Source organism: Oncorhynchus gorbuscha, linkage group LG19 (genome assembly GCF_021184085.1).
Source record: "Oncorhynchus gorbuscha isolate QuinsamMale2020 ecotype Even-year linkage group LG19, OgorEven_v1.0, whole genome shotgun sequence".
Taxonomy (NCBI): Eukaryota; Metazoa; Chordata; class Actinopteri; order Salmoniformes; family Salmonidae; genus Oncorhynchus; species Oncorhynchus gorbuscha.
Window position 1 is genome coordinate 35,209,198 of NC_060191.1, and position 72,089 is coordinate 35,281,286.

Here is a 72,089-nt window from a genome sequence, read left to right on the forward strand (position 1 = left end):
AAATGGTGCCTTGGTGGCCTAATAATAGCTGCTCCATGCTCTGGAACTGTGCAAGATAGTTGCTTGGCTTTGGAACATTCTCAGCACATTTGAGGAACTTTATTTTATTTTTTCATTACTTTAACAGAACGTTTCCTACAAGGTCAAACATGGTTAGATTTAATTACAATTTTGGTACAGTTCTAGGAAGGTTCTCCAACTGGTTTGACATTGGAAATGTTCTCAAATTGTTCCGAGAAAGTTAAGAAGCAATGTTCTTCTGTGGGAATTTCAGAACTTCAGCATAATGTTTTCACCAGGTCACCTTATGGTTCTATTTAAAGTCATAATCTCAAAATGTTCTGAGAATGTTATGAAAACTTTCCATTAAAAAAAACAGAAGAACACATTATTAACATTCAGAGAACGGTCCAAAAATGTTATATAAACAACCTGATCTAATACTTTTACTTTGGAATTTGCCGTAATTAGATGAACGTCAATTTTTTTTGACCCATTCATTCTGCATGGTTACAGAGTTAATTCTGCATGGTTACAGATTTAATTCTGCATGGTTACAGAGTTAATTCTGTATGGTTACAGAGTTAATTCTGCATGGTTACAGAGTTAATTCTGCATGATTACAGGGTAAATACAGAAACAACTCAAAGGGTTAAGTTAAGTATTAATTACGAGTGGTTAAGGTTAGGGCAATGGCTTGGGGAAGGCTTAAAACAAAGTAATTAAAAAACTTTTCCGTGAAGCATCATCAAGTACTTTCCCTGCTTGCTAGAATTGTGAATTGTGAACTTCCATGGTGCAGTGGACTAAGCAGTGTGCTCTGCCTCTGAGCCTCATGAGTTTGAGCCTGTGCCATTGTTTTTTGCAGGGGCAGGTGAGCATTGACGAAGTCATATAACAACATCCTCCAGGACCTTTTCAAATAACTTTATTTAAAATGATCTGTTCTCTGCATCAACAAAACTCTCTCTATCCTCTAACTTAAAAAAGAAAATGTGTTCAGGTGTTTCGGCCGCACCCCCTAATTGGCCAAACCTGATTTTAATGTGTCAATATAAGTAACAAAATCAAATAAAAACATTGAAATCCATCAGTTTTCAGCAGTTTATGCTGAATCCGTTTTTTTTGTGTGTGGGCTGCATCTCAATCCAACGGATACACCTATGTCAGCCTTGTGCATCTGCAGTGGAAGGTGGCCGAGCTACAGCGATGTTTGTCAGACCATTAGACATCCCGAAAATGGGTCTTCTCACGAAAACGTCTGTAGCGTCTAAGTGTTTAGGCCTACTATTATGACCACTCTATGGAAAGGGGAGATTCTCATGAACACAACGGCATTCTCTGTGTCATGGAACTAGTCTGAAGGTAACCCTGACAAAGACATGGAAGTATGGAGGTAGTTATGTGCCAATAAAAGTAAAGGGTTAAAAACATTGTGTCCAAAAAACAAAAATATTTCCTGAGCATCCTTATATCTCCTAGATATGGGACAGACACTTCAAAACCGTATTCCTTATTAGTTTAACTAATTATTCAATGCGTTTCTATAGGCTATAGTAGTAAAGTCCAAATTCAATATTTATCAAATAAATTGTACGTTCTTTTTGATACAAAAAGGGGTCCTAAAATTCCAAATCAAATTATTAAATGATTCAAAGTATGACCATCTTAAAGCAAGTACATATGTTCCTTTGAAATGAGGTCTGTTTGAATAGACAAAAAGGTACTGTTTTGAATAATAAAATGTAAAAAACATAGCATGCTAGCTAGCTCCATCCTGGTGGCGCAGTGGACTAATTCCATGGATAGGGAACAGAAAATTGAAGGTTTGAATTTCACTGACGATGTGCCACAATAGAAAATAAATGTGTTTGCCGGATTAATATCTAAGAAAATGTCATTCCATGTGTCATATCTGTGTTTAGAGTTCAAAACAGTTAACCTAAGCTAGCAGTGTTACTAAAAGTCTTACTGAAACACGTTCTCAGAAAGTTATTTCATTATCTTCAAATAACCTGTAATTTCCGTTCTCAGAACGTTAATAAAACCTCTCACAAAAACTTTCAGGGAACCATAGTATATCATTTCCAGAACCTCCCTGCAACCTAGAATTAACATTCACAGAACAGGCAAAACGTATGTCTTCGTTCCCAGAACAATGGGAAACCAAAAACCTACATTCCCACAACTTCCAAGGAACCAAACGTGTTACCTGGGCATTCTAGTGATTAGTTATTTTAGCACCACATTGTATTTTTGGATTGGATTTTGATAATAAACTATGGATTACACTCTGCCGAGTTTACAACGTAAATCTTAGAAAACGAGGCTATGTCCCAAATGACCCCATATTCCCCATAAAGTGCCATCTGGGACACAGCCAGTCACCCCAGGCAAAGTAAATGATTTCCTGAATCTCACTGTTTTATTTTCCAGAATGTAGAGACCAACACAGAGAAATCTTATTATCTCCAAAAACCCAAACAACAGCAACAATGTAGAAGAGATCTTATCTGGACAATGTGACAGCTCTCAGTAGCATTTCTCTCGTTATTTGTTTTTTCCATAGCACAAGGTTGAATTCTCTCTCTCTCTCTCTCTCTCTCTCCCCCCTCTCTCTCTCTCTCCCCTCTCTCTCTCTCTCTCTCTCTCTCTCTCTCTCTCTATCTCTCCCTCTCTCCCTCCCTCCCTCCCTCCTCATTTACAGTAAAGTAGCAGGATTCAGAGGCTAAATTGAGCTTATAAAGAGGTGGGAGGTTGGAGGGACTTCTGGTCTCAGAGGTGAAATCGTGACATCATGGAAAAGTGAAGTCTGTGTGACTGTAGAACCCAGGTGAGCGCTTTGATTAAGAGATTACAGAGGAAATGTTTCACACAGACACACACAGTACATGGCCAGATTTGATTGGGTCCTGACACCGAGTGTTTGTGTGTGCGTGCGTGTGCCCATGGTGGAGCTGTAGAGGGGAAGGCAGGTCATTGAGGCTGCTTGCCCTGACCTCCTGCCAGTCTCTGCTCTGTTTCATAAATAAGGAAGGCTGATTCAGCACAGCTACCGGTAAACCAATCCAAAATAAGCCCCCTGCTACCTGCGTAACACAAAGACACACACATGCGCATGCACACAAAAAAGCACGCACACACACAGAAATATCCTGGTCCTCAGGCTTCACAGCCAGCAATGGAAGCAGTGATACATTTGCCCTCTATTGAGATTTCACCTCAGACGTTTCCCAGCTGAGTTGGATTTTCCATCATGTAAAGATTAGATTCTGACATCCTCCTCGGCAACCCTGTGGTATCCTAGGATCCTATTGTGTCCCAGGATATGGGGATGACTGGAGGGTCTATCTCCCTCAGTATGAGGGCGGTAAAACCACTTCAACAGCGCTATTGTCCCCAGGGTCGAGAAATGATCGATACAATGGAGCCTTTCTCTCTCAAGTGTGTGACTACTGAACTGACACACAGAGGAAAAGGTGGTGACAGATAAGAAGGGGGAAGAAATTGAGAGTATGTATTGGAAATATATATGTGTGTGTGGGGGGGGCACTGTTGTCATGGTAACATAAAGAGAAGAGGTCAGCGAAAAAATTACTTGAGATCAAAAGGACTCCCCCCCCCTCCACCAGTTTCTAAACTGGTCACTTCCACAATACCTAATGCTTCTGTCCCATTGTGTCCATTCAACTCCTCTCCCACCCCCTGGAGCCTCTCGGAGTGCTGTGCTGTGCCAATCTCATCCCAAGCTCTCAGGGCCTACTGTTTGGTGTGGGATTTACCTTATTAATTGAGGGTCTTTCAAGGCAATGTGTCAGTCAACGCCACTCTGGCCCTTCAAACAATCCCTAACTGTCATTCCAGTAAGGATAATAGTGATGGAGAGGGAGAGGAAGACAATGGGGGCTGGAAGGGGTTTTGACTTTTAATTGAACCTAGAGGACATGACTGTGCCTTGTTTGCTGAGTGAGAGAGAATGAAGCTAAACGAAGGGGAGGGGATAAAGTCAGCCAACAGACACACAGTGTCACTCCCACAGAGTGGGACTCAGATAAAGGCCCTTTTTAAACTGGAAAACATTCACAAGAGTTATCAAATAAATACCCATGGATATGCATAAAGATATAGCAGGAGCAAAATTGCCATGTTGAATAGACAGCCATAAAGCTACTGTAATTATGATATTTCTATGGGGACAGACATGTGGGCAGGGAGCACAGAGTAGGCACAGTCTCTGTGTGTGGAGATAAGGACTGGACCAAGGCTCTTCCCCAAACAGACAGGCTGACAAGGTCCTGTTCAAATAATGCCTCATTCACTCCCTGCCTACGAGTTTCAGCATGCTCCCCCACCTGTGTGTGTGTGTGTGTGTGTGTGTGTGTGTGTGTGTGTGTGTGTGTGTGTGTGTGTGTGTGTGTGTGTGTGTGTGTGTGTGTGTGTGTGTGTGTGTGTGTGTGTGTGTGTGTGTGTGTGTGTGTGTGTGTGTGTGTGTGTGTGTATATACAGGCACATTAATGGGTGGGACAGACATTAGAAACAGTAATTGGACAACAACAAAAAATCCAGGCGTGCTGATGAGAGACAAGGCGAGAACACCAAGGCAGGGATGCATGGAAAACACCCGTGCTCGTGAGCGCACACACACACACACACACAGACAGACAGACAGACAGACAGACAGACAGACAGACAGACAGACAGACAGACAGACAGACAGACAGACAGACAGACAGACAGACAGACAGACAGACAGACAGACAGACAGACAGACAGACAGACAGACAGACAGACACCTGCACATCTTTGTGTCTAGAATAACAGTGGAAAGACCATGATGATCCTTATGTACATATTCTTTATCCCCTTACACTGTGTATAAGACAGTAGTTTTGGAATTGTTAGTTAAATTACTTGTTGGTTATCACTGCATTGTCGGAACTAGAAGCACAAGCATTTCGCTACACTCGCATTAACATCTGCTAACCATGTGTATGTGACAAATACAATTTGATTTGATTGATTTGATTTGAACAGTGGAAAGACCATGATGCATCTGTGCTATTATTACTAATAACTGTAAATATATATATATATATATATATATATGTAAAAGAAAACACACAAACACTGTACTCATCCGCTGGAGAAGAAATGGAAGACAGAAAAGAAATTAGGAGGGGCAGAACAGTGGGGAGCTGGAAAGTGTATGAAGAGAGCCTTCATTGGAGGGGGATGGACCACACACTTCCCTTTGTCCAAACAGGCAGAGAGGAGCACAGGTGTGGAGGTGGTGCACCTGGGGGACTGTCATAGCTCACCCGAGACTGACCTGTGACCTGTGGCTGTCATAGAAGGGTCACTAATGCAGAATCGGCAGTAAAAGGCAGAATAAGGAAACATTTGATCCCTTCGGCAGTAACCTTTAAGGATCCATCCACAGCCTCATGTCACTGGGAGATTAGCTTTATATGGCTATGAGAAAAGTGGTATCGGTTTGTTGGCGATGACGTCTTGGCATCTGTCGAGTTGTCAAGCTCTCTTTAGCATTCTTTAGATCAGGGCTCTCTGACCATGTTCCTGGAGAGCTACCGTCATGTTGGTCTTGTGCGGCTCAGTTGGTAGAGCAGCGGCCTGTTTACCACCAGAGATGTGGGTTTGATTCCCATCGGGGGCCAGTACAAAAAACAGGAGGAAAATATATGAATGCTCTGTATAAGAGTGTCTACTAAAATGTAAATGTACGTTTTTGCTTTCAACTAAGTTGGGCCCCCCAAGTGGCGCAGTAATCTAAGGCACTGCATCTCAGTGCTAAAGGCATCCGTACAGGTACCCTGGTTCGAATCCAGGCTGTATTACAACCGGCCGTGATTGGGAGTTCCATAGGACGGCACATAATTGGCCCACGGTCACCCGGGTTTGGCCGGTGTAGGCCGTCATTGTAAATGAGAATTTGTTCTTAACTGACTTGCCTAGTTAAATTAAGTTTCATTTTTAAAAATAATAATAACTTGCTTAACAACCAGTTAATTATTATAATCAAATGCGCTAGATTAGGGTTTGAGTGAAAACCTACAGCTCTCCAGGAACAGGGTTGGAGAGCCCTGCTTTAAATAGTTATGATGCCATGCTGAGGTAGGTAATTCCCCAGAGCAGGTATCTTCATGGTGAGGTAGGTAACTCCCCAGAGCAGGTGTCTTCATGGTGAGGTAGGTAACTCCCCAGAGTGGGTGTCTTCATGGTGAGGTAGGTAATTCCCCAGAGCGGGTGTCTTCATGGTGAGGTAGGTAATTCCCCAGAGCAGGTATCTTCATGGTGAGGTAGGTAATTCCCCAGGGTGGGTGTCTTCATGGTGAGGTAGGTAATTCCCCAGAGCGGGTGTCTTCATGGTGAGGTAGGTAACTCCCCAGAGCGGGTGTCTTCATGGTGAGGTAGGTAATTCCCCAGAGCAGGTATCTTCATGGTGAGGTAGGTAACTCCCCAGAGCAGGTGTCTTCATGGTGAGGTAGGTAACTCCCCAGAGCAGGTGTCTTCATGGTGAGGTAGGTAATTCCCCAGAGCGGGTGTCTTCATGGTGAGGTAGGTAATTCCCTAGAGCAGGTGTCTTCATGGTGAGGTAGGTAATTCCCCAGAGCGGGTGTCTTCATGGTGAGGTAGGTAATTCCCCAGAGCGGGTGTCTTCATGGTGAGGTAGGTAATTCCCCAGAGCGGGTGTCTTCATGGTGAGGTAGGTAATTCCCCAGAGCGGGTGTCTTCATGGTGAGGTAGGTAATTCTCCAGAGCGGGTGTCTTCATGGTGAGGTAGGTAATTCCCCAGAGTGGGTGTCTTCATGGTGAGGTAGGTAATTCCCCAGAGCGGGTGTCTTCATGGTGAGGTAGGTAATTCCCCAGAGCGGGTGTCTTCATGGTGAGGTAGGTAATTCCCCAGAGCAGGTGTCTTCATGGTGAGGTAGGTAACTCCCCAGAGCGGGTGTCTTCATGGTGAGGTAGGTAATTCCCCAGAGCGGGTGTCTTCATGGTGAGGTAGGTAATTCCCCAGAGCGGGTGTCTTCATGGTGAGGTAGGTAACTCCCCAGAGCGGGTGTCTTCATGGTGAGGTAGGTAATTCCCCAGAGCGGGTGTCTTCATGGTGAGGTAGGTAATTCTCCAGAGCGGGTGTCTTCATGGTGAGGTAGGTAATTCCCCAGAGCGGGTGTCTTCATGGTGAATAGGTAATTCCTCAGAGCAGGTGTCTTCATGGTGAGGTAGGTAATTCCCGAGAGCGGGTGTCTTCATGGTGAGGTAGGTAATTCCCCAGAGCGGGTGTCTTCATGGTGAGGTAGGTAACTCCCCAGAGCGGGTGTCTTCATGGTGAATAGGTAATTCCCCAGAGCAGGTGTCTTCATGGTGAGGTAGGTAATTCCCCAGAGCGGGTGTCTTCATGGTGAGGTAGGTAATTCCCCAGAGTGGGTGTCTTCATGGTGAATAGGTAATTCCCCAGAGCAGGTGTCTTCATGGTGAATAGGTAATTCCCCAGAGCAGGTGTCTTCATGGTGAGGTAGGTAATTCCCCAGAGCGGGTGTCTTCATGGTGAGGTAGGTAATTCCCCAGAGCAGGTGTCTTCATGGTGAGGTAGGTAATTCCCCAGAGCGGGTGTCTTCATGGTGAGGTAGGTAACTCCCCAGAGCGGGTGTCTTCATGGTGAGGTAGGTAATTCCCCAGAGCGGGTGTCTTCATGGTGAGGTAGGTAATTCCCCAGAGCGGGTGTCTTCATGGTGAATAGTTAATTCCCCAGAGCAGGTGTCTTCATGGTGAGGTAGGTAATTCCCCAGAGCGGGTGTCTTCATGGTGAGGTAGGTAATTCCCCAGAGCAAATGTCTTCATGGTGAGGTAGGTAACTCCCCAGAGCGCGTGTCTTCATGGTGAATAGGTAATTCCCCAGAGCGGGTGTCTTCATGGTGAGGTAGGTAACTCCCCAGAGTGGGTGTCTTCATGGTGAATAGGTAATTCCCCAGAGCAGGTGTCTTCATGGTGAATAGGTAATTCCCCAGAGCAGGTGTCTTCATGGTGAGGTAGGTAATTCCCCAGAGCGGGTGTCTTCATGGTGAGGTAGGTAACTCCCCAGAGCGCGTGTCTTCATGGTGAGGTAGGTAATTCCCCAGAGCGGGTGTCTTCATGGTGAGGTAGGTAATTCCCCAGAGCGGGTGTCTTCATGGTGAGGTAGGTAACTCCCCAGAGCGGGTGTCTTCATGGTGAGGTAGGTAACTCCCCAGAGCAGGTATCTTCATGGTGAGGTAGGTAACTCCCCAGAGCAGGTGTCTTCATGGTGAGGTAGGTAACTCCCCAGAGCAGGTGTCTTCATGGTGAGGAAGGTAATTCCCCAGAGCAAATGTCTTCATGGTGAGGTAGGTAACTCCCCAGAGCGCGTGTCTTCATGGTGAATAGCTAATTCCCCAGAGCAGGTGTCTTCATGGTGAGGTAGGTAATTCCCTAGAGCAGGTGTCTTCATGGTGAGGTAGGTAACTCCCCAGAGTGGGTGTCTTCATGGTGAGGTAGGTAATTCCCCAGAGCGGGTGTCTTCATGGTGAGGTAGGTAACTCCCCAGAGCAGGTGTCTTCATGGTGAGGTAGGTAATTCCCTAGAGCAGGTGTCTTCATGGTGAGGTAGGTAACTCCCCAGAGTGGGTGTCTTCATGGTGAGGTAGGTAACTCCCCAGAGTGGGTGTCTTCATGGTGAGGTAGGTAATTCCCCAGAGCGGGTGTCTTCATGGTGAGGTAGGTAACTCCCCAGAGTGGGTGTCTTCATGGTGAATAGGTAATTCCCCAGAGCGGGTGTCTTCATGGTGAGGTAGGTAACTCCCCAGAGCAGGTGTCTTCATGGTGAGGTAGGTAATTCCCCAGAGCGGGTGTCTTCATGGTGAGGTAGGTAACTCCCCAGAGCGGGTGTCTTCATGGTGAGGTAGGTAATTCCCCAGAGCAGGTGTCTTCATGGTGAGGTAGGTAATTCCCCAGAGTGGGTGTCTTCATGGTGAGGTAGGTAATTCCCCAGAGCGGGTGTCTTCATGGTGAGGTAGGTAACTCCCCAGAGCGGGTGTCTTCATGGTGAGGTAGGTAATTCCCCAGAGTGCGTGTCTTCATGGTGAGGTAGGTAACTCCCCAGAGTGGATGTCTCAATGGTGAGGTAGTTAATTCCCCAGAGCGGGTGTCTTCATGGTGAGGTAGGTAACTCCCCAGAGCGGGTGTCTTCATGGTGAGGTAGGTAATTCCCCAGAGCGGGTGTCTTCATGGTGAATAGGTAATTCCCCAGAGCAGGTGTCTTCATGGTGAGGTAGGTAACTCCCCAGAGCGGGTGTCTTCATGGTGAGGTAGGTAATTCCCCAGAGCGGGTGTCTTCATGGTGAGGTAGGTAATTCCCCAGAGCAGGTGTCTTCATGGTGAGGTAGGTAATTCCCCAGAGCGGGTGTCTTCATGGTGAGGTAGGTAACTCCCCAGAGCGGGTGTCTTCATGGTGAGGTAGGTAATTCCCCAGAGCAGGTGTCTTCATGGTGAGTGAGTGTACAGATGCATTCCCCAGGCATGGTGTCTTCATGGTGAATAGTTCATTCCCCAGAGCAGGTGTCTTCATGGACACTGCTCTAGGTTTCCCCAGACGGGTGTCTTCATGGTGAGGTAGGTAATTCCCCAGAGCAAATGTCTTCAAAGTCAGTAGGTAACTCCCCAGAGCGCGTGTCTTCATGGTGAATAGGTAAAATTCCAAATAACTTCGGGTGTCTTCATGGTGAGGTTTAGGTAACTCCCAGAGTGGTTCTTCATGGTGAATAAACAATTCCCCATGAACAGGTGTCTTCATGGTGAATAGGTAATTCCCCAGAGCAGGTGTCTTCATGGTGAGTTATGAAAATTCCCCATTAGAAAAGTCTTCATGGTGACCAAAGGAAACTCCCCAGGGTCCGTGTCTTCATGGTGAGGTAGGTAATGCTCCCCAGAGGCGGGTGTCTTCATGTGCAGATGTAGGTAATTCCCCAGACAGTGTCTTCATGGGAGACAGGTAGGTAACTCCCCAGTGGCAGACCGGGTGTCTTCATGGGAGGTACAGGTAACACTCCCCAGAGCAGGTATCTTCATGGTGAGGTAGGTAACTCCCATCAGTGCAGGTGTCTTCATGGTGAGGGGGTAACTCCCCAGAGCAGGTGTCTTCATGGTGAGGCAGGTAACTCCCCAGAGCATCAGTGTCTTCATGGTGACACAAAGGTAATTCCCCAGAGCAAATGTCTTCATGGTGAGGTTTTGTCTCCCCAGATGGCGCGTGTCTTCATGGTGAAAGGTAATTCCCCAGAGCAGGTGTCTTCATGGTGAGGTAGGTAATTTAGAGCAGGTGTCTTCATGGTGAGGTAGGTAACTCCCCAGAGTGGGTGTCTTCATGGTGAGGTAGGTAATTCCCCAGAGCGGGTGTCTTCATGGAAAGAGGTAACTCCCCAGAGCAGGTGTCTTCATGGTGAGGTAGGTAATTCCCTAGAGCAGGTGTCTTCATGGTGAGGTGTAACTCCCCAGACAGAATGGGTGTCTTCATGGTGAGGTAGCCCGTAACTCCCCAGAGTGGGTGTCTTCATGGTGAGGTAGGTAATTTCCCCAGAAATGCGGGTGTCTTCATGGTGGGAGGTAGGTAACATCTCCAGCAGAACTGGGTGTCTTCATGGTGAATCTGGTAATCCCCAGAGAGGGTGTCTTCATGGTGAGGTAGGTAACTCCCCAGAGCAGGTGTCTTCATTTTGAGGTAGGTACTTCCCCAGGGACGGGTGTCTTCATGGTGAGGTAGGTAACTCCCCAGAGTTTATGTCTTCAGTTGTGAGGTAGGTAATTCCCCAAAATAGGTGTCTTCATGGTGAGGTAGGTAATTCTTTTAGAGCGGGTGTCTTCATGGTGAGGTAGGTAATTCCCCAGAGCGGGTGTCTTCATGGTGAGGTTTCATTGACCTAAAACTGCCCCAGAGCTGGAAAATTGGGACATTATTTGTCTTCATGGTGAGACAATAGGTAATTAAAACACCCAGAGTGCAGTTGTCTTCATGGTTTGTTTAACATCACACTTTTCCCCATTTCTGGATGTCTCAATGGTAGATGATTGATTCCCCAGAGCAGAAATGGTGTCTTCATGTTGCCTTAACTCCCCAAAGCGGGTGTCTTCATGGTGATAGGTAATTAAGAGTGTCTTCATGGTGAATAGGACTTCCCAGAGCAGGTGTCTTCAAGTGAGGAGGTAACTGGGGGACAGAGGGGTGTCTTCATGGTGAGGTAGGTAATTCCCCAGAAACTCCCCTGTGTCTTCATGGTGAGGGAGGTGATTCCCCAGAGCGGGTGTCTTCATGGTGAGGTAGGTAATTCCCCAGAGCGGGTGTCTTCATGGTGAGGTAGGTAACTCCTCAGAGCGGGTGTTTTCATGGTGAGGTAGGTAATTCCCCAGAGCAGGTGTCTTCATGGTGAGTGAGTGTACAGATGCATGACCTGCTTGTGGACACATGGACTCTGTGGTCGGTGAAGTCATCCCTCATGGCATGTCTCTCACAGACACTGCTCTAGGTTTCTAGGACATGTGCGCACACACCGGAGCACATACTTTTACACATGCACTCTAGACATACAAAGTCAGCAAAAAAGAAACGTCCCTTTTTCAGGACCCTGCAAAGACAAAGATCATTTGTAAAAACCAAATACGAGCAGACAGATCTTCATTGTAAAGGGTTTAAATACTGTTTCCCATGCTTGTTCAATTAACCATAAACAATTCATGAACATGCACCTGTGGAATGGTCGTTAAGACACTAACAGCTTAAAGACGGTAGGCAATTAAGGTCACAGTTATGAAAACTTAGGACATTAGAAAAGCCTTTCTACTGACTCTGAAAAACACCAAAAGAAAGATACCCAGGGTCCCTGCTCATCTGCGTGAACGTGCGTTAGGCATGCTGCAAGGAGGCATGAGGACTGCAGATGTGGCCTGTGCAGATGTACTGTGAAACACCTAAGACAGCGCTACAGGGAGACAGGACGGACAGCTGATCGACCTCGCAGTGGCAGACCACGTGTAACAACACCTGCACAGGATCGGTACATCTTAACATCACACCTGCGGGACAGATACAGGATGGCATCAACAACTGAACGAGTTACACCGGGAACGCACAATCCCTCCATCAGTGCTCAGACTGTCCGCAATAGGCTGAGAGAGGCTGGACTGAGGGTTTGTAGGCCTGTTGTAAGGCAGGTCCTCACCAGACATCACCGGCAACAACATCGCCTGTGGACACAAACCCACCGTCGCTGGACCAGACAGGACTGGCAAAAAGTGTGGTTTTGTCTCACCAGGGGTGATGGTCGGATTCGCGTTTATCGTCAAAGGAATTAGCGTTACACCGAGGCCTGTACTTTGGAGTGGGATCGATTTGGAGGTGGAAGGTCCGTCATGGTCTGGGGCGGTGTGTCACAACATCATCGGACTGAGCTTGTTGTCACTCCTTGCAATGTCAGTGCTGTGCGTTACAGGAAAGACATCCTCCTCCCTCATGTGGTACCCTTCCTGCAGGCTCATCCTGACATGACCCTCCAGCTTGACTATGCCACGAGCCATACTGCTCATTCGGTGAGTGATTTCCTGCAAGACAGGAATGTCAGTGTTCTGCCATGGCCAGCGAAGAGCCCGGATCTCAATCCCATTGAGCATGTCTAGGATCTGTTAGATCGGAGGATGAGGGCTAGGGCCATTTCCCCCAGAAATGTCCGGGAACTTGCAGGTGCCTTGGTGGGAGAGTGGGGTAACATCTCACAGCAAGAACTGGCAAATCTGGTGCAATCCATGAGGAGGAGATGCACTGCAGTACTTAATGCAGCTGGTGGCCACACCAGACACTGACTGTTACTTTTGATTTTGACGCACTCTCTGTTCAGGGACACATTATTCAATTTATGTTAGTGACATGTCTGTGGAACTTGTTCAGTTTATGTCTCAGTTGTTGAATTATACAAATATTTACAAAATAAATGCAGTTGACAGTGAGAGGACGTTTCTTTTATTGCTGAGTTTAGATGCACCATCAGGCAAATGTGCACACCCATCCCTAGACTCATACACACTGAATTATCTAGACTGTTTCATTGACCTAAATTACCTCCTGGTCTGCATTACCTTCTGAGTGCTACTGCACGTCTGGAAAATTGATAACTTGGACATTATTTCATCATTCATGGGGAAGACAATACAATGACATTAAAACACTTGGAAACCAACTGCAGTTGAAATCAGGGCTTTGTTTAACATCACACTTTTCTATTTCTTCATGTTACGCAAATATAGATGATTGATTCTATACAGCAAAGTCAGAAATGGTTATGCATGTTGCCTTTACATAAAACGGTGCTGTAATCGGGTAATTATAGGATTAAGATTGCTGTGTGGAGAAGAGGACTTCTCAGGTGTACTGACAAGTGAGGGAGAAGATAGAGGGTGGGGGACAGAGGGTTAAGTGTATACTGTGCCTGGGGGGGGCACCAGAAACTCCCCTGTGCCTCTCTCAGAGCGTGGGAGGTGACTGCTTGAGCTGCATGTGTTAGTGTGGCAAATAGAGGATCAGAGGTGATCCCTAAGAGAGAGAGAGAGAGACAGAGAGACAGAGAGAGGAAGAGAGAGAGAGAGAGATAATAACAAAGCTTTAGAGACTTAAGACCCCCCAAAAAAAAGCAAAGGGTGAGATTGTTTTTCCACACACCGTTTGGTGCCTGAGTGAGAAGGTAAGGGTGAGGAGGGGGGTTCTAGAACTGAAAGTGCTGAAAGATGGAGTGACATTTATGCTAGCATAATATTCCATGACAAATATGAGCATTTACGAATGTTTACTATGATGGAGAGAGTAAAAATCAAGCAATGCTTGGACACGAAACAGACAACAGTTGAGTTGACTTACAAACAGTCTGCGTTCCATGTGGGGTGCCTTGGCCCTTGGGCCACCATTCCCCTCAATGCCCCAGGAACCTGCCAGCTGAGATAAGTTACATCCAGCATAGGCCTTTATGCATTCAGGGCATCCAGCCACTCATAAGGCTTCCCATACGTTGATTGTGTCATAGGGCTGAGGCAAGAATATGATTAGATTAGACAAATTAGACAAATTAGCACACAGACCATTGATGCTAACTATGGTGGTGGCTAATGGCAGTGGCTATGCTCATTCTGTGTAGTCTACAGATAATTATACCACTGTGTTCTCTGTTTGCCTATTGCGTAACGCTATAGTAGGCAATGCAGATTGTGCAAACCTAACAACTGGAACATAAATCAATTACAACCAACATTGTCTTTTCTTTCAGGATGTAGCTGTCATCACTTATTCCTCATTGTTCCTTTTCCTGTCTCTAATAATTCTCTATTCATCCTTCCTCTCTCTTTATGTTGACCAAAGCATGTTATTTGACAGACTTAGCACAAACATACTCAGCGTATACATTAGTGTGCATACCATGTCTGCCAAGGCACCCCAAGCAAGGATTATTCCATGCACCCCAAACACAAACACATTGCAATCAGTGTAAAGTTGGTGTTACCAAAACACTTCAACAGCAAAAATGACTGGTTCCCCACCCCCCCTCTCTCCCTATCCTTTCCCCAGGGTGTGATGTGACAGTGTGAAAATAGGAAAAAGAGGAGGAGGAGGGGAGGAGGGCGTGAGTTTACAGGCTGTAACTCATCCCTGGTCAGATAGAAGGATACTGACAATCAGATAGCAATCTGGGACTGAAGGGGCCAGTGGATTCCTTCCACTAGACATGGCCTGGCCTGTCCATACTCTTAACCCGCTCACCTCAGCCTCCCTCCCTTCCCTCGGCCCCAGGTTCCCAGGGTAAACCAGCCAACTCACCAGAGAGAAGATCTGAGAAACATGTGTCACGTTTAAGCATGCAGGCCCTTGCTTAGTACTCTAACATCCACTCATAGTGTTACCATGGCTTTGGGCGGTAGTGAGAGGGGGTCGGGGCTGTTTCCCCCTAGGTTTCAATAGATCCATATGGGATCAGCAATTACTCAAACCCACTGCAGAACCTATTAATGTCCCAAAGCTGCCATATTGTATACATTTACACGTTTCTTGAATATGTCAATGCACTGATAATTGTTAAAGAGCGACTAAAAAGCAACTAATCCCTTTGAAAATGGTCTATGTGGCATCGATATGAGTCAGAAACATTTATCATAGTATCAAAATTGACTACAAAGTGTAAACAGGATCATTTTAGTCATAAAGTCAGTCTTGTCTAAAATGGAGTTTGCAACCTCAGTGCCTCACAACAAGTAAATGAAGGTCGGGTTTGGATTAAGCTCCACGTCCAAATCGCACCTCCGCCTGCTTCGTTTCCCTTCATTGAATGGGGCTCCGTTGTTTCATCGCCTCCCACCAACACATTCAAAGGATCACGGCTGTTTGAGACTGAGAGCCGTACACTCTACGGACTGACCATGCTTCCAGCAGGATGCACAGTCAAGAACTGTGGTTTGCATGCCCTGCTGGAGGCCCCAATATCATGTGCAATAGGTGGTTGGAGTTTGTTGGTCCCCAGTGGTGGTGAGTATCCCGGTAACTACACCATAGACTGGGGAAAGGGAGGATACCTAGTCAGTTGTTCAACTGAATGCCTTTAACTGAAATGTGTCTTCCGCATTTAACCCAACCCAAAACACCCATCTCAACGTCAACAGTGAAGAGGCGACTCCGGGATGCTGGCCTTCTAGGCATAATCTTTTTTTTTTATTGGCCAGTCTGAGATATGACTTTTTCTTTGCAACTCTGCCTAGAAGGCCAGCACCTCTTCACTGTTGACATTGAGTTGAGACTGGTGTTTTGCGGGTACTATTTAACGAAACTGCCAGTTGAGGACTCTGTTTCTCAAACTAGACAAACTAATGTACTTGTCCTCTTGCTCAGTTGTACACCGGGGCCTCCCACTCCTCTTTCTCTTCTGGTTAGAGCCAGTTTGCACTGTTCTGTGAAGGGAGTAATACACAGCGTTGTACGAGATCTTCAGTTTCTTGGCAATTTCTCTCATGGAATTAGCCTTCATTTCTCAGAACAAGAATAGACTGACGAGTTTCAGTAGAAAGTTCTTTGTTTCTGGCCATTTATGGCCCGTAATCGAACCCACAAATGCTGATGCTCCAGATACTCCAGATACTCAACTAGTCTAAAGAAGGCAAGTTTTATTGCTTCTTTAATCAGAACAACAGTTTTCAGCTGTGCTTAACATAATTGCAAAATGGTTTTCTAATGATCTTTTAGCCTTTTAAAATTATAAACTTGGATTAGCTAACACAACGTGCCATTGGAACACAGGAGTGATGGTTGCTGATAATGGGCCTCTGTACGCCTATGTAGATATTCCATTAAAAATCAGCCATTTCCAGCTACAATAGTCATTTACAGCATTAACAATTATTTTAATGGACAAAATTCTTTGCTTTCTTTCAAAAACAAATACATTTCTAAGTGACCCAAAACTTTTGAAAAAATATATGGGGGATTGGAAGGGATGCAGACAATTACATTGATGGAAGCTACAATATATCTGCAATATTAAAGCTGCCAAATTTTTATGACATCCTAATATGGTAAAGTTGTTTCCTACTATACTGAACAAAAATATAAACGCAACACATAAAGTGTTGGTCCCATTTTTCATGAGCTGAAACAAAAGATCCCGGAAATGTTCCACATGCACAAACATATTATTTCTCTCAATATTTATGCACAAATATTTGTTACATCCCTGTTAGTGGGCATTTCTCCTTTGCCAAGATAATCTATCCACCTGGACAGGTGTGGCATATCAAGAAACTGATTAAACAGCATGATCATTACACAGCTGCACCTTGTGCAGGGGACAATTAAAGACCACTCTAAAATATGCAGTTTTGTCACACAACACAATGCCACAGATGTCTCAAGTTTTGAGGGAGTGTGCAATTGGAATGTTGACTGCAGGAATGTCCAACAGAGCTGTTGCCCGAGAATTGTATGTTAATTTCTCTACCATAAGCCACCTCCAATGTCTTTTTTGCGAATTTGGCAGACATCCAAGCAGCCTCACAACCGCAGACCATGTGTAACCACGCCAGCCAAGGACCTCCACATCTGGCTTCTTCACCTGCAAGATCATCTGGGGAGGGGGAGTGCTGAGGAGTATTTCTTTCTGTAAAAAGCCCTTTTGTGGGGGAAGAACTCATTCTGATTGGCTGGGCCTGGCTCCCCAGTGGGTGGACCTGGCTTCCAAGTGGGTGGGCCTATGCCCTCTCAGGCCCTCCCATAGCCTCTCCCCTGTCCAGTCATGTGCAATATATAGATTAGGCCCTATTGAATGTATTGCAAATGACTGATTTCCTTCTATGAATTGTAACTCAGTAAAATCTTTGAAATTGTTGCATGTTGCATTGATATTTTTGTTCAGTGTAATTATTTGCCTACTTTAGCAATGTCATCGTATTTCCATGTCACTCTAAATGAGAGTAATTTAGACGAGACAGTCACATTAGCCACATTAGCCATGTCTAGGGCACAAATTAATATTGGATGCAGCTATGGTGGTACTAGCAAACTCATGTCTGACTACACCAGTGTTCTAACTAGCAGCAACAAACTCAAACCAACCCAGGTCCATAGCAAAACATGTCACAGTTGGTTGCAGAGTGTAAGGGCGTCACCGGCCTGAATCTAATCCAATCTGGAGGCAGTCAGTCTACATCTATAAAGCATAGAATTACCTTCCAAACAAGATTACGTTCTTCCTCGAGCTATGTTTATAATTGAGGTATGATGATAGTTGTTGACCGTGTTTTTTATTTTAGACAAAGTGCACAGTTGGGTGCCAGAGTGATCCCCTGGTCATGAATGGATGCCGGGAACTACCAGAAGGAGCAAAGGTGGGCATCATAACATATCCAGCGATGTGATTGCAATGGTTTAGCGACCTCCAAAAAATCATTTTATTCACTGTTCACTTGCTATTTTCACAGCTTGCCAGGCAAGACCTCCGAATCAAACTGCGCAATGCGACATAAATACCCTCGTGACACCTCCCCTATTGTCGCCAGTCTCCCTCGAATCCTATGTCAAAGACAGGCCCTCATGATGACACAGACGGCTTCATCAACAATGACAGGTGTTTTGTGAAAAGTTGTATTTAGAAAAAACCTGCTTGATAAACTAGTAGGCTAATTCCCCAGCCAAGCCGATACAACTAGTAGAGTCATTTCGGTTGTGAAGTGTAATAGAAAAACACTCTGTTTATTATATCACCCTGTCAAAGACTCTCCCGGTCGACGCCGCCTCATAAGATTGCCTGCTGCGGTTGTTCGAGAGCTGTCCAGTTTGAATCCGAACATGCAGCATAGAAAAGACCAGTAAGGGGGGTACCTTATTAGCATCATGCAGACAAGCCCTCGCTGTGAGCATTCCTATGAATGGAACAGTCAGCCATGTGTCGGCAAGTATCCAGCCAGCAACCTTCCCCTGTCAACAGCAACAGTTTTCACAAGCTCATCATTTGTACAAACACGGAAAGTAAACCACTTCGTTACTTTGATACCTTTGAGAATGCAATTGTGAAACAATTTATGCAAACGGATATTATTTGTTGCTTATTCTTTCTACTTCTTAGATGCATATAATGTCTAGAGCATAACCTGGTGGAACCTGCCTGATCGAAGTGAATTAGAAAGGTGAATGCCGCGTTCAGCCTGGTTCCACCAGGCTAATGATAACCACCACTGATAACGTAATCAGTGTTGTGCGTGTGCGACTGCCCAGTATCTTTGAACAGTGGCCAGGAGCTGACCACACATCCACTCAACCCATCCACTCAACACATCCACTCAACCCATCCACTCAACCCATCCACTCAACCCATCCACTCAACCCATCCACTCAACCCATCCACTCAACACATCCACTCAACCCATCCACTCAACCCATCCACTCAACCCATCCACTCAACCCATCCACTCAACACATCCACTCAACACATCCACTCAACACATCCACTCAACCCATCCACTCAACCCATCCACTCAACACATCCACTCAACCCATCCACTCAACCCATCCACTCAACACATCCACTCAACACATCCACTCAACACATCCACTCAACCCATCCACTCAACCCATCCACTCAATCCATCCACTCAACACATCCACTCAACCCATCCACTCAACCCATCCACTCACATCCACTCAACCCATCCACTCAACAACATCCACTCAACCCATCCACTCAACACATCCACTCAACCCATCCACTCAACCCATCCACTCAACCCATCCACTCAACCCATCCACTCAACACATCCACTCAACACATCCACAATGAAGTGAATACTAATAATACAGTACAGCACACATGTCCAGTAATAGAAAACACCCTTTTCATTCTATATGTCACTGATGAACTCTCCTTCAACTCTGCCTATTTCCACAGACGGACTGGAGACCCATTGGGTAGGCACATCCACTGTTCAATCATTATCCCTCAACACATCCACTCAACCCATCCACTCAACACATCCAATCAACAGTGACATCGTGTTCACAGAAACAAAATACAGACTCAACTGGCAATCAAATTTTACGAGACACAACTTTTCCTTGAATTGTTGAATTGTACCCATCCATTGGGAGAGAAAAACCTTGTGTATTCTGCACCAGGATCAGGGAACTCCTGTTGTAACGGGACACCACACAGGAACATCCACTGAGATGTTTGCCAGGTAGTCCCATCCACAGGCAAAACACATCCAGTGTCATATCAGCTGTGAATCCAATGAAAACCGAAAGGTTCATCCATTCAAAACACTGCTTCCATGGCATTATGTAAAGCATCCCCAAACCCATCCACTCAACTTTTCCCTTCTCTGAACCCATCCAGTTTGTAACAGAAACATCGTAGGGGAGCTTAATTTTTTTTTTTTTTTCCAGAAACCCATCCAAATAACCCTTTCCAGGTTCTTTACAGAAAAACATCCAAATAATAACACCATTAATGAAATAAATAATAATTAAATAACCCATCCACAGAAAAAACAGGAAATAAATAATAACTAAATAACCCATCCTGGGTTCTTCAACCCATCCATGGAACATCCACTTTCAACCCATCCAATCTTAACAGATCCAGTTCAACCCATCCAATCACTCTGACACATCCACTCTTAAAGTTCATCCACTTCAACCCATCCACAGGTTCATAACCCATCCACTTCAGACACATCTGTTTCAACCCATCCATCAACCCATCCCTGAAAACCCATCCAGGTTGAACACATGAACTAAATACATCCCTCAACCCATCCATTTCAACAACATTACAACATTTAATCCACTACCAGTATGGTTGTAAAGATCCATTTTAACCCATAGATTTTATTATGATTATATTTATGCTCAGAAACCCATCCAGTCAGAAAAACTTACCTATGTATGTTCCAGTGTGAACTGTGGGCCCATCCAGTTGAACACATCCATTCTAACCCATCCAGTCTCAAGCACCAAATCCATCTGTCAATCTTGATCCATCGGGGTTTTCACCCATCCATGCGAAACATCCAGATAACCCATCCAAAAACTGTGGACATTTCCATTGCGTGTTTTTTGATGTTTGGATATGTGTCGTTTGGGAGGGCAACAGAATCAATGAGACCCATCCTTTCAGAAACACAGTTCTGTAACTCAAACAATCAAACTGATACCCATCCATCAACCCACAAAGGGGTTCTGAAAAACACATTTCCATGAACACATCCACTCAACCCATCCACTCCGCCAACAGCATTTCCACTTCCAGGCACTTTTCAGCTGGGAACGGGACATCCTGGGTTCTCAACACAGGTTTTGGGTAGCAGGAAGATCCACAAAAGCAGCTAATTTCACCTCAAACATGTGTGAATATTCTGGGTCGATCCACTCAAATGAGTTCCACTCAACACATCCACTCAACACTGCAAGTTAAGGCTGTTAAGTATTTCTGTCATGTCTGTTAAAAACAGGTGCCATTTCCATTCTGGGTCGATCAGCTCTGGGACCGTTTTGTCTTTTAAATGAAGAAATCGTTAATTTCGGGTAGCACATCCACTCAAAACTCTCCGGCTCAACACGGATCCTCTGTGTAGTACAGCACATCTCCGTAGACTCCAGTTCAGACAGGAATTCTTGGAACTGCCTGTGTTTAAGTCCTTTGCTCTGATGAAGTTTATGCACGACACCACAACCTTCATTACAGAATCCACGTCAACACTTTGCAGCACAGTGCTTGCTGGTGAATTAGGCAGTCCGTAGCGGGGCGGTGAGAACCCTTTTTCCAACTCCCGGTTCACATCCACAATGAAGTGAATACTAATAATACAGTACCAGCACAACTTCTCCAGTTTAATTGTCAAAAATACCCTTTGTAGTTCTTTGAGACTTTGAGGGCTGAACTCTGCTTCAAGTCTGCCTATTTCCACAGATAAAACTGAGCAGACCATAATTGGGTCCGTGCTCTCATCAGTGCTAATGAAAAAAGTCAAATTCTATTACCTGTTTGCTGCAGCTGGGATATGACCTATCCCGATTTCTTCAACCATTGGTAATAGAACAGTGACTATTGTGCATCTTACGTGTTCACAGAAACAAAATACAGACTGAGAGATCTGGCAATCAACGGATGCCTTTCAGCTGAGACACAAATGTTTTACCTGAGATAGTAACTTTTTGCTTTGAAGTTTGTCTGGTATGGTCTTCAACATTGTCTTTGGAGGGATTCAAAACCTTGTGTATTCTTTGCGCCAGGATCAGATGGACAAACTCCTTTTGTTTACGGGACACAACAGGAAGGTTGACCACTGCAGGTTAAAGATGTTTCTGAATCAATTTTTCTCTTACCACTTTCAGGCAAATTGTCTTTGACATAGTCACAGTGTCTTATCAGCTGTGAATGACAATGAAAAATTAGAAAGTGTTCACATTACTATATTAGCAAAACACTGCTTCTATGGCATTATGTAATTGTAAAGGGTTGATTATTCTTCATGGACCAGTTACTACATTTGAAAGTTATCAAAACACATACTTTAGAAAATCGACATAAATGCTGCAATTGCAATCTTCTCATAACTCTGTAGGCTACTGACCTATTCAGAGCTTCCTCCGGCATCTCACCATACATCTGCCTGTAGTTATTGAACTCAACCTGCAAGATTTTTTGTTGTTGTCGTTGTGATTGAGTTTGGGGAAGCAGCTGCTGGCAAGGTCAGTTTGTCTTGGTGGTGGCTAAGAACTCCTCAAGAAACACCCTCATTAAACCACACCCCCAAAACCAACTCATGTTTGGCTTCTGTCATGGCCGCCAGACTTTCTTGAGGAGCAAGGCAAAAAACGAAACCAGCGGATGCAGTTCCACTTTAAAATGTCTTGAATTGTTGGTTAGCAATAGAGAACAACAACTTTTTGAGATATTACTAACATATACTGCCGTACTTCCTTGTAAGAAAAGTGGAGATAAAATGGAAGATGAATCTCTCATGTGATGTTTTTTTTAAAATTGTAAGACATCCAAACATTTGATAAAATATGTGAAAAGTCCAGACTAGGCTTAACGGGTACTGAATGTGTATTTGAACGCTCATGTGTGTTCCAAATAAGCCCACCTCTTAAACAGTCCATTTTAATTCATTTCCAAATGTTAAAACATACAAACAATTTTAATAATCTCCCTTAAAGTTCTTAAAATAAACTGACGATTACTATTCATCATGAAAGTAGCACTCTGCCAACCAGTAAACACCTGATTCAACTTATCAACTAAACAGAGACTTCAATCAAGACAAGATTAGGTCTGCATCAATGACTACCTGTCCACTCCAAACATCTTGGTGAGAGTTCAGGAGTTTCTAATTGTTACAAATGGTTTCTAATCTTGTTAAAGGCATCATGGCTACCTGCCTAATATGCACAACTGTAGTTTTTGTGTGTTTTAATCAACTTAAAATCAACAACAACAAAAACATTTATGCTCAGGTTCATTGAATATTAGGGATATCAACACACTATCCCATAGTGGATAGGAGCATACAGTGCCTTCAAAAATTATTCACAACCCTTGACTTTGTCTACATTTTGTTGTGTTCCAGCCTGAATTTAAAATGGATATATATTGGGAATGTGTGTCACTGGCCTACACACACACCCACACACACACCCCATTATGTCAAAGTGGAATTATGTTTTTATTAAAAATGAAAAGCTGAAATGTCTTGAGTCAATAAGCATTCATCCCCTTGGTTATGGCGAGCCTAAATAAGTTCAGGAGTAAAAATGTGCTTAACAAGTCACATAATAAGTTGCATGGACTCACTCTTTGTGCAATAATAGTGTTTAACATGTTTGTTTGAATGACTATCGACTCTGTACCCCACACATACAATTATCTGTAGAGTCGAGCTGTGAATTTCAAACACAGATTCAACCACAAAGAAGAGGGAGGTGTTCTGATGCCTCGCAAATAAGGGCACCTATTGGTAGATGAGTAAAATATATATATATAGCTTTGAGCATGGTGAAGTTCTAAATTACACTTTGGATGGTGTATCAATACACCCAGTCACTACAACGATACAGGCATCGTTCCTAACTCAGTTGCCCGGAAAGGATGGAAACCGATCAGGGATTTCATCATGAGGTCATGGGTTACTTTTAAACAGTAAGTGTTTAATGGTTGTGATAGGAGACAACTGAGGATGGCTCAACAACATTGTAGTAACTCCACAATACTAACCTAAATGACAGAATAAAAGCCTGTACAGAATGAAAATATTCCAAAACATGCATCCTGTTTGCAATAAGGCACTAAAGTAAAACTGAAAAAAAATATGTGGCAAAGAAATGAACTTTTTGTCCTGAATACAAAGTGTTATGTTTTTGGGGCAAATTCAACACATCCCTGAGTACCATTCTTCATATTTTCAACCAAGGTGGTGGCTGCATCATATTATGGGTATGCTTGTCATTGTCATGGACTAGGTTTTTGGGGGGGATACAAATAAATGGAATAGAGCTAAGCACAGGCAAAATCCTAGAAGAAAACCTGGTTCAGTCTGCTTTCCAACAGACACTGGGAGACAAATAATTCACCTTTCAGCAGGACAATAACCTAAAACACAAGGCCAAATATACACTGTAGTTGTTTACCAAGATGACATTTAATGCTTCCGAGTGGCCTAGTTACAGTTTTGAATTAAATCAGCTTGAAAATCTATGACAAGACTTGAAAATGGCTGTCTAGCAATGATCAACAACCAACTTGACAGAGCTTAAAGAATATAAAAAGAATAAAGTGCAAATATTGAACAATCCTGGTGTGCAAAGCTCTTAACCTGTACCCAAAAAGACTCACAGCTGGAATCGCTGCAAAAGGTCATTCTAACAGATATTGACTCAGGGGGTATGTAAATGAGATATTATTTCTGTTTCATGTTTTAATAAAATGTACACAATTTTGGGATATAAGTATACACTATAGACTACAATATTATTAATCATATTGAACCATATTTATTTATTGACATTTACATTTTGTAAAGAGGGTATGCTTTTTGTGCTACTGTACCCTTTAATTTAAGCTCACCTGAGAAAAATGTCAAATTTACAAAAATGCAAAAATTTAACAGGAAAATAAGACAAAATGCATTCAAAGATGTAAGCCGTGAATGCCTGAAATACTGTATGTTATCTTGTTGTAGTTCACCAAGTTATGTTGCCACTGAGTGACATTGACATGCAAGCATGACTCCTAGCATGAAAAACCCATATTTTCAATTGGCAAGAAATAGTAATTAATTAATGCCCATGAAATATGCTATCATGTACATATATTAGCACATTCATCTCTTAATTTTACATAAAGTATGATCACTTATCCGAGAAGGTACTAAAACTATTTGAAATATGTGTTCAGCGGAAGGTCGCCTCAACACCGGAAAATGTTTGTTCTTGTTCTTTTTGTTTGAATCCAAAAGATGGACGTGAGCATCATGGTTACGTGGGCTATTAAGGTACACTTACTCTATCAAATTTGCCATTTGGTTTGTGTGTTGTCTTTACCCCTTTGTACCCTTCACACTACTGTCCTATGGTGCCACCTTAACCCTCACATCAATGCCCCATTAGGCCCATTGCCGGCCATGGCCTAGGATCACTGAGTTTACTGAACCAGAAGGGAAAGCAGGAACTCCGGGTGAGACCGAGAGACCGCAACAACACTTGTTGTTTACATTGTAAATTACGATGCCTCATGTTGTCACAAGGTGCAGACTCCCGGCCACAAACCTAAACCTATATGGGTGGGTCTGGGTGGGCATCTAACTTTGGTGGCGGCTTTGGTTCTGGACGATCCCCCCCCCCTCCTTCTTTACTCTGAGTCCGCTTTTGTATCACGATCATCGTCGGAGGCTCTGGACTGCGGATCCTCTCCGTAGGCCCCAGGCTGGGGACCCTCGCTGTGTGGATCACCGCCATATGTTCTGGACTGGAGACCGTTACTGAAGACCCCGGACTGGGGACCGTCGCTGGAGGTTCCGGTCTGTGAACTGTCGCCGGACGCTCTGGACTGAGTACTGTCGCCGGACGCTCTGGACTGAGTACTGTCGCCGGACGCTCTGGACTGAGTACTGTCGCCGGACGCTCTGGACTGAGTACTGTCGCCGGACGCTCTGGACTGAGTACTGTCGCCGGACGCTCTGGACTGAGTACTGTCGCCGGACGCTCTGGACTGAGTACTGTTGCCAGACGCTCTGGACTGAGTACTGTCGCCGGACGCTCTGGACTGAGTACTGTCGCCGGACGCTCTGTCGCCGGACGCTCTGGACTGAGTACTGTCGCCGGACGCTCTGGACTGAGTACTGTCGCCGGACGCTCTGGACTGAGTACTGTCGCCGGACGCTCTGGACTGAGTACTGTCGCCGGACGCTCTGGACTGAGTACTGTCGCCGGATGCTCTGGACTGAGTACTGTCGCCGGATGCTCTGGACTGAGTACTGTCGCCGGATGCTCTGGACTGAGTACTGTCGCCGGATGCTCTGGACTGAGTACTGTCGCCGGATGCTCTGGACTGAGTACTGTCGCCGGATGCTCTGGACTGAGTACTGTCGCCGGACGCTCTGGACTGAGTACTGTCGCCGGACGCTCTGGACTGAGTACTGTCGCCGGACGCTCTGGACTGAGTACTGTCGCCGGATGCTCTGGACTGAGTACTGTCGTCGGACGCTCTGGACTGAGTACTGTCACCGCACGCTCTGGACTGAGTACTGTCGCCGCACGCTCTGGACTGAGTACTGACGCCAGACGCTCTGGACTGCCGAGGCGCACTGTAGGCCTGGTGCATGGTGCCGGCACTGGTGGTACCGGGCTGGGGACACGAACCTCATGGCGAGGGCGAGGAGCAGGAACAGGGCGTACTGGACCGTGGAGGTGTACTGGAGGTCTGGAGTGTAGAGCTGACACAACCCGTCCTGGCTGGATGTTTACAGGGCGCTGGCACAAGACGTACTGGGCTGTGTAGACTCACCAGAGACACAGTACGCAAAGCCGGCACAGGATATCCTGGTCCAAGGAGGTACACTGGAGACCAGGAGCGCTGAGCCGGCACCCTCCTTCCTGGCTGGATGCCCATTCTAGCCCGGGCAATGCGAGGAGCTGGAATAGAGCTCACCGGGCTAGAATAGCGCACTGGAGACACCGTGTTATGCCTGACCAGTAACACGCTCCCCACAGTAAGCACGAGGAGTTGGCTCAGGTCTCCGACCTGACTCATGCAATCTCCTCATGTGCCCCACACATAAAAATAAAAAATGATTGGGGCTGCCAATCAAAAAACTACACAAACCACCCTTGTCACACCCTGACCTAACCAAATAATAAAGAAAACAAAGATAACTAAGGTCAGGGCGTGACACATTTATCCTTTCTTCTTGTAGTATTGTTATTTTCCACTTAAACACAAGTCTACATATTCAGTGGAATATCATCTATAAAGAAGTGCTCTTCAGTGGACCATTAACAGCCCCCCAAAACACATAAAAGGATCCAATAGAAAAATCTAAGGAATAGATTAAAGTCCAGATTATTCAAATTTGGCAAAATAAACATGGCTTTTCCTGTTTAAATACAATAGATCTCCGGGTAGGTTCCGGTGCCTCGGTCCTATTTTGGAACCCTTGCATCAACAGCATAGTTTCTCCCTGTTGTGACTCTACCGAAATTCTACTTTTAGAAGGTGACCTTCTCTCCAAAAGTCAGATTCTCAAAGTAGAAGCTAGTTTCTCAAACCAGCTTCTCCAATAAGATGCCAGATAACAGCGTGTCCAACCAAAAACAACCTTCTCAAACCAGGTGCCAGGCCCTCTAATCAAAAGCCCGACTCTCTTGTGCGAACTCTCTTGGGGCGGCAGGGTAGCCTAGTGGTTCGAGCGTTGGACTAGTAACCGAAAGGTTGCAAGTGGAAATCCCCGAGCTGACAAGGTACAAATCTGTCGTTCTGCCCCTGAACAAGGCAGTTAACCCACTGTTCCTAGTCCGTCATTGAAAATAAGAATTTGTTCTTAACTGACTTGCCTAGTTAAATAAAGTTCAAATAAAAAATGTAAGCATCAATGGGGGGGTATCAGTATGGAGGCATAAGCAGAACCCTACCTGTTCTGATCCTGTTGCTACAGCAGGGTCTCACGTGCAGCTCTGGCAGTGCAGAGCTTCCTGCCACAGACTTCAAGCATAAACCACCTCTAATCTTTTATTACACCTTTATTTAAACAGGAAGTCTTATTGAGATAAAGGCGATAAGGAATCTATTTTCTAAAGGAGACCTTTATAAAGCGGTGATAAGCTCTGTACATAAGAAAGAGAGGTGACGTGGACGCTAAGGCCCAAGGCCTTTCGAGTTGTAACCCCTCAGTGGTGAAATGGTAGGCTTATAGAAAAATGGAACTAGAAATGGAGGACAGCAGATTCACAGTATATTCCAAATACGGGCTTTACGTTTGAACGATCCAATTTACAGTGACCCACGGAATGCACGCTCTTCATTTTGCGACATTTCTTCTTCAAAGATGTTTGTCTCTGCCAAGGTGTCCTTTTCCTCTCCTCGCATTTCTATGCTCCTCCGTGGCCTCCTCCGTGGGTGAAGCTAGTGGAGTAGATAGGCGCCACACTGACCCGCAGTGTTACACAAGTAGAAGGGTTGGTAAATACACCCCACCCCATCAGAGCAACTCAGAGCAGCTCTATTCTCTCACCCCTAATGGTGTCTCCACTCACTATTCTGACAGAAAATAGGTTTGATTTGAGTCCTTCTGTTCCTTTCCACACTGCCTCCAGAGCTCAGAGCTTTGACAATGTTTTCAATATAGAGTACACACAATATGTACAATGTGTGTACATATACAAAGCACATATCACAGATATTTATTCCACCACCACTTTGTCTCTCTATAAACAGCAGGTGTTTCACTGTGTTGCTGGGATGACTAATGAAATGTATACCTTGTTGTTTATAACCATGTCTGCCAAGTACTCTGTGAAGCTCACCTGGGGTGATTCACTGTGGTTCTACAGTGGAAAATGACTCATTGGTGTTAACACCATGGATCTTGTGTGATTGTCTGAGCCTGAAGGGGGCCTTTCAGCTAGCACATAATGTTCTGAGAACCATACTCAGCTAGCACATAATGTTCTGAGAACCATACCCAGCTAGCACATAATGTTCTGAGAACTATACCCAGCTAGCACACAATGTTCTGAGAACCATACCCAGCTATCACATAATGTTCTGAGAACCATATGATTCTTAGAGCTTGGTGAGAGCGTTGTCGTCCTATGGTTATTTTGCATACAGCCTTCCCACAACATTCTGGGAATGGTGCAGGATAGTTGCTTGGCTTTGGAACATTCTCAGCACATTTAAGGAACTTCACAAAATAACATTATTTTGGTATTTCATTACTTTAACAGAATGTTTCCTAAAATTTCAAACATGGTTAAATTTTATGTAATTTTTGGTAATGTTCTATGAATGTTCTCCAACTGTTTTGACAATTGGGAATGTTCTCATAGTTCAGAGAACGTTAAGAAACAACGTTCTCCTGTAGGAATTTACATACTTTAGCAAAACATTTCCTCGTGTTTCTATTTAAAGTAATGTTCTCTAATTTTTCTTCAAATGTTAACAATGTTCTTCTGTGAGAATTCCAATACTTCAGCATAACACTTCCTACAGGTTTCCTCATGGTTCTATTTAAAGTCATGTTTTCACAGTGGCGTGTATTCATGGATGCCAAGGGAAGCCAGGCTTCCCCAAATGTTTGACCAATAAAATAAACAATTATAAAATCATTCATCTTTCGCCTCTCTGTGTTTTCATAATTTTACATCAATTCGCAAGTGGCTGAATCTCATTGGAGAAATCATCTGAGCAAGGGAAACAGTGCACCTCTGTCTCAGTATGTGTAGCCCATGTATCTGATGCTGTCTGGAACAGAAGAGAATGACATGTTGCCGCTGTAGAATTTAAATGATTGATGCCTGCAAGCATTTGGCCTCCCAATAAATCGATCATCAGTGTTGAGCTGAGCTCAACTGTGGGTTGTCCTGGCGCTCAAAACACCCCCAAAGGAGGCCAGTTTGCATTTGGCTTCACACAATCAAATCACATCCTACGCAAAACATCATCATTGTCAGACACACGTGTCTGTTTCTGATATACTTGTGTTGATGTCCTGCAGTAGCTAGCTTGCTAAACTGTCCCTTTCCTAAACCATGGATGGAGATGGGGATTTGGACTTATGGTTTTGACTTAATTCTCCGTACTGGCCAATGATTATGACGGTGATTCTGATCGAACCATAAATTAATATATTGTGCTACTGGCCTGAGACAATTGAAGTTTAACGCACACACACACTCACACACGCAAAGACAGAAATCAGTATCATGGACAGCCACATGATATTTAGCAACACTGATTGGACTAATTTTTTTTTGTTATCTGTAGGTTTGTTTTCAGAGTATTAAACTAAGCATATTCTGCCACTGTGTGACTGTTGCCTTTTTGTTGTCATGGCCTTACTGTATATCACGGGGGCGTATGAACGAATGGGTTATAGAGCAAACAAAGCAAATATCACAAGGTTGTAAATATGGCTTTCTTATTGTTTTAGCTTGGCTTTCACGGTGATTTTACCCAAGCACCGGTACTGTGTTCACAGAACGTTCAGAGAACATGAAGGAACAACGTATTTCTGTGGGAATTTCAGTACTTCAGCATAACGTTTTCTGCAGGTTTCCTCGTGGTTCTATTCTCGAAACATTAAGATGACTTTCCATTTTTTTTTAAACACAAGAAAACATGAGTAATGCTCAAAGAATGTTCTAAGAATGTTATTGAAAAACATATTTAAAAAATATTTAAAAAACACATTTTGTTCTTTAAAATTAAATTAAATTAAATTCTCAGAACATGCTACATTTTCACTTTCATTCTCAGAACATTTTTAAAAAACAACAACATTGTTTTAAATGGTCAGGAAACCTGTGATTCCTTAATCCGGGCCCTGGAGACAGCACTGAGATAGGAGAACAGGGAGAGGGGGAGAGAAGATAAGAGACAGGGTGTGCAGTAGAGCTCCAGAGGTTTTTCCACAGAAGAAAAAAACATGCATTCCCCCCCCCCACACCTCAAAGTGTGCAGTCGAGTAGAGACCACCTTAAGAAAACATCCGTGCCCCCACACGGCGTTGTGCCTTGCGCTTCCTTCTCTCTTTAATGTCAGTGAAGTGGTCTTTTAAACAGGGCTGGGGAGGCTGAGGGGGAATCTGACAGCACAGAACAAAGGCAGGGAGGAACCAGGGGAAATAGTGGTTGTGGAGGGCTCTGTCATTTATCACCTGTTGTCCTTGGGCGGTCCTCCCCTCCATTCTGTGCTTTGAATGTGTGTGTGTGTGTGTGTGTGTGTGTGTGTGTGTGTGTGTGTGTGTGTGTGTGTGTGTGTGTGTGTGTGTGTGTGTGTGTGTGTGTGTGTGTGTGTGTGTGTGTGTGTGTGTGTGTTTAACTGTTCTGTTCTTACTTATTTTCCACCATAATTTGCTAATAAATTCATTAAAAATCCTACAATGTGATTTTCTGGGTTTTTATCTTCTCATTTTGGCTGTCATAGTTGAAGTGTACCTATGATGAAAATTACAGGCCTCTCTCATATTTTTAAGTGGGAGAACTTGCACAATTGGCGGCTGACTAAATACTTTTTTGCCCCACTGTATAAATATATATATATATATATATATATATATATATATATATATATATTTAACTTTATTTAACCAGGTAGGCTAGTTGAGAACAACTTCTCATTTTCAACTGCGACATGGCCAAGATAAAGCGACACAAGTGCGACACAAACAACAACACAGAGTTACACATGGAATAAACAAACATACAGTCAATAATACAATAGAGAAAGACTACACAATGTGTGCAAATGAGGTAGGATAAGGGGGGCAATGAATAGGCCATAGTGGCGAAATTATTACAGTATGGCAAATTAAACACTGGGGTGATAGATGTGCAGAAGATGAGTGTGCAAGTAGCGGTACTGGGGTGCAAAGTAGAAAAATGGGGTGGCAGGGTAGCCTAGTGGTTAGAATGTTGGACTAGTAACTGTTCGTTCCAGTCATTGGCAGCAGAGAACTGGAAGGAAAGGCGGCCGAAGGAGGAATTGGCTTTGGGGCTGACCAATGAAATATACCTGCTGGAGCGCGTGCTGCGGATGGGTGCTGCTATGGTGACCAGTGAGCTGAGATAAGGCGGAGCTTTACCTAGCAATGACTTATAGATGACCTGGAGCTAGTGGGTTTGACGACGGATATAAAGCGAGGGCCAGCCAATGAGAGCATATAGGTCGCAGTGGTGGGTATTACATGGGGTTTTGGTGACAAAACGGATGGCACTGTAATAGACTGCAACCAATTTGCTGAGTAGAGTGTTGGAGGCAATTTTGTAAATGACATCGCCGAAGTCAAGGGTCTGTAGGAGAGTCAATTTTACGAGGGTATGTTTGGCAGCATGAGTGAAGGATGCTTTGTTGCGAAATAGGAAGCCAATTCTAGATTTAATCTTGGATTGGAGATGCTTAATGTGAGTCTGGAAGGAGAGTTTACAATCTAACCAGACACCTAGATATTTGTAGTAGTCCACATATTCTAAGTCAGAACCGTCCAGAGTAGTGATGCTGGACGGGTGGGTAGGTGTAGGCAGCGATCGGTTGAAGAGCATGCATTTAGTTTTGCTTGCATTTAAGAGTAGTTGGAGGCCATGGAAGAGGAGTTGTATGACATTGAAGCTCGTCTGGAGGTTAGTTAACACAGTGTCCAAAGAAGGGCCAGAGGTATACAGAATGGTGTCGTCTGCGTAGAGATAGATCAGAGAATCACCAGCAGCAAGAGCTACCTCATTGATGTATACAGAGAAAAGAGTCGGCCCAAGAATTGAACCCTGTGGCACCCCCATAGAGACTGCCAGAGGTCCAGACAACAGGCCCTCCGATTTGACACACTGAGCCTAAGGGTTAGGGTTAGGAGCTAAGGTCAGGTTTAGGGTTAGGGTTAAGGTTAGGTTTTTGAGTTAAGGTTAGTTAAGGTTGTAACAGTATAACTTTAGACCGTCCCCTCGCCCATACCCGGGCGCGAACCAGGGACCCTTTGCATACATCAACAACAGTCACCCACGAAGCATCATTACCCATCGCTCCACAAAAGCAAGGGGAACTACTACTTCAAGGTCTCAGAGCAAGTGACGTCACGGGTTGAAACGCTATTTAGCGCGCACCATCGCTAACTAAGTTAGCCATTTCACATCCGTTACATAAGGGTACAGGTTAGGGTTAGGTTTAGGATTAGGGATTACGGAATTAAGGATTTTGAATGGGACTGAATTGTGTCCCACCACAAGGTTAGCTGTACAAGACTGTGTGTGCGCGCTAGACAGTATGGCAAGGTGATGAATGAGAATGCAGGCATTCTTCATCAAAAGCTCAAAAGACACTGCTTTGTTCAACTTTTTCAAAAGGGAGGAATAGTCAACTTGTTGCCAGCCCCTGCAAGTCCACACACCCAACCCCCCTCCTAACACACAACCAGACTTCCTGGCAAAATAAAGACAACAGAAAGACTAAAAGACAGTACATAAACAGACTTAACCACAAACCTATGGAACACTATACAGACTGATCATATAATGACAATACTAGAGAATATCTTCTCAGCTAGATATAGATAGGTAGCCAAATGGTTAGAGTGTTTGACTAGTAACTGAAAGGTTGCTAGATCAAAAATCCCTGAGCTGACAAGGTAAAAATCTGTTGTTCTGCCCCTGAACAAGGCAGTTATTCGGCTGTCATTGAAAGTAAGAATTTGTTCTTAACTGACCTGCCTAGTTAAATAAAGCTAAACTAAAGAAAACATTGAACAGTTATACTCTACGACAAAAGTATTATCATTAATTCAGGTTTAATATCATCATATTATATTTAATGGAATTTCATGTCTTGTCGTAGGTCTAATGTTTGGTCTAATAATTCTCAGATCTAGCTCCATATACTTCAGGCACAAACCCTTACCTGTGCCTGCCATCGCGTGGCCAACTATTGCAACTAAATGCAGAGCTGCCAACGCTCACGCATTGGCCGTGAGACACACGCATTTAACTGTCTTCTAACCCTCACACGGCACACCTCATATCTCACGCATTAAAAAGTACTGCTTTTATTTTGTATAAGTCCATTGTATAGTGCGTGAACTTTTCAACTGTAAGCTACTTCAAATCGTTATGAAATCGGAGCATCTGCGACTGGAACCTGTATCATTGTCCTGTCCTTCCATAGCGGTGTGAACCGCGGCACATTGAAGGGACCAAGAGGGTTGAATGCGCATTTTAATTAAACGCCCCTCAAGATTAAAGTGGCGCTGAATGGAGAGATATAACGTTCTCCGCTGAGTTTATAAAACTGTGAAAAGAGTAGCACGGTAGCGCTGTTTTATGTACAATTTTGTCAACAAAATTAGGTGGCTTTTACTTCCGCCCAAATTGCAGAATGTAGACTTTTGACAGCATGTAGTAAAGTAGATTCAACCCACACTTGCGTTTGCCCCCATTGATAAAATCACTTGCAATCAAAAGATGTTGGCCTGAAAATGTCTCAAAAGAAAGGTGGATAATGGAAATAGAGGGTTTCAGGGAAGAATGGACAGAGAAATGGGCATTCTTACCATATTTCTTCAATGTCAAACCGTGTCTTGTTTGCAACAGCGGTATGCAAATAATAACATCTTAGACATCCTTATGAATTTAAGCATGGCACTTTCAAAAGTGACCTTTCCACCCAGACAGACACCTACCGAAGCAGAAAAATGCGACAGTATTGGACGATTTGGCTATACCAACATCTATGGATGGAATAACTGGGTTTGTCATACAAGTAGACCAACCACGTTTTTGAATAGGAAGAAATAGGCTCCAATTCTATATGTCATTGCATGATTAGGCCCATAAAAATGTTTAGTACGTGCATCCACATACAGGAGGTCCCGCACCAGGGATGTATTTTTATGTTTACTTTAACCTCTGCATCTGAGAGTTACAATGTTGCAATCACTATGCAGCCAATACTATGACACCTGTTATCGCACATGGCACGACCCCACAGTTGTTTAAAAACACCTTTATTTAACCAGCCAAGTCAGTTAAGAACAAATTCTTATTTACAATGACAGCCTACCCCAGCCAAACCCGGACGACACTGGGCCAATTGTGCGCCACCCTATGGGACTCTGGATTTAAACCAGTGAGATTGTGCCTCTTTTCTCATTTAAAAAAAAAAAAAAAAAAAAAAAGATTCGCTTCCGGGTAGTTTTAGTCTCTTAGACATGGTAGCAAATATGGCTTCAAATCTCTATAGCTTACTTTAGGCAGAAATGATTTCCTCTAGTGGCTTGCTAACGATAACAGGCTAGGTTCGGCTACAGCCTTTATTACTCATCTAAACAGGTTAGGCTACTGCCTTAATCACTAATCGTCTTCATCACGCACAAACATTAAAAAACAATGCAATAGTTTAATTGACACATTTTATTTGTATTAATGTTTCACAGTTGAATAATGCCATAAAAATACACACATAGCTACCAAGGATAGTGGGAATGACAATTTGGTTCAGGTGTCGGGGCAAATTTGTCATCGTGATATTTTATTATCAATTTACTTTATTGTGTCTGATCAGTTGAACAATTCTCATTCTTAACAAAGAGCTCAAATAAAGGGTAATTTGTGTGGTGAGTCAGCAAGAACACCTACAGTATTTTATTATTCCACATCTTCCCAATTTTACCAATGTCTGATATGCCTACTTGAATGAATGAAATATATGAGGCTATTTATTTTTTTGCAACCATTCATGGACAGTTTTGAATAAGTCCTACAAATAACCTTTAGATATTCATTGCTCCGGGCCATTTTAGTATGGTGCACACGCTAGGCAGAGATGGTAGGGGGACTCAACTCATGAACACATCATATATTGTCTATGTAGAGTAAGATGATATATTGTCTATGTAGAGTAAGATGATGGAAAGGATCTTCAACAAGTTGGCATATACCACCTGAATACTGATATTCATTTGATTTTTTTTTAAGGTTGGGGGATTGAGAAATGAATTGTTATTTCAAGAACATTTTCAAACACACATTGGGAAACATAGATCAGGGGTGGACAACCCTCCTGGAGAGCAAGCAGGATCTTTCTATTTTAATGAGAAAGTTCACCAAAATTACTAAATGTTTGTGTCGTTACCTCGAAAGCAGTCTATGGACAAGGAAATGCAATCTATGATTTGTTTACCCACTTGACATGAACCATTAATATGATTATTTCCTGTGCAAAGCAGTCTCACTGGCCTTCCCATTGTTTCTCCCATTTTCCTGACTCCCCATCTAATTGCATTACTGTCTGAATAAAGTGTCAAACCACCCCAAAAAATATATGTTAAAAAAATGTTGCATTCTTTACATTTTATCCCAAAAAAATCACAAAGTAACAAAGTCGTCGAATTTTGAGTTTTTATTTAATGTTCAAAGCATTCTGAATCACTAATAATAATTGCTGTCCATAGACAAAATTCTTGACCCATTTGTTATGAGACTGGATTCAATATACTTTCGTTACTCACCAAAATAAAGAAACTGTTTACCATAACAGGGAGTGGAATGATAACTCAAACAGACTGGTACCCCGGCTAAAGTTGTCTATGCTCTCTCATTATAGTCTCCGGTTTACGAGACGACTCTGATTATGCTATAGAGATCCTATTAAATTAAGTATTCTAATTCCCAAATATTTGGATTATGTCTTTAAAAATCACGTAATGACGTGAACTTTTACACGTCATAACGTACGTGCGCTTCTGTTGTTGGAGGAGGAAAGGGAAACGGTGTGGCGAAGTCAGAAATCTAAAGGGAGGTGTAATTGCTACTTTAGGAAACACGAAAAAACAACACAACATCCTTCGCATACGGTACGAAGACACCAACTAAGAAAATCCGTCTAAGTCCATCGTTTTTAAAGCGGGGGCCGACATGTCTGAAACATACGGTACGTTTAGTTAGCCTGCTAGCTAGCTAGTTAGCCAAAGATGGTGGATAAATGAAGATAGTTCGCTCAGGCTGTTTATCGTTGAACAAAAATGATCAGTTCCGGTTTACTTAACGGGGTGGGTCTCCCATAGACACATGGAAGAGCAGCTGGAGCTCGTCTACTTAGTTCGTTGACTTTCATTAAACCAGAAAAAACAGCAAGTGGGCTGTCTCGCTTCCTCTTCCGTCTCTGAGCTAGCTAACGTTACGTGTATAACTTCTGCTGTGCCTGCTTGGGTCATGACGCTTGTTTGTGTTTGCAGATGCATTCAGCACCGTCATTTCCATTAGGCGTCTTGAAATCAACACTGATTCGTGTAGACAGAAGGAGTGGGTAGAGAGAAGCGTGGTGTGCTTCCTAAAAGGGCCAAGAAGTAGCTTTCGGACACATCATCTGGAGTCTTTGTATTGGTTGGGACTCGCAGAGGAAGTTTGTCAAGTAACTGATATTGAAATGTTGCTATCAAAAAATGGGGTGTCTAGTTTACGGTAATAAGCGTAGTAATCACTAGAAGCTTTATTTGCAGTCGTTTGGCTTAATTTAACCGACCCCCTTCCGATTTAGCTAGCTAGCCATGTGTTCTTGCGATTTAAAAGTTGGAAGTGATGGGGTTAACTAACATGTCAAGTTATGCAGTGTTGCCTTTTTGCTAACGACCTGTATCTATCATGGGGCTCGCCAACCATATTTCTGGAGAGATAACATCCTGTAGGTTTTCACTCCAAACCTTAATCTAGCGTACCTGGTTCTAATAATTAGCTGGTTGATAAACGTAATCAGGTTAGTTACGACTGGGGTTGAAGTGAAAACTTACTGGAGGGTAGCTCTCCAGGAACAGTGTTGTATAGAGCCTGATCTAATGCAGTTGCCTTGACACCACAGCCCCAGGGGCCAGATAACAACATCGCCATCAACTAGCTTGTAACATTTTTCTTCAGTTCCGATGAGATCGTATCTGGAATTACATGATTGGTCAGATTAATATAGTAACTAGTTCGATTAAAACGTTTACTTGCTTTGCAATAACAATTTCCCTCATATTCTGTTTTACATGGGAACATCTGAAGTCACTGATAAATGCAGAAAAATCGGAAATCAAAATAAATGTTCTACTGCGTTATTTTTGGGAAGCATACTTGATTCTGAGTTCGGACGTATAATGTTTGTGTGAAAACTACTTCTAAGACTCCTATATTCAGTTGTTCCGAACACACTTCACTTGCGCTAAAGAGGGAGGCTCGCTCAGCTGGTGCTAGCATATGCTCAGATCAAATACACTGCTGGAACACAGATTAAGGTGTTTTTGTCCTAATAATTTGAAAGATTGTTCAGAAAACCAGGTTTTAATCGGTGTATGCTTACTTTGATTTTGACCTTACACCGATTTAAGATAAGCAGAGTTGGGCGTTTACATTACTATTGCGTATTCTGCCTACTGACAATCAGTTTAATATCAAATTATTTGTGTGCATGTAAACACTAATTTTTAAGGGGTTTAAAAGCCTGGCTGGTTTTCAGAACTCCCAAAACAAACATATACCACATTAATCCAATCTCCTGCACGTCATTTTTTTAAAACAACAATGTAACCTACATCTTTTAAAATCAAAACAAGCTCATTACATACACACTTCCATGGGGGCCAATCCAATACATTTACTTTGGTTTGTTAGTAACAAACCAATATTTTTTATTCTCACCAATGGAAAAATTGCAGTTTTATCTTCCTTTGACCACTCTCTTGGAATCTTTATCCTTAATTATTCATTTGAACTTTGAACATGCTTTGGACATGGTGTCCAGTGGCAGCTGATTGTTGTTTTACTGTAGCCAGGCCTATTCATTTTCTTATGGTGTGGCTGTGGTGAATGGATTGGTTTTTGCTACAGCACACCATGCATACTCTCCTCTTTCCTGTTGCAGCTTGCTCGACCCCCTGCTGACACGTCTCGCTCCATCTGTCCTCCCTCACTCGATAATTATCTAGTCTTTCCATGCTCTCTTCTGTTTCTGTCTCTCTGAAATGCTACACCAGCAGGTCAACATTAGAAATGGAGTGCTACACTAATGTTATATAGACGACAGCTGTAATAGTCTTCATTGATTTCCTGATTGGCTTTTTTCCCCCCATAAGTACTAGAAGGGATAAAGGAGGGCAGAACAACAGTGACACAGGGGAGCCATGTGACTACACAAAACAGACTGCAGCATAAGCTGCGTTCTCTAATTCACTTTGGCATGTAAAGTACAGTAGGAATGGGCCTACTGTACTTGACACAAAACACATCACATAGTCTCTCGGTTAGGTGAGAGGCTTGACTTAGTTCGTACACACACAGATGAAGCCCAGCACTGTAAGAGATTATATGGCTTGGCTCCAGAGGTGACACGGGGGTCTGATTCAGAGCAGGTGGACTGAAGGGCAGACTGTAGAACAGTGTGTGTGTGTGTGTGTGAGGTCATGCTCTTATTCCTGCCAAAACCTACCCATGGTTCACTATCGCTTATACACAACAAAATACTTGTTGTTATTATGGTGTAAATGCAATATGCCTCAACTACATCTAGACAGGCTTTTTCCATCCTGTACATTCACAGACAGGTTGTCATTGATAAGTGTGCCTGCTGAGAGAGACAGAAAACAAGGTGTGATAAGGCCTCTAGTGGGTACCTACCTATGAATGTGGCCTCAAGGTTATGTTGGTTGAGTAAACACAACACACACTAGTATACATAGGCCGTGGTTGATTTATGGGTTGGAGAAGAGCTGGCTGCAGGAGAACTGTGTTTTAAATGTCACAGAAGAACAAACGATCAATCTCATCCCCTGCTCTTTCCTTTCATCAGTAATTTACTCAAGTTGCCATATTGACTCTGTATTTGACTGGACTGCTTTGGTACAGCGGCACATGTAGCGTAGCTGATTAGCATACTAGCAGCAGAGTGGTCAATAGCATCTAATCTGCAAATCGGTCAGAAAGTTGAGAAGAAAAGTTTGGCACTGACAAGAGTTGGAAATGTAATTGAAATAACTAGGCTTGAAACTCCATGAGGGGCCATGCCCCCTGTGTGTTTCTCCTGCAGCTTGACTCACTCGTGTGTGTGTGTGTGTGTGTGTGTGTGTGTGTGTGTGTGTGTGTGTGTGTGTGTGTGTGTGTGTGTGTGTGTGTGTGTGTGTGTGTGAGAGAGAGACTTGTGGATGCTGCACTCTATACCACTGCTGCCCCTTTCCACACACAGCCAACCTCTCCTGCTTCAATTCCCCATTGTTCCTTGTATGGCCTGGTGGAACCCTGGGCTTGCGCATGCAAATGGCCATTGCCCTATCTGTGGTCACAGCACAAAGACAGTCTTTGGACCGCTCTCTGTCCCACACATCAGGGCCTCAGCCAGATGGTCGTGTGTGTGTAGGACGGGTCAAGTACCAGACCCGGTCCAACACTTCACCAGAACTGTGCAGATGTACTTGGGCCGGTCGGTATGCATAGAGTATTTGTGAATAGACTGCCTCCATTCCTATACACTTGTTGTCATGTAGCCAGCTCAGCGTTTCCCCTGGGATTTTTTCAGCAGCGGTGGCAAAGTTAGGGGAGGGGTAGTGGGCGTGGCCAATTGCTGCAGGCCAAATGTGGCTTCTTTTTTTTAAAGCTAATTTCCTACAGTTCTACACACTTTGTTATGGGGCTAAGATAAAAATGTGCAGTTATAGCTAATGTCCTGCAATTCTACATATTTTCCATCCATGGCTTATGTTGTGTTCTTATGCTATCACTTGGCCCCCAGGCCAAGATATTTTAGGAATTTTAGATTCTCCCTGACTGTGTAGTTATTTCGGTGGTTGTTAGTTCTCAAAAGTAATGGAAAAAAATATACAGTGCCAGTCAAAAGTTTAGACACGCCTACTCCTTCCAGGGTTTTTCTTTTTCTTTTTTTCTACACTCTGGATAAGAGCGTCTGCTAAATGACGTAAATGTAAATGTAGTGAAGACATTAACTATGAAATAACACATGGGATCATGTAGTAACCAAAAAAGTGTTAAACAAATCACAATATATTTTACGTTCTTCAAAGTAATCACCCTTTATCTTGATGACAGCTTAGCACAGTCTTGGCCTCTCAACCAGCTTCACCTGGAATGCTTTTCTTGAAGGAGTTCAGACATGCTGAGCACATGTAGGCTGCTTTTTCTTAACTCTGCGGTCCAACTCATCTCAAACCATCTCATTTGGGTTCAGGTTGGGTGATTGTGGAGGCCAGGTCATCTGATGCAGCACTCCATCACTCTCTTTCTTGGTTAAAAAATAGCCCTTACACAGCCTGGAGGTGTGTTGGGTCATTGTCCTGTTGAAAAATAAATGATAGTCCCACTAAGTGCAAACCAAATGGGATGGCGTATCGCTGCAGAATACAGGGATACAGTAGCCATGCTGGTGAGCTGTGCCTTGCATTCTAAAAAATATCACTGACACTGTCACCAGCAAAGCAACATCACACCTACTCCTCGTGTGTGTGTATGTATGTATATTGCTTTTCTTTAAAAAACAAGGACATTTCTAAGTGATCCCAAAGTTTGGGGTCATTGATCAGAAATGCAGTGAAGGTGTTGTAAATGACTATTGTAGCTGGAAACGGCTGATTTATTTTAAAAAATTACAATTTTTTTTATTTTTAAATGGTACACTTGAAGTCGGAAGTTTACATACACCTTAGCCAAATACATTTAAACTCATTTTTTCACCATTCCTGACATTTAGTCCGAGTAAAAATTTCTTAGGTCAGTTAGGATCACTTTATTTTAAGAATGTGAAATATCAGAATAATAGTAGTGATTTCTTTCATCACATTCCCAGTGGGTCAGAAGTTTTACATACACTCAATTAGTATTTGGTAGCATTGCCTTTTAAATTGTTTAACTTGGGTCAAACGTTGCATGTAGCCTTCCACAAGCTTCCCACTCTGGATAAGAGCGTCTGCTAAATGACTTAAATGTAAATGTAAATGCTTCCCACAATAAGTTGGGTGAATCTTAGCCCATTCCTCCTGACAGTTCTGGTGTAATTGAGTCGGGTTTGTAGGCCGCCTTGCTCGCACACACGTTTTCAGTTCTGCCCACATATTTTCTACAGGATTGAGGTCAGGGCTTTGTGATGGCCATTCCAATACCTTGACTTTGTCATTTTGCCACAACTTTGGAAGTATGCTTGGGGTCAATGTCCATTTGAAACTTCCTGACTGATGTCTTGATGTTGCTTCAATATATCCACATAATTTTCTCTCCTCATGATGCCATCTATTTTGTGAAGTGCACTAGTCCCTCCTGCAGCAAAATAACCCACAACATGGTGCTGCCACCCCGTGCTTCATGGTTTGGATGGTGTTCTTTGGCTTGCAAGCCTCTCCCTTTTTCCTCCAAACATAATGATGGTCATTATGGCTAAACAGTTCTATTTTATCAGACCAGAGGACATTTCTCCAAAAAGTATGATCTTTATCCCCATGTGCAGTTGCAAACCGTATTCTGGCTTTTTTATGGCGGTTTTGGAGCAGTGGCTTCTTTCTTGCTGAGCGGCTTTTCAGGTTATGCCGCTATAGGACTCGTCTTACTGTGGATATAGATACTTTTGTACCGGTTTCCTCCATCTTCACATGGTCCTTTGCTGTTGTACTGGGATTGATTTGCACTTTTCGCACCAAGGTATGTTCATCTCTAGGAGGCAGAACACTTATCCTTCCTGAGCGGTATGATGGCTGCGTGGTCCCATGGTGTTTATACTTGCATACTATTGTTTGTACAGATGAATGTGGTACCTTCAGGCGTTTGGAAATATCTCCCAATGATGAACCAGACTTGTGGAGGTCTACAATTCTTTTTCTGAAGTCTTGGCTGATTGCTTTTGATTTTCCCATGATGTCAAGCAAAGAGGCACTGAGTTTGAAGGTAGGCCTTGAAATACATCCACAGGTACACCTCCAATTGTCTCAAATGATGTCAATTAGCCTATCAGAAGCTTCTAAAGCCATGACACCATTTTCTGGAATTTTCCAAGCTGTTTAAAGGCACAGTCAGCTTAGTGCATGTAAACTTCTGACCCACTGGAATTGTGATAGTGAAATAATCTGTAAACAATTGTTGGAAAAATTACTTGTGTCATGCACAAAGTAGATGTCCTAACCAACTTGCCAAAACTATAGTTTGGTATTAACTAGACATTTGTGGTTGGGGTTGAAAAATGAGTTTTAATGACTCCAACCTAAGTGTATGTAATCTTCTGACTTCAACTGTATATCTACATAGGCGTACAGAGGCCAATTATTAGCAACCATCACTCCTGTGTTCCAATGGCACCTTGTGTTAGCTACTCCAAGTTTGTTATTTTGAAAGGCTAATTGATCATTAGAAAACCCTTTTGCAATTATGTTAGCACAGCTGAAAACTGTTGTGCTGATTAAAGAAGCAATAAAACCGTCCTTTAGACGAGTTGAGTATCCGGAGCATCAGCATTTGTGGGTTCGATTGCAGTCTTAAAAGGGCCAGAAAATAAGACATCTCTTCTGAAACTCATCAGTCTATTCTTGTTCTTGTTCTGAGAAATGAAGGCTATTCCATGTGAGAAACTCTCGTACAACGCTGTGTGGTACTCCAATCATAGAACAAAGCAAACGGGCTCGAACCAGAATAGAAAGAGAAGTGGGAGGCCCCGGTAAACAACTGATCAAGAGGACAAGTACATTAGAATATCGAGTTTGAGAAATAGATGCCTCACAGGTCCTCAACTGGCAGCTTCATTGAATAGTACCCACAAAACACCAGTCTCAACGTCAACAGTGAAGAGGCGACTCCGGGATGATGGCCTTCTAGGCAGAGTTGCAAAGAAAAAGCCATATCTCAGACTGGCCAATAAAAGATTAAGATGTGCAAAATAAAACAGACACTGGACAGAGGAACTCTGCCTAGAAGGCCAGCATCTCGGAGTCGCCTCTTCACTGTTAACATTGAGACTATTGAGACTATCACTGTTGCTATGTATTGCGTTCACCCTGAGACAAGCCACACTAAACAGATAAGCTTGGTTTTTCATTGAGATAAATCGGGGTTCGTTCCACAGCCTGAGACCGACAGGATGATACAACTCAATCTCTGGGTCACACCTGTCGGTGGTTGACAACACAACCTCTCTCTCATTGTTAATTTTAGAAGTCTTTTACCCCGTCCTCCTTTTAGCTCGTCGCTTAGCAAATGAACATAAATGTTAACATGCGGTCACACTCACATGAAGGTAGTGATTAGCCGGGTATTTTGGGACCGTTGGCAGCTCTGTTGACAGGGAGCAGCTCGCAGTCACGGGGAGACTTAAGGATGAGTCTCAGCAGTTTGAGCTGCTGGTGTCGTTTTGATTTCTGTACCCGCTCTCTCTCATTTCAGACTTCCTGTTTAAGTTCCTGGTGATTGGCAGTGCTGGAACAGGGAAATCTTGCCTCCTGCACCAGTTCATTGAGACCAAATGTAAGTAGTGCCAATGCTGGTCTCCCCCTTGTCCTGCCAATAAACAACACCCACATGCATTGTTTATGCACAATAATACAGAAACGTGACGTGCATCTCTGCACACTGACCCGCACCTGCATACAGTCCATTTGGAAAGTATTCAAACCCCTTGACTTCACATTTTGTTACGTTACAGCCTTATTCTAAAATGGGTTTAATAGTTTTTTTTCCCCTCAACAAAATGTGGAAAAAGTCAAAATACTTTCAGAATACATGTCTATACACACACACGCACACAGAGAGAGAGAGAGAGAGAGATGTGTAAATGAGATAAAGACCTCTAACTCCCAGTGCTGTCAGTAGCGTGGGAGAAGGGCTTTGACTGTGTTAATCTCTGGACCTGGGAGAGGCCGTAGCTCCCCAACCCTCTGATATGCTGATGAGGCTTCTGAAGCTAACTGTTCTGGTCTTTGAACAAGCACAACGCACCAGCACAAAATAGATCAGCATTGTGACTCTGGGAATTAACCAGGAAATGTTTCTGTGAAGTCTTTGCAACTTAGGCCTAATAACTAGGCAGTCACACTATTAGGTGTTTTACCTTTCAGTCAAGGTTGTCTTTCACAAACCAGCCATCTGGAAAAACCCACATATTTGAATAAAATATATAGGAGACAAACAGTACAGTGACGGTTGTGGCTTCTCTCCTGGTCTGTCTCTGGCTGTGCAGTCAAGCAGGACTCCAACCACACCATCGGGGTTGAGTTTGGTTCCAGGGTGGTCAACGTCGGGGGTAAGACTGTTAAGCTACAGATCTGGGACACAGCTGGACAGGAGCGCTTCAGGTAATGACCTCCCATTGGTTACCCAGAGGTGCCGTTACCTCTGACCCGTGCCCTCATTGGTTGACAGATTGTATTCTGGTTCTGTGATTGGTTAACAGTGCTGTCTGTCTGCCCTCCCCCCAGGTCTGTGACTCGCAGCTACTACCGTGGAGCGGCAGGGGCGCTGCTTGTCTATGACATTACAAGGTAGGTGAACCAATAGACCCATGAGAAAAGCACGTTGGTTTCACTGGTCGCTCGTACACACGCAGAGGACGTGGGAGTCAGCATAGACAACAGAGCACAGACAGACCGAATAGAGATGTTGAATTTCAACAGGCCCATGGAGAGTCGGTCAGGAGCGCGGAGTCCGAGATAGACGAGGTGGATGGCAGCACCAAGCCAAGAGTTTTTATTTAGTCAGCCCAGAGTTGCCATGTCACTCACTGCCTTTCGCATCATCAAGATGGAGTGAATGGTGTAATGTTAGGTGACAGAGCTTTAATAAAGTGTGTGATGCAGAGTGACAGGGTTGTAATAAAGTAATGTCTCCAGGCAGACTGCAGCAGCCCGGAAAGCAAAACTCCATTAGACAGTGTCAACTGAGCGAGAGAGAGAGAGAGAGAAGGACGGGAGTGTGGAATAGAGAGAGCGGGGAGGGGGAGAGAATATGTTGAAGAGGGAGAGGGATGGAAGCAAAGTGTGGGAGGAAGGGAGAGAAGAGGGAGCTGTGTATCAACATGGTTCAGGTCAAAGGAATAGAAGAGACGGAAAAGCATGTGGTGTGGTGTGAGGGCTACACCGAGGCAGAGCGGTGGTCATCGCTTAGCTCTATGCTGACGTCATGGGTCATCCGCCTCACTGCAGCTGCAGGACATTAGTCCGACTCCTTCTGCTCACTGTTCTCACGTTGCCATGGACACCAGCATGCGGTCACCATGGTGACGGGTGATTTCACCCCCCAAAAAAAGTTTCTAGGAGGTGGGAGCTGGTAATCAGGCTCCATCTGTCCTTGAAGAGGGGAGAGGCAGGGATGATTTTCTGTGCCTCCTTTCTCATTTGGAACAAAAAGAACATTCGCCCATAGAGGTATATATTGAAAAGTGTACGTTTTGAAAACCGCTAATATTCTCAACGTCTATCATCTCTACCTCCAAATCAAATTTATTTGTCACATACACATGGTTAGCAGATGTTAATGCGAGTGTAGCGAAATGCTTGTGCTTCTAGTTCTGACAATGCAGTAATAACCAACGAGTAATCTAACTAACAATTCCAAAACGACTAACTTATACACACAAGTGTAAAGGGATAAAGAATATGTACATAAAGATTTATGAATGAGTGATGGTACAGAACGGAATAGGCAAGATGCAGTAGATGGTATCGAGTACAGTATATACATATGAGATGAGTATGTAAACAAAGTGGCATAGTTAAAGTGGCTAGTGATACATGTATTACATAAAGATGCAGTAGATGATATAGAGTACAGTATATACGTATGAGATGAATAATGTAGGGTATGTAAACATTATATTAGGTAGCATTGTTTAAAGTGGCTAGTGATATATTTTACATAATTTCCCATCAATTCCCATTATTAAAGTGCCTGGAGTCGAGTCAGTGTGTTGGCAGCAGCCACTCAATGTTAATGGTGGCTGTTTAACAGTCTGATGGCCTTGAGATAGAAGCTGTTTTTCAATCTCGGTCCCAGCTTTGATGCACCTGTACTGACCTCGCCTTCTGGATGATAGCGGGGTGAACAGGCAGTGGCTCGGGTGGTTGTTGTCCTTGATGATCTTTATGGCCTTCCTGTGACATCGGGTGGTGTAGGTGTCCTGGAGGGCAGGTAGTTTGCCCCCGGTGATGCGTTGTGCAGACCTCACTACCCTCTGGAGAGCCTTACGGTTGTGGGCGGAGCAGTTGCCGTACCAGGCGGTGATACAGATACAGCCCGACAGGATGCTCTCGATTGTGCATCTGTAGAAGTTTGTGAGTGCTTTTGGTGACAAGCCAAATTTCTTCAGCCTCCTGAGGTTGAAGAGGCGGTGCTGCGCCTTCTTCACGATGCTGTCTATGTGGGTGGACCAATTAAGTTTGTCTGTGATGTGTATGCCGAGGAACTTAAAACTTACTACCCTTTCCACTACTGTCCCATCGATGTGGATAGGGGGGGTGTTCCCTCTGCTGTTTCCTGAAGTCCACAACCTCCCTAAGTGCTTCTTGTATTTCACCTCTTATGTTATACGGAACACACAATTCAATACACTGATTTTTCAAAAGTACCATCCCATCCTACTGAACATCCCTGTCCTAATGAAACGCTTTGTGTGATTTAACGCCGTTTTCCCCTCGTCTGTATTTTGTCTGTCGTCGTCGTTCTGGCGTGTCTCCGTCCTCTAGCCGGGAGACGTACAACGCCCTGACCAACTGGCTGACAGACGCGCGGACGCTGGCCAGCCCCAACATCGTCATCATCCTGTGCGGGAATAAGAAGGACCTGGACGCGGACCGAGAGGTCACCTTCCTCGAGGCGTCCCGCTTCGCACAGGAGAACGGTAGCTGTCTCATCTCTCACTCCTCACCCCTCTCATTTCACAACCGTCTCTCCCCCTTCATGTCCTCACTCCATCGCTCCCCTTTCCCTTCTCCCCTTTTAGCCAACTCCCTATTCTAAGATGGTAGTTTCCACCGGCTTTTAGGCCTGTATTGGTTTTCCTAGGGCGGGAGTATCGATTTTTACTGACTGTGTTGACTGCTACAGAGCTGATGTTCCTGGAGACCAGTGCTCTGACAGGGGAGAACGTGGAGGAGGCCTTCCTCAAAACTGCCCGCACCATCCTCAACAAGATGGAGTCAGGTAAACAGTACACGTGTTTACTTATGAGATATGTGTGTCTGTTTGATTTTGTGTGTATGTGGATGTCTGTGTGTTTGCTCATGTTGTTTACACCTGTGTGTGTGTGTGTGTGTGTGTGTGTGTGTGTCCTTGTCTTTCTTCGTATGTGTGTCAGGTGAGTTGGACCCAGAGCGGATGGGTTCAGGTATCCAGTATGGAGATTCTTCTCTGAGGCAGCTGAGACAGCCCAGAGGTTCCGCCGCACAGATCAAGCAGCAGTGTAACTGCTAGGGGCCGGACCCCCACCCTTCGACCTCACACTTACAGGACGCCCCCTAAAGGTCAGTAGACTGCCATGCTATGCTTCGATTAAATGTGGCTTTAGAGAATCATTTATTTAAAAAATAAATGTGTGTGTGTGTGTGTGTAACATTTCTATCCCTCTCAGCTCTAGGTGTTTTGGGATGTGCAGGACTCCTCCCCCTCTCCCTTCTGCAACCCCTTACACACTTACAGCATACTTGGACCAGTCGCCATGAAGATGCCCTGCAACCCCTGACCATTGGTAAGAGTCTATACTTCCTGCCAAGGGAGGTTACCCGGGCTCCTGGGTCCTAGGCCGGGAGACCCTGTGGCGTGAACTGTGCTGGGAACATAAGACAGTCAATATCTGGGATGACTGTCAGGGTCAGGGGTTGTGGGTCGGGGATGTCCCGTTTTTACCCTTTTGTTCTTTTTATCAACACACGCTTGCATGCACACACACGCACGCACACACACACACAGTACACACACCACCTGTAACTGAAAGTTCATGAAGGATGATTTGCAAAACACACAGTCAACTTCCTCATTCATACACAGCCTGTTAGACTGCACTGTCAGGTTGTTTGACAAGTTCTTGTTTTACACATCACTCACTTATTATATTTCTGTTTTTTTTTATAAGCTGAATTTAACCTTTGTTTGCACTGAACAGTACTTCTTATCAAGCCTGCTATTCACCTTCTGATAACCAGGCAAACGTAAGTCTCCCAAACCCTAACGTGACTACTCTGCAACCCCGAAAAGAGCCATTTACCACCAACATCCAAGCATGAGCAGGTTGTTGGGTCAGTTGTGAATCCTTCCTCAATTATTGTCCAACCTTTTCCCCTAATTGTTCTCCTGGCTTCAGATGTGCACACGTCACTGATTCCACCGGTCTAAATGTTACCACATGTAACTTGACTTTGGGTATAAATGGCATTGATTCTAATCTAATCTTGTCCAAGGTTTGATTTAAATTAAACAAAAACAATTGTCACTACTAGCACCTCCCAAAGGGAAATCGATTCACTCCATAAGGTACTCAAAGGCCTGTGGGTCATGTCCATAGCACAAGGATAAGTAAAGGTTTCAGTTCAGTCTTATGGTTTTCCAAAGGACTCCAATGACCACTTGTTTTTCTCCATTTTATCAGCTGCATATCTAATGTCACTGCTTGCCTTTGCCATGTAAGGGTTACACTCTGTCTCAATCTCAGGCTCTATTGCGCCCTGGGGGTGGGGAGGTTATCTCTGAGAATGTAACCCTATCTCTGCCCTCTTCATTTCTCTGCTGCTCTGAGTTCACATGTAAAGTACGGTCACAGGAAGCTAGACTGGTTTCAGTGTCACTAGTGGGAAATATTCAGGTTACAGGGCCAGGCTGCAGTCTGTTGCATTCAACTGCACTTCTTGTTTTTACATGTCTTATATTTTGCCTCTTCCACCTATCATTTCCTGGCTGTCATATAGAATCAGGTTATGAAAGACAAAAACATTTAGAATTTTGGGCCCTTAACTAATTGCAGGCCCTTATGCACCCTTACTTAATTCCTAAGCAATGCTACTGTTTGGACTCCACTAAGAGCAGTTTATCTGTTACACTGAACCAGCCTTGAGAAGATGGCTATCAAAATGCCGCTGTGACATCATCAACCCAAGAAAGACTGGTCCCATTTTGTGGAAAGATTTTTTTTTTTTAACTGCTTTGTTACTTTTCTTTCTCCTCTGCAAGTGCACTTTTACGTGAGATTGTTTTGTTTATATACTGTATCTATAGAATTGTACAAATTGAAATATATACTCTAATAAAAAGAGCAATTGGAGAGGTAATCATTCCTTACTAAAGAACAACTGAGATTTTGTCCTTTCTCTCCCGATATCGACTGACCCAAGCCTCCTGTTCCATTCTCCCTCTCCAGGGTTGTGGTAAAATGACTCTCTAATTCTTTTTGACTCGTTGTTTGTAGCTTCCTGCTGCTGTTTTGAAGGGGCGATGTAACACTTGGCAATTACTGTGACTTCCTGAGCCCATGTGAGTGTGCAGACCGGCAATCAGTCATGTCTCACGACGGTAGTGATGCACTCCATGCTGCTTGACCCCTAAGAACATTGAACCTTGGCCTCAATAATGTCTTGTGTATTCTATTGAATGCACCGTAAGCACTTAAATCACATGGCCATTAGCCTATTACTAACTTCCTTCAGTCTCCTGTCATTTCGAAACGGAGCAGACTCAGTTGTTGCTTAGTAACCAATGTGAGGGAATCATTTTAGGAACTACTGTACATCTGAATAATCTGCTGTAAATACACTTTCAGTTTGTGTATTGGATTGTTTTTGGGCAGGGAAGGGTAGCTTGTTCGTTTTACGATGTATTCTAAATAAATATAGCTTTTTAACTCTGTGGCGAATTAGATTTATTACAGATTGTCTTGACGTGTGTGTATCATTGTCAACCTGGTTGCTTATCCACCACAGAAGTCAGAGTAGGGTCAGTTTTCGGGAGACTTCATATGGTAAAAGCTTTGTCTAATTGTCTGGATTTCTGTCTGTGGGTCGATGGAGTAACAGGCAGAGTGCGTTTAATGTAGCTGAAGTGGACATATTGATTTTTATAGATCACTGGGAGGCTGCTAGAATGACCTCTGAGGGTGGATTCCAAAATGTGAAAGCTAGGCCGGATTAATACCACTAGATGGCACTAATCACAAATTATACATCTTCCAATTTCAGTACTTAAATTGAATGTTCTTCACAGTATAAAAAGTACAGGTTAACATTTTATTTAGTACTTTGATTATTTTTTATATACACTGACTGGGTAGTTTAGCAACAGGAGACCCCAACACATCTTTCAACAATCTCACAGGACAGACAGGGGAAGCAGTACATCGCACTAAATCCAAAATAAGAAAATGTTAAACCATAACAGTAACATGTGAAACCTGTGTGTTGGGGAGGTGCAAGACTGGACATGGTTACAATGAGGGACGAGATACAAGGCGGTGTTGTCACAGACCTATTCGACAACTGCCTCGGGTTTTGGTCATATCATTTGGCCTCCCTATTTATGAGGTGACCAGGGAATATTAATGGGATTTCCCCCAATTCAGATCGGTGTATTAAAACACTGACAACGAGACAGGCAGGAGAAGCTGGGGAAAGGCCTGGAATAGACAATGGTTTCACAATTATGCATAAGATACACTGTATATATGTACACCATACAAAACAAACTTCACAGTACTGCTTTACTTAAAATATATCACTGTATAATTTCCCTTAAAGTATGTGTGTTAAGTTTAACATATCTGGTTGGGACTAACGAGCACCATTATGTGGAGTGGAGACACATTGTCTGATATACAACCTGACATGATACTGACAGTTATTTAAGACCGGAGGACCACCTATGTAATATCACAGAGAGTAGATGCAAACCTGCACAGGTTGCCATTACCAGACCTCAACAGCACACTTAAAGTGCACTCCATTGAACTGTGAACCACCACGAGAGGTCAACGGCGTCGATGGGCATTTGTAGCGGTGGTTTGGTCACTCCTCAGCTCAAACTGATTCTCCCAGAGAAGACAGGATTATCACAGGCAGTTTTACAAGGGTTTTCTTATGCTTTTTAAATGTATATTTTAGCTACTGTAGTGACACTGGGGTTGCCAGAACAGTGAAACCTTGTCATCCTCTCTCCACTAGTATAGGTTTGATGGCGGGATGTACAAGTGAATAACTGGCAACCTTAATATAACTGCCGTAAGTGCAGCCTCCAGCTGGAGACAGGGCATAGAGACATTTATTTTCAGTGCTGCAAATATACTCATCCAGATGATTTTACTTGAACTGGTGGTAAAGAAATGAAATGATAAGGGCTGTATCTGCAGCACCAAAATACAGCCTTTCTGGGCATAAGAGGTTGAAACTTTCTCATTGTAATGTGTAGAGCTGAACCGATTCTGCATGACCAAAAACTATGTCTGTTCTATACCCTGCATTTCTATCTGAACGTTCTGTGAATAAGCCCCTGGTTTCTGTAAGGGGTGGAAGATGGCAAATGAGAGGGGGTCCTTTCCAGAGTGACATTGATGGTGGGTGGGTGATGGACTGTTCAAGATGGCTGCCCTGTTGTCTACTCGAGGGACTGGAGCATTAGCAGCTGCTTGAGGACCTTGGTCTGGCTTGTCTCTCTGATCTCCCCCGCCAGGAACATCTCATCCACCACCGTGTACACCTGGGACAGAACACACAGGGCAGGTTAGGTCAGAGGTCAGCCTACTGCACTGGTCAAATTCCATGTGCGCACACAGCTTTAAAAAAATAAAATAAAAACGGAAGTGTTGGGAGAACTGTATAGATCCTGCAGATTCATCTCCACCTCATTACGTAAATGGGTCTTTCTAACAGTGCGTAGGCCTTGCTGCTGTGGCACTAGATCTAATAGAGAGGGGGTTGATGTTGAGGCAAGCTGTTTGCCATCATGTCACTTTCTGGCACTTTCTGTTTTATTCGTGAATCCGAAGACATCACAGAGCGCAGCGACTTTTAGCGTGGGCTGCGCTTCTTTAAGGTTCAGCGAGTGGGCGAATATTCAGAAATGCCTTCCGTAATTGACACGATAACTGCTTAAAGGGCAGTCATCAGAGGAGTCTTAATTGCTTAACATTTCTGGCAGAGGAAAACCAATCCCCACCAAATTGATGTGGATGAGCCTAGTTGACTGATTGTTGTAATTACGCATCACATCCTCGTTGCCATAGCACCTCCCCATTGCAATGAAAGAAAATAAATTAAAATGATATCTTTTCACCTCCCCCGGGTTTTTTCAGCTCCTTTCTGTTTTTCCTCTTAGCACAGAGTGTTTGTGGTTTTAAAAATCATCAACACTTTTTACTCTTACCTTGTAGAAGTTGAACACCAGGTCCAACTCGCACACGTTGTGGAAATACTCATTCAACACCTAAAGGGGGGAAAGACGACACGGGGGTCAGGTTTTGTTACATTAACTATTTAGTCTAATTCATAGCTAGGATACAGTGTAATCCATAGTACAAGGCTGTGGTCTGAAGTAGTGCACTAGCCTATATAGGGAATCATTTAAGGGGCCGAGGAAGTCCAGCATTCCAGGTCGCGGTGCTCTTGAACCAGAGTGTCAGGAATCTCAGCTGTTTTCCTTCACGGGCCACATTCCGCCTGCCCCTTGGACAGGGAGCACAGTGCGATCTGTTCTGCCATTTCCCCTCGACCCCGGGAGGAAAGCCACTCAGGCAATGCTTTTTGGGAATATGAACAAACACCACCAGAGAGATTTGTCCTTCCCCACTTTGATGTTTTGGCCTTACTTTTGCATCGAGTCAGACTCTATATGGGGCGTATTACACTGGGTAAGAATGCATAGAAAATAGAGCCCCAGTCGAGGTGTCATACCCATAAGACCTAGAGATCAAACAGGGAAATGGTTCCAATTTTTCCACAGGGGAATTTAGAAATACTTAAAATTAGTGATGCACCGATATCCAATATTTTCCCTTTCAAAAAAAAACTATCCCGATGTTAAACATGTTATAATGCTTAAGGCCGCTAGTACAGTCAAATAATTCACACACACACACACACACAGGTTTAAGACACTGCATCTCAGTGCAAGAGGCGTCACTACAGTCCCTGGTTCAAATTCAAGCTGTATCACATCCGGCCGTGACAAAATTGGCCGAGCGTGGTCCGGTTTTGGCCGGGGGAAGCCATGATTGTAAATAAGAATTTGTTGTTAACCGACTTGCCTAGTCAAATAAAAAGGTTACACACACACACACAAACTTGTTGACCAATCAGGACCTGAATATGACTGCAAGTCACATAATAATTTAACACGTTCATACATTTTTTAAACGTATTTATCACACATTGATTACACTAACACCCGTATTTCATATGTCACAACGATTCATCGATACGCATGTTATGACACTGGTCAAGTTGTCTCGCGCACTTACAGTGCTGGTCATAAGAAAAGCTAGCTAGCTCATGGATGCAAAACGACAATCTGTTTCAGTAGCTAGCTCAAATCAAAAAATCAAATCAAATCAAATGTATTTGTCACATACACATGGTTAGCAGATGTTAATGCGAGTGTAGCGAAATGCTTGTGCTTCTAGTTCCGACAATGCAGTGATAACCAACAAGTAATCTAACTAACAATTCCAAAACTACTGTCTTATACACAGTGTAAGGGGATAAGGAACATGTACATAAGGATATATGAATGAGTGATGGTACAGAGCAGCATACAGTAGATGGTATCGAGTACAGTATATACATATGAGATGAGTGTGTAGACAAAGTAAACAAAGTGGCATAGTTAAAGTGGCTAGTGATACATGTGTTACATAAGGATGCAGTCGATGATGTAGAGTACAGTATATACATATGCATATGAGATTAATAATGTAGGGTAAGTAACATTATATAAGGTAGCATTGTTTAAAGTGGCTAGTGATATATTTACATCATTTCCCATCAATTCCCATTATTAAAATGGCTGGAGTTGGGTCAGTGTCAATGACAGTGTGTTGGCAGCAGCCACTCAGTGTTAGTGGTGGCTGTTTAACAGTCTGATGGCCTGTAGCTCAGTTGGTAGAGCATGGCGCTTGTAACGCCAGGGTAGTGGGTTCGATCCCCGGGACCACCCATACGTAGAATGTAGGCCATCAGACTGTTAAACAGCCACCACTAACACTGAGTGGCTGCTGCCAACACACTGTCATTGACACTGACCCAACTCCAGCCATTTTAATAATGGGAATTGATGGGAAATGATGTAAATATATCACTAGCCACTTTAAACATATATATTATATAGAAGCTGTTTTTCAGTCTCTCGGTCCCAGCTTTGATGCACCTGTACTGACCTCGCCTTCTGGATGATAGCGGGGTGAACAGGCAGTGGTTCGGGTGGTTGATGTCCTTGATGATCTTTATGGCCTTCCTGTAACAACGGGTGGTGTAGGTGTCCTGGAGGGCAGGTAGTTTGCCCCCGGTGATGCGTTGTGCAGTCCTCACTACCCTCTGGAGAGCCTTACGGTTGAGGGCGGAGCAGTTGCCGTACCAGGCGGTGATACAGCCCGCCAGGATGCTCTCGATTGTGCATCTGTAGAAGTTTGTGAGTGCTTTTGGTGACAAGCCGAATTTCTTCAGCCTCCTGAGGTTGAATAGGCGCTGCTGCGCCTTCTTCACGACGCTGTCAGTGTGAGTGGACCAATTCAGTTTGTCTGTGATGTGTATGCCGAGGAACTTAAAACTAGCTACCCTCTCCACTACTGTTCCATCGATGTGGATAGGGGGTGTTCCCTCTGCTGTTTCCTGAAGTCCACAATCATCTCCTTAGTTTTGTTGACGTTGAGTGTGAGGTTATTTTCCTGACACCACACTCCGAGGGCCCTCACCTCCTCCCTGTAGGCCGTCTCGTCGTTGTTGGTAATCAAGCCTACCACTGTTGTGTCGTCCGCAAACTTGATGATTGAGTTGGAGGCGTGCATGGCCACGCAGTCGTGGGTGAACAGGGAGTACAGGAGAGGGCTCAGAACGCACCCTTGTGGGGCCCCGTGTTGAGGATCAGCGGGGAGGAGATGTTGTTGCCTACCCTCACCACCTGGGGGCGGCCCGTCAGGAAGTCCAGTACCCAGTTGCACAGGGCGGGGTCGAGACCCAGGGTCTCGAGCTTGATGACAAGCTTGGAGGGTACTATGGTGTTGAATGCCGAGCTGTAGTCGATGAACAGCATTCTCACATAGGTATTTCTCTTGTCCAGGTGGGTTAGGGCAGTGTGCAGTGTGGTTGAGATTACATCGTCTGTGGACCTATTTGGGCGGTAAGCAAATTGGAGTGGGTCTAGGGTGTCAGGTAGGGTGGAGGTGATATGGTCCTTGACTAGTCTCTCAAAGCACTTCATGATGACGGAAGTGAGTGCTACGGGGCGGTAGTCGTTTAGCTCAGTTACCTTAGCTTTCTTGGGAACAGGAACAATGGTGGCCCTCTTGAAGCATGTGGGAACAGCAGACTGGTATAGGGATTGATTGAATATGTCCGTAAACACACCGGCCAGCTGGTCTGCGCATGCTCTGAGGGCGCGGCTGGGGATGCCGTCTGGGCCTGCAGCCTTGCGAGGGTTAACACGTTTAAATGTCTTACTCACCTCGGCTGCAGTGAAGGAGAGACCGCATGTTTCCGTTGCAGGCCGTGTCAGTGGCACTGTATTGTCCTCAAAGCGGGCAAAAAGTTATTTAGTCTGCCTGGGAGCAAGACATCCTGGTCCGTGACTGGGCTGGATTTCATCTTGTAGTCCGTGATTGACTGTAGACCCTGCCACATGCCTCTTGTGTCTGAGCCATTGAATTGAGATTCCACTTTGTCTCTGTACTGACGCTTAGCTTGTTTAATAGCCTTACGGAGGGAATAGCTGCACTGTTTGTATTCAGTCATGTTGCCAGACACCTTGCCCTGATTAAAAGCAGTGGTTCGCGCTTTCAGTTTCACGCGAATGCTGCCATCAATCCACGGTTTCTGGTTAGGGAATGTTTTTATCGTTGCTATGGGAACGACATCTTCGACGCACGTTCTAATGAACTCGCACACCGAATCAGCGTATTCGTCAATATTCCCATCTGACGCAATACGAAACATGTCCCAGTCCACGTGATGGAAGCAGTCTTGGAGTGTAGAGTCAGCTTGGTCTGACCAGCGTTGGACCAGCGTTGGACAGACCTCAGCGTGGGAGCCTCTTGTTTTAATTTCTGCCTGTAGGCAGGGATCAGCAAAATGGAGCTAACTATATAGCTAGGTATCATCATCTAAAATAAGATTGGTCTTTTAATGAGGGTTATTTGATTGATGGTGGTCGGACCCATCCATGTGAAGCTAGCCACAAGGATTAGCCACAATAGTGGACTTTGATTAGCCTTCAAAATAAAAGTATGTCATTGACAGTGATGCAAATGAAATACAAATAGTATAATTATGCCATAATTGAATAGATCATGCTAAACAAGGTTGGAATATTATATAAAATCAACAAAAGGCTATTAATCTCACTGGATGTATTATACTTTAGAATTGCACGGGGGCATACTTATTTCACTGTACAGCCTTACCGATGGATTGTTGATCAATGACATGGGGTATCAGTCTACTCAGTGACACCCAGAGAACATTCGCATCGTAGCTCTTATTGCAGGGACTCTAAAACAACTGAATTGAGCCACATTTATTGTCAACCTGTGTATTAAACACTATTCCCAAGGAAAAACAATACTGCGTTTCTAAAAATGGTGGGAAAACGATTGGAACTATTGCCCTGTTTGACTGCTAGATTTTATGGGTATTATGACTCGTATTGTGGTACTCTATAGGTGTGTTCGTAAATTTGCTCTGGCTATCTACTCCGATTTCAGAGCACTCGCGTCTGAGTGTACCAGAGGGCAGAATAACTGATGAATAGACGAACACTCAACACCCGTTGAATATGGCCAGTGTCAGTCAACGTTGGCAAAAAAAGCATCATTAAATAATTGTTGCCAGCAGCACAGTTACAGTCACTAACGCTCTGGATAACCAGCTCGGCTAGGGTGAGTAAAATGGTTAGAGTGGGGTGTTCTCTCATTTATGTCCGGAGGTAGCATGCTAGCCAACGTTAGCCAGTTAGCTTGGGTGCTTGACTGCCGTTGTGAGGTCAGAACGCTCAGGTCAACCCTACTCCCCGGCCACAGCATCCAGTGTGCTTCCTGAACACTCCAAGAGCGAAACGCTCAGAATTTACAAACAGACAATCTGACAGCGCTCCGAATTTAACGAAAGCCTAAAGCGCACTCCTGCACTCCAGATTGAATTGATGAACACACCCTATATTCTAAAAGAGCTGTAGGAGCACATGGATACAATCATTTACCAATAAAACATGCTTAATCATTCAGCTATGGATGTGGAGATTTGATTAGCCCACATTCCTTCACATAACCTGCCAAAGAGTCATTGACATGAAACAGCTCCCACATTATGTGTCATCGTAATAAACAGTCTGTCTACGGGTGAGTTAATGTGACGTCATACCTCCACAAAGTTGTGAATGCCCTCCAGGTATGCCAGGTTGTTGTCTGTCACATCCACACAGATGCAGAAGTACAGACCAGCATAGCGCCTATAGATGATCTTGAAGTTCCTGAACTGAAGACAAGACAGACAAGTGTCTCAATATGTGCTTTTCATTTGAGAATAATTAATAGCATATCGAATTCAACTTGGTTAACCAATTAGTGTTACAGTATGTCAGTGGAAAATATAGCCTATTATCCACCGCCTCTTCAGTGTCACAATGTGTGCTACGATTTAGGCCCGTGTCATTGTAAAGCCAAGTAAACAGTACGCCAAATGCAGCTCCAGACCTTGAGTTACAGCACCAGGTAGCTTTCAGCCTTGCTAGAATGTCCAGATAGAGACCACGAATACAATTGCCAGAAACAAATAGCCTACATTCGGGCACACACAGACTCCAACGCACGGACATGGCATCGAGTAGATCCTTCTGCCTTACCTCCACAAAGTTGGTGTGCTTGGCATCACGGACAGTCACCACAGCGTGCACCTCCTCAATCAGCTTCTGTTTCTCGTCGTCATCAAACTGCATGTACCACTTGGCCAGTCGGGTCTTCCCTGCTCGGTTCTGAATAAGGATGAAGCGGATCTGTATGGCAGGAGCAGAGGGGAGGAGAGATGAAGAGTGAGAAATGCTCTGCAGTCTAGTACAGGGGCTCTCCAGCCCTGTTCCTGGAGAGTTACCCTCCTGTAGGTTTTTGCTCCAACCCCAGTTGTAACTAACTTTGTTCAGCTTATCAACCAGTGTGCTAGATTAGGGTTGAGTGAAAACCTGCAGGACTGTAGTTCTCCAAGAACAGGGTTGGAGAGCCCTGCTATAGTAACTTAGCTAGCTACATCACAACATTCTGAACTCGGCATATAGCCAAGCTAGACTAGGCCTGAATGTAATGTAGCTATAGAACTTGATTTTCCCGTTCTTCTTGTCAGAGAGTCAAAGTTCTACACACTTCATTTCCAATGTGAACATTAGGAAACAATGAACGCTCGCTAGCCTTGTCTTGAATATGGCTTCTCAGATCTCACTACGGGTAAGTAACGTTGAACGTTTCACTGTAAGGTCTACCTACACCTGTTGCATTCGGGGCATGTGCCATAACATTTTATTTGATTGATTCACTGTTCTCACCACTCATGCATCATCAGTTTCACCTATAACCTAGAGCTATAACAAAACCAATAACAGTGCATTTCTGAGCATGGATTGGTTAAGAGTGTGCTGACAGATTCGCATTCCTTTACAACACCTAACGTTAGCTAGTAATCTAACGTTAGCTAGCCACACCCTTCCAGGTCAAAATATATAGCTAGCTATGTTAACTAGCTAGGTGGCTAACTAGTCTAACGTTACTGACAAATGCAAGCCAGGCAGTTGCTTCGTAAAAAAATAAACATATAGAGCCGGATGTAGCTAATCGATTCATTTAGTTAGGTTTATTTAATTCGAATATATAGCGTTATCTAGCTAGCTATACTTTATAGGCTTCTCATACATTTCACAGGAGAGATTGACGACCGACATTGGCTAGCTAGCGGCTATGTTAACGTTAGAGCAAAGTAATTGGCCACAAAATCTACCCAATTGCAAACATACCATTGTCTTTTCTTTGAGTCAGTTGTTTTAAAACAAATAGAAATTCCCTCAGCCTGGTGACTTTTATTTGATTTTTCATAAATTCTCCAAATGACCAGGATTGTTTTGACGACCGATTGCCCGCTATCTTACCGAGCAGAATGTACAGGAAAAGCTAAAGGCGCAAGGCATTGCGGGAAATTGAGTTTTATTAGACCAGTAAAATCGTTAGATTTAAAAGTTAAGGGAATTATATATCCCTACAAGAACCATCATGCACCCCTCTCCGGTTTATTGTGTCAACTGCAGATTCGTGAGGTCCAGTCACATGAATATTTGGCTCAGGTTTGGCCAATAATTTTTTTAAATCAGAAGGGGGGAAGTGCAAATTTTGCAGTATAAATAATTTACAGGCACTTTGATTTATTGTAATTTACGGCACATTATATAACGGGTAAATCAGTTCCTGAATTCTGATAGGTTACCACCGTATTCCAGCCTGTGTCTATTCCACAAGTTAGCACCAGCTAAAACTGACTTTTAAATTGCCTATTTACTCTGTTCCATTTGACTGTGCGATCCACTACCTCATCAACCCAGTCAGATTATTTATGAATTTGATCTCCACTATTAAAAGCATCTAGACATGATCTCACATTCCTTTTAGATTAACATTCGTTTTCAACAGGGGAGATTTGTATAAACCTTTACAGTCTGTCTCCGACATTTGCAACACAGTAATGAACGTGTCGGGCAGCGTTTCTCAGCTGGCATCGTTTTTATGGATATAAACAACTAAAAAAAGGTACAACTCAACGAAGTGCAGGTTGTTTGCAGTCTTTCAGGCTTCGGTTTGAAGTGATTGTGTTAGCCGTGTTGTTGGCGAGCTCCTCTGAACAATAGTATCCTGACGATGGAGCACATTTTCACGCCTCATTCCGCTCATTGTTATGGATGTATCCAAATAAATGTCACTAGAAAAAAACAGCTTAAACAAATGTGGCTACTTTGCGGCACTTTTTGCCGTGACCGTAAATTAGCCGTAGTTGGCCTAGCTAGCAAGCAAAGGGTTAAGAACATTGCCAGCCAGTATGGCAATGGAACATTCAGAATGAACGACTGGGTCGTATCCATAGATGCAGAACAAAGAGAAGTCTTTGGCAACAGAACGAACGACCAGCCGGCTTTGGGTAGCAACCCTCGATTTGTGTCGGGACTACATATTGTGGAAGGATTAAATAGTATGAATACATTTGTCACAATAACGTTCATGGAAATATTGCAATCGTTATTTGAATATGTTGGTAAACCCCTTTTGTATTATGTTTGGTAACAACTTTGTATAAAAGTAATAATGCCCTCGAAGCCAGTGTATTGGCACGTTTGCCGGTCCGAGACAAAGTCAAATCAGATGTATTTATAAAGCCCTTCTTACATCAGCTGATGTCAAAGTGCTGTACAGAAACCCATCCTAAAATCCCAAACAGCAAACAATGCAGGTGTAGAAGCACGGTGGCTAGGAAAAACTCCCTAGAAAGGGAAGTCTAGGGCCTAACAACACCCGTGCCAATTTATCCTCCAAATACCGGTTTCTCCGGCATGATCACTTAGGGTGTGTTCCTAAATTCAATCTGGAGTGCCAGAGTTTTTTTCGGGGTGTTCAGAGCGCACACTGGACGAACAGGTCGAAGAGTAGGGTTGAACCGAGCGTTCTGACCTCACAACGACCCAAGCTAAATGTCTAACGTTGGCAAGCTACTTCCAGACACAAACGAGAGAACACCTCACTATTATTCGCCCCAACTGGTTAGGCTGTTTTCATGTTATCCAGAGCGTTGGTGACTAACTGTGCTGCTGGCAACAATTGAATTACGATTTTTCTATTGCTTGACGTTTACTGACACCGGCCATGTTCAACTGGTGTTGAGCGTTCCTAAATTCATCAATAATTCTGCGCTCTGGCACACAGACGATAGCGCCTTGAAATGAGAGTAGAAATGGGGGCTCTCGAGTGGCGCAGCTGTCTAAGGCACTGCAAGAGGCGTCACTACAGTCTCTGGTTCGAATCCAGGCTGAATCACATCCTGCCGTGATTGGGACGCAAAATTATCCCGGCATCGTCCAGGTTTGGTAGGGTAAATAAGAATTTGTTCTGAACTGACTTGCCTAGTTAAATAAAGTGTTGTGTGTTTTGTGAGTTGATTTATCTATCCTATGAGGAATCCAATTATCTAAAACAAAAATGGATAAATGTAATATAGGCTACCACTGTGCTTGATTTTGAACAAATTCTTATTTACAATGACGGCCTACCAAAAGGCCTCCTACAGGGTTTGGGATAAATAAAAATAAAAATATATATGATCAAATAATTTTATATATGAAGTTTACATACACTTCGGTTGGAGTCATTAAAACTCTTTTTTTCAACCACCACAAATGTCTTGTTAACAAACTGTAGTTTTGGCAAGTCAGTTAGGACATCTACTTTGTGCATGACACAAGTAATTTTTCCAACAGTTGTTTATAGACAGATTATTTCACTTATAATTCCAGTGGGTCAGAAGTTTATGTTGACTGTGCCATTAAACAGCTCGGAAAATTCCCAAAAATTATGTCATGGCTTTAGAAGCTTCTGATAGGCTAATTGACATCATTTGAGTCAATTGGAGGTGTACCTGTGGATGTATTTCAAGGCCTACCTTCAAACTCAGTGCCTCTTTGCTTGACATCATGGGAAAATCAAAAGAAATCAGCCAAGACCTCAGAAAAATAATTGTAGACCTCCACAAGTCTGGTTCATCATTGGGAGATATTTTCAAATGTTTGAAGGTACCACGTTCATCTGTACAAACAATAGTATGCAAGTATAAACACCATGGGACCACACAGCCGTAATAGCGCTCAGGAAGGAAACTTGTTCTTTCTCCTAGAGATGAACGTACGTTGGTGTGAAAAGTGCAAATCAATCCCAGAACAACAGCAAAGGACCTTGCGAAGATACTGGAGGAAACGGGTACAAATGGTATCTATATCCACAAGTCGCTCTGGATAAGAGCGTCTGCTAAATGACTTAAATGTAAATGTAAATGTAAAACGAGTCCTCAATCGACATAACCTGTGAGGCTGCTCAGCAAGGAAGAAGCACTTGATCCAACATCGTCATAGAAAAAGCCAGACTACAGTTGCAACTGCACATGGGGACAAAGATCATACTTTTTGGAGAAATGTCCTCTGGTCTGATGAAATAAAAATAGAACTGTCTGGCCATAATGACCATTGATATGTTTGGAGGAAAAAGGGGAATGCTTGCAAGCTGAAGAACACCATCCCAACCGTAAAGCACGGGGGTGGCAGCATCATGTTGTGGGGGCGCTTTGCTGCAGGAGGAACTGGTGCACTTCACAAAATAGATGGCATCATGAGGAGAGAAATGATGTGGATATATTGAAGCAACATCTCAAGACATCAGTCAGGAAGTTAAAGCTTGGTCTTCCAAATGGACTTTGACCCTAAGCATACTTCCAAAGTTGTGGCAAAATGGCTTAAGGACAACAAAGTCAAGGTAATGGGGTGGCCATCACACAGCCCTGACCTCAATTCTATATTAAATTTGTGGGCAGAACTGAAAGTGTGTGTGAGCAAGGAGGCCTACAAACCTGACTCAATTACACCAGTTCTGTCAGGAGGATTGAGCCAAAATTAGGCCAACTTATTGTGGGAAGCTTGTGGAAGGTGACCCAAAACATTTGACCCAAGTTAAACAATTTAAAGGCAATGCTACCAAATACTAATTGAGTGTATGTAAACTTCTGACCCACTGGGAATGTGATGAAATAAATAAAAGCTGAAATAAGTAATTCTCTACTATTATTTTGACATTTCACATTCTTAAAATAAAGTGGTGATCCTAACTGATCCTTAGACAGGGAGTTTTTTCTAGGATTAAATGTCAGGAATTGTGAAAAGCTGAGTTTAAATGTCTTTGGCTAAGTTGTATGTAAACGTCCGACTTCAACTGTATGTAAGCACAAGCACACATCACAACGAGAGACAACACTACATAAAGAGACCGGAGACAACCACACAGCAAGGCAGCAACACATGACAACACAACATGGCAGCAGCACAAAACATGGTACAAACATTATTGTGCACAGACAACAGCACAAAGGGCAAGAAGGTAGAGACGACAAATATATCAAGCAAAGCAGCCACAACTGTGCAAGCGTGTCCATGATGGAGTCTTTGAATGAAGAGATTGAGATAAAACTGTCCAGTTTGAGTGTTTGTTGCCGCTCGTTCCAGTTGCTGGATGCAGCGAAGCTAAAAGACGAGCGACCCAGGGATGTGTGTGCTTTGGGGACATTTAACATAATGTGACTGGCAGAACGGGTGCTGTGTGAGGATGAGGGCTTCAGTAAGTGTCTCAGATAGGGTGGAGTGAGGTCTAAGAGGGTTTTATAAATAAGCATCAAACATTGGGTCTTGCGACGGGTATACAGAGGTGACCAGTTTACCGAGGAGTTCTCTGTAATCTAGCATGGGTAGGATGGTCATCTGAATCAGGGTTAGTTTGGCAACTGGGGTGAAAGAGGAGCGATTTACAGTAGAGGAAACCAAGTCTAGATTTGACTTTAGTCTGCAGCTTTGATGTGTGCTGAGAGCAGGACAGTGTACTGTCTAGCCATACTCCCATAATCAAGATGTCTCATATAATTTTGACCTATTCCATTATCATTGATTTCTGTTGACCATATTAAACCCCAGAGGAAAGAAACCATAATACTTTTACATTTTTCCACAGTCCAAATGAAACATACATGACAAACTCTCCGACATCATGCCTTCAACCACAAGGCCTATTTGCAGGGTGTAACATAGGCCATTATACAGGAAGACTGGGGCACAACCCTAAATCTCAGCAAAAACAACAAAACACACGTTGTCTTTCACAGCCTGTGACTTCCACACCAAAGGCAAGGAATACACTTTTGTTCCCAATCCCACACCAAGCAGTAACAGAAAGGAGAGTCTGACATTTATGTTACATCCCTTTGGCTGTCTTCTGCAAAATCACGGCCCCTGGGTTTGTTAACTGGTCTGGTGGGTAGCCGATCCGCTGCAGAACATTGTCCAGACAGCTTGGACAGCTCCTCTGTGCTGTGCTGTGCGTTAGGCCGGGGAGGCCGAAGGGGGAGGGCGGTGATTGTCAGGGATTGCACAACTGTGAGTGGGAGGAATGTGCGTGCCCCTGGGACCCAGAAATATTTCAGCTGCAGAGCGAGTTGAGATGGGATAGGGAGAGTAAAGGGGAAACCAAGTAGAAAACATGGCTTCTTCTCTCGTTAGGCTGCTTTGCTGTCTTGTTTTCCAATAGGTTTTCCAAGGCTGTTGTGGCTTGAAATGAATAGGAGCAGATGAAACATTTCAGAGCATTTCCTCAATTTATACTCTGGTTAAAAACCAAACATCGTTCAGAAAGGTCTTGGTCAGAGAGATCGGTATAGTTGGGCCAGCTTGTCGCAGTGAGTGTCCCAGCAGTAGTTCAGTGGTGAAGGAGAAAATGAAAAAACGGGGACAAATTATGAATGGCACTTTGACCCCTGCTAGTCTTGCTCGGTGTGACTGGGGTCTGTGCAAATATTGCCGTGAACTCACTGACTAATATGATTGGACAGCAAGCGGCTTGTTGACTCGGAATGCTGTACTTTCAACTTTGTTTAAATGGAGGATGTTCACCTACAACTTTTAAAATACACAGATCAAGAGTCACTGTTAGTATGTGGACTGTTTCAGGATATTTAGCAAAGTAATTATGATAAAATGTTCTGCCAATAAAGAAAGTTATCCAATACCCAAATGAATACATAACGATCAGTTAGTCACAGCCGGATTTGGATGTGTGTGTGTGTGTGTGTGTGTGTGTGGGGGGGTGCGTGCGTGTGTGTGTGAGAGAGAGAGAAACATGGACAGATTCAATGCATAACAAAGTCCCCAAGCCAATAAACATCGTTTTGAGTTGTAGAACAAAAGCTGAAGAACATAAGCCATCCAGGTACCTTCCACAGGTGCAGGAGTTGTAGGCAAACTCATGGAAAACAGAAAGGAAAATGCCGTTCGCTGCTGCTCATGCTCCCAGGTGATATTTATTTACAACGTTTCGACCCTTAGGTCTTCATCAGGCATAGTAGAACAACAATCATATTTAGTCGTGTACTCTTGGGGAAGGCCATAGCATTTAAGCTGACATGTTATAATCAGGACGACTGAATTCCTCTCAGGTGAAAAAAGTTATTTCCAACAATTCAGTGAACAGCCATTGGCATGAGTAAGACTAGAGGACCGGGAATAACCTTGTTGAGTTTATAGATTTTCTGAATGGCTAAATAATAATATTCTCTTTCCCATTCTCCCTGTGTGCTGGATCAGATAAATGATTAGTTCATGTTGGGAAGTAAGATTTGTGAGTGTCGTACATAAATGATTTATGCACGGAAGTCAGTGAAGCTAGTAAAGTTAGACATCCGTTGCATTTTATATCAAATACATCAAATGCAATACAAGTATGCTATTTAACGGAGTACTTTCGTGGTGAATGCATAACTGACATGGTACTGTGAAAATGGTTTATATCTATAATTGACGAACATGGATACATGTGTTCTACTGCAAAAGTTGGGGTTAATTCTTGGAGATTTATTAAAATTGCACAGACATTTTTTTTGTTGCTGGAAGTGTTTTTCCAGTTCTTGCAAGTTGCATCTAATTTCTTGTCCTAAATGGCATTGACCTCATTTCCTAATTATTCTATCAATTAAAGGCATGTGCAGTTAATGGGGCAATCAGCAGTTGAAACGATAACAAAGCTTTTTCCCAGAAACCCTGTTTTTAGCCAAAGCTGAGGGATGAGGCTGGGGAAATGTAACCACTCTACAATTCATAGACAGAGCTGTGGATACAAGGGCCAACTGTCCATGATATCAAAATTATACACTGAGTATAGCCAACATTGAGAACACCTTCCTAATATTGAGTTTCACACTCCCCTTTTCCAAAGAACAGCCTTCATTCATAAGGAATGAACTCTACAAGGTGTGGAAAGCATTCCACAGGGATGGTGGTCCACGTTGACTTCAATGCTTCCCACAGTTGTGTCAAGTTGGCTGGGTGTCCTTTGGGTCGTGGACCATTTTTGATACACATGGGAAATTGTTGAGCGTGAAAAACCCAGAAGCATTGCAGTTCTTGACACAAACCGGTGTGCCTGGCACCAACTAACATACCCCATTCAAAGGCACTTACATATGTCCATCCTCTCTGAATGGCACACATACACAATCCAGGTATCAGTTTCAGGGTTTTTAAATATCCTTCTTTAACCTGTCTCCTCCCCTTCATCTACACTGGTTTGAAGTGGATTTAACAAGTGACATCAATACGGGATCATAGCTTTCACCTGATCATGTCAAGGAAAGAGCAGGTATTCTTAATGTTTTGTATACTTGGTGTAATTTGACCACGTTTTGAGTTATAGTGTTTTACATGTACTTTGTTTACAAACATTGTAGTATAACAAGCTTATATTTTGCATTCTGTTGGGGTCTGACAGTTAAACTGAGCTCCTGAGGCATTTATATATGTATATATATAGAATTTAGCTTATATATATATATATATATATATATATATATATATATATATATATTTATATATATATATATATATATATATATATATATATATATATTTATATATATATATATTTATATATATATATAAGCTAAATTCTTCAATAATCAATTGGTATATACAAAAATGGATGTAGAAAATGCAGATTGCCCCCTTTAATTAAAAAAAGTATATTATTAATACAGCAAAAAATGAAACCGAATTATGATGACTCACTAATTATTAGGAGAATATAAGCAATTATTGTATTTAGAAACATAATGAGCGTGTTGTAATTGTGTCCATGCGCCACTGGGCGAGACTACAGCTCTCTCTCTATCCTCTCGGAATAGGACGGAGGAGGAGAGGCTATATTCAGGAGAAGGGCCGGGCCGCCATTATTGGGAAGCTGAAAAAAATACACTTACACACGGTCATACATTTGGGCAGTCTGTGAAGCGATACTCATAGGAAACACAACATTTAGGGTTGTAATTATCAATTGAGCACTGCGCATCAACTAACACCGCATATGATGTGTACGCGTATGGGCATATCTGTATATTGGACACAACAAAGGAAATAACAATTGGTCAAAACAACGTGGTGAACCAAGAGGAAAACACAACGAATCGAGTCTTTTCAACGCCCCTCTTTCCTAACGCGAACATCCAGGGGACAAGAAATTGAAGTTCTATTGCATTTTTCGAGATAATTTAGGTGTTTTGTGTCCAAAGGCAAGAAGAGGAACTCCACATGCAGATGGCACCGAAAAGTTAATAGGCTACTTGTGAAAATGGAGTCTTGATTTCAGGGTAAAAAATATACCAAGTGTTCAAAAGGGGAATGTCGATATTTATGTGACTGATCGAGGAGTAGAATTTCCTCTTTGTTAAATTCTCGAGGCGTTGGAAGTGCTGTTTTTGCGAGTTGCGAAGGAGAACGTTGGAGAGAAAGGAGTGAACGAGGGAAGAGGGAGGAATGCTATGGTATGTACCAGTTCATTTAGCCAATGTTTTATTTGGTTAAACGGTTCAAAAATGAAAACAATTTACGTTAACTGACTATGATGGTGTGGTGTGGCAAGGAAAACAATGTTCCGTATAACAGTTGTTTTCCAGGTTTAAATGGGTAGTTGGGAGTGAAGTGGGGGTAATAAGTGAATCTCGTTCAGACAAGGAAAAAATGTGTAGCAAACGGGTTTGCAATCTTTCTGTGTGGACTGGGGCTTGGTCAGGCCAGGCCAAGCTCTTCTGGGAGAATTAACCCTCTTGCGTAAAATACATCTCTAATCTTAATTAATGTGCCCAATAAGTGTACTTTTAGAATATATAATTATCAAAGCGTTTTTCATCTGTGCCAATTACTGGCAGTGTTCTATTGTTTTTCATTCATTTGTTCACAATTACATGTGACTGGACAGAAGGTAGCATTCACTGGCGAAAATGTCTAAAGCAATTTGGAAATAGTGTCCTCATGCCATGCGTAATAGCCCTATGTTATGGGCCGAGAAAGTTTAAATGATTTTTAACGAATAACAAATAAAACCAGGTCTTATGGTTGGCTACGTTACATCACCTAACGATCTGTCATTTCCCCTCTATTCAGGGAGAATTTTGCACTAGTATCGGTCAAGGCCCATGTCAAAAGAGTTATGGACGCATAATATTCGTTAGGTACTGCGTAATAGGTTATAGGCTAGACTATCCTATCGCCATTTCGACATTTTATTTACATGGCAGTTAGTCTTATTTCAAAGCTTCCTGCATAATGCCAATAGGCCCGTAGTATCCCACTAGTAAGGGGCGGCTGGAGTGCAAGGCATGTTTTTAATCCGTCACCATGTTTTGATATTTGTTTCCTACAGAAACTGAACGGTTTTGGGAGGACGTTTTTATGGCCTACCCATCGAAGTGTTATGACCGATTTCAATCTAGTCTACAATTTCCAATTCTATCAAGTTGCATGTCTCGAGTTCGTGCGTTTTCTGTTTTCAGTGAACATTAATTTTGAACTTCAAAATGGAATATAGACTGCGCACCATACCCATCATTGTTTGTGATGCAAGTATTTCGTCCAATAATGTAACTACACAGATAGGGTGACATGTCCCTTAATAAATAGGCATTAATTTGTGCTTGCGCTGAGAATGAGTGAAGTCCGCATTGTGCAGTGAATTTGTCAACTGTTTCCTCTACGGGTGTATGTTGGGTTGCTTTGCCTTTCCTGTTCTCCACTCTGTCAACTGTTTACTACGGGTGTAAAGGCTCTCTGACACATTGACAAACAGCCACGGTTGCTTTGCCTTTCCTGAATTTGTCAACTGTTTCCTCTACGGGTGTAAAGGCTCTCTGACATATTGACAAACAGCCACGGTTGCTTTGCCTTTCCTGTTCTCCACTCTGTCAACTGTTTCCTCTACGGGTGTAAAGGCTCTCTGACATATTGACAAACAGCCACGGTTGCTTTGCCTTTCCTGTTCTCCACTCTGTCAACTGTTTCCTCTCCACTATGTCAACTGTTTCCTCTACGGGTGTAAAGGCTCTCTGACATATTGACAAACAGCCACGGTTGCTTTGCCTTTCCTGTTCTCCACTCTGTCAACTGTTTCCTCTACGGGTGTAAAGGCTCTCTGACATATTGACAAACAGCCACGGTTGCTTTGCCTTTCCTGTTCTCCACTCTGTCAAACTGCAAAGGCTCTCTGACATATTGACAACAGCCACGGTTGTGTTCTCCACTGTCAACTGGTGTCCTGTTCTCCACTGTCAACTGGCTCTCTGACATATTGACAAACAGCCACAGTTGCTTTGCCTTTCCTGTTCTCCACTCTGTCAACTGTTTCCTCTACGGGTGTAAAGGCTCTCTGACATATTGACAAACAGCCACGGTTGCTTTGCCTTTCCTGTTCTCCACTCTGTCAACTGTTTCCTCTACGGGTGTAAAGGCTCTCTGACATATTGACAAACAGCCACAGTTGCTTTGCCTTTCCTGTTCTCCACTCTGTCAACTGTCACTGTTGTATTTATGTCTGCCAGTTATCACGTTCGAGACGGTCTTGTAGTTAGACACACGTCTAGTCTTTCACACATTTTGTTGAATTGTAGGCTATTAGGGCCTATAGATTTTTCTCTCGTTTTTTTTAAACCAATCTCTTTGCATTCAGAGGTCCGAGTTAAGTCGGACTGTTTTGTAGTTCTTCAGCCATGTTTTGATAATATTGGATTTCATTTGTTTCGTTTCGAGGAATAGTCAGATGGCTATGTAACATTATACAGGCCCACGCAATAGAGGAATTTGGTGACCACAGACAATTGAGTTGAAATTAGCCCGTTCCTCGGCTAAGGTCAAGTAGTCAAAAGTTTATCGAACCACGACGTGTGTATTTGGTGAGTTTGCCCTTTGGAGAGTTATTTGCACTGCTATAAAACAAAAACAAATCCTGGTCAAAAGAGAGGCTGTGGTTGACAAATCAATCAGTGGAGGCGGATGGGAGGAGCTATAGGAGGATCTGCTCATTGTAATGAATGGACTGCATAGCACATATCAACCATTGAAACCACATGTTGGACTTGTTCCGTTTCAATGAGCCCATCCTCCTATAGCTCCTCCCACCAGCCTCCTCACAGCCTACCTATTTCTTATCATTTGGCGATTTATTATTATATACTTTTAAAATAGGCCTATTGAAGTACTGTATTAGACATTTTACACAGCAAGTATGACAACACCATTATGGAGTTGTTGGCATGGGTGTCAAGAACTTTCCTAACATGATCATCCCCCCCACACACACACTTTTACACTATAGCCTCGCGACTTCCTAGTACTTCCAGTCCGTTTGAGTAGTGAATTGGTAGGCTCCCTTGTCAGATAGTAGGATCTGAGTTGACCTTCCACCACCCGGGGTCTGTGATATGGAGCGCCTGCTAAGAAAGGAATGCTGGAAGGGTTTGACCTGCTCTGTGCTAGGGGCCCGTAGAGGAGTCCGAGCAGGAATAATAATTCTAATAGATTTATTTTGTATAGTGCTTTTCATTACAAACAAGATTCTCAGTCTCCGAACACATGGATGGATGGATGGATGTATGGTGGGAGGGATTAAGCTCTCATTCCTCCCTCTGTGTGAAGAGGAGAGGTTTTGGTTTTATTTGAGGGAAAGTTTTAGAGGTCAGAAGAGGAACCACAGTGCCTTCAGAAAGTATTCACACCCATAGACTTTTTCCTACATTTTGTTGTTACAGCCTACATTTAAAATGGATTCAATTTAGATTTTATCACTGTCCAAAACAAAATACCCCATAATGTCAAGGTGTAATTTTGAGTCAATAAGCGTTCAACCCCTTTGTTATGGCAAGCCTAAAAACGTTCAGGAGTAAAAATGTCCTTAACAAGTCACATAAGTTGCATGAACTCACTCTTTGTGCAATAACTGTGATTTTTGAATGACTACCTTGTCTCCGTAC

General features: G+C 43.5%; 3 protein-coding genes across 4 annotated transcripts in view; 2 read left to right on the plus strand and 1 right to left on the minus strand.

Moving 5' to 3' along the window:
- The first annotated feature begins 36,523 nt into the window (after positions 1–36,523).
- Positions 36,524–50,631, plus strand: LOC124004999 (ras-related protein Rab-4B). Its single transcript, XM_046313817.1, has 8 exons — positions 36,524–36,724; positions 44,191–44,271; positions 44,984–45,098; positions 45,222–45,284; positions 47,484–47,638; positions 47,845–47,940; positions 48,095–48,260; positions 48,368–50,631. Exons 1-7 carry the CDS (start codon positions 36,709–36,711, stop codon positions 48,208–48,210), a joined length of 642 nt encoding a protein of 213 aa, XP_046169773.1. The 5' UTR covers positions 36,524–36,708; the 3' UTR covers positions 48,211–48,260; positions 48,368–50,631.
- A 363-nt stretch (positions 50,632–50,994) lies between these two features.
- Positions 50,995–60,135, minus strand: LOC124005000 (AP-2 complex subunit sigma). The gene is made up of 5 exons (XM_046313818.1): positions 59,974–60,135; positions 58,819–58,968; positions 58,338–58,451; positions 53,137–53,196; positions 50,995–52,470 (listed from the first exon to the last, which is right to left on the minus strand). Exons 1-5 carry the CDS (start codon positions 59,974–59,976, stop codon positions 52,369–52,371), a joined length of 429 nt encoding a protein of 142 aa, XP_046169774.1. The 5' UTR covers positions 59,977–60,135; the 3' UTR covers positions 50,995–52,368.
- A 5,865-nt stretch (positions 60,136–66,000) lies between these two features.
- LOC124005921 (rho GTPase-activating protein 35-like) overlaps positions 66,001–72,089 on the plus strand; it is a 97,702-nt gene continuing 91,613 nt past the window's right edge. Inside the window, exon 1 of one of the 2 annotated variants that reach the window (XM_046315562.1) lies at positions 66,001–66,094. The gene's annotated coding sequence lies outside the window, so the exon portion shown is untranslated. Of the gene's footprint in view, positions 66,095–67,940; positions 68,613–72,089 lie in introns of those variants that run through there. The other variant, XM_046315561.1, reaches the window with a different exon arrangement.

Excerpts from the sequence above, each read along its gene's own strand:
- LOC124004999 (XM_046313817.1), top strand. Across the intron at positions 45,285-47,483 it reads CTTGTCTATGACATTACAAG|CCGGGAGACGTACAACGCCC; the intron begins GTAGGTGAACCA and ends TCCGTCCTCTAG. Across the intron at positions 47,639-47,844 it reads CCGCTTCGCACAGGAGAACG|AGCTGATGTTCCTGGAGACC; the intron begins GTAGCTGTCTCA and ends TGACTGCTACAG.
- LOC124005000 (XM_046313818.1), bottom strand. Across the intron at positions 58,452-58,818 it reads AGCACACCAACTTTGTGGAG|TTCAGGAACTTCAAGATCAT; the intron begins GTAAGGCAGAAG and ends TCTTGTCTTCAG. Across the intron at positions 53,197-58,337 it reads GCATTCACAACTTTGTGGAG|GTGTTGAATGAGTATTTCCA; the intron begins GTATGACGTCAC and ends TCCCCCCTTTAG.